Genomic DNA, 72,089 nt, shown 5'->3' on the forward strand with positions numbered 1-72,089 from the left:
ATATATATATGTTTATTAAGAATCTTAGCAATGCTCTCAAAACAGGAGGAAATTATTAACAACATTGAAGGATAATTCAAAAATGAAGACTTTTACTTCTTTGTGGGGACATGAACAGTTTGCAGAATTTTTTCTTCCATATTATTTTTCCACACACCTTAAACTGTTCTAAATCAAGCTAGGAATTACACTGAAAACCCACAAAGAGGTCTCATATTCCAGAAGAAAAAGGTTTAAATAAAATCTTTATCTCATTTATGAGTACAGGTGACCTCAACTAGGCCATAAACCACATTAGAAATTTTATGCTTGTGAACGAAATATTAAGAACTGAAATATGGAAGAAATTTCACTATTTGAATATACGGAAATATTAAAAATTTTATGTTTAAATGAACACTACTTTCTATAGTATGCTATCTTTTCTGATACTACTACTTTATTTTACATTAGCATAAGATGGTTCCAATTTATAGGAGGGACAGAAAGTTTATGCCTTTAGTAGGTGCAAAGAAAATAAATGTAACCAAATATAATTTCAGAGTACACTTCACTTGTGTCAAAAGTTCTTTGCTTATAATGAGACCTGAATCAGATATTTATTAGGTTGCCATGCTTTCAGTGTATGTTCCATGATTTTTAGCAAACAGTTTTATTGGATTAAATATTTTATGAGTAATATATTTGCAATAAAAATGAGTACAATCATTCATGCACTTACGTAATTACTTTCAGTAACCTGAAGTAAATTCTGTAATCATGATTAATTCTGATTAGGCAAAGTTTTGGTATGGTTTGATTATATGGAAAAGTTGAAACAAATAGATTTGATTTTGCAAAACGCAGTCCTCCAAAATGCACAGCTTTGTTTTAAATATTATTATTTTCTGGTCTATTATTCCTTTTATTTTCAGCATAGGAGTTAAATTCTGTCAAAAAAAAAACCAAACCAAAACAAAAAAACCTAACCAAACTGAAAAAAAAGTCAACATAAAAACCCACCCCCTACCCAACATGTCACTATATCTATATCTATTCATCTACAAGTATCATTGAATTATCCAATTTCTTTGTGGTCATCATAACATATCACCTTACTAATTAAATGATGGATTGATCTTTGGTTATTTAACACAAATACTGAAAGCTTATGAACACTGTATTCATACCAGATAACACAAATGTACATGGATATTAAAGGTGATTGGGAATTTCACATGCAATATTCTCCACCTTGGTTAAGAAGTATAAGAAATTAGATTTTTTCTGAAACATTAAAAGTTTTGGATGCTTTTCTTCATAGTGTTTTAGATAAATGCAAATGCTACTGGCAACATGCAGCAGATCTGTTTACAACACAGAAGTAGTAGAAAATGTCATTGTACATGCTAAACTTTTCTAACAGGTCCCTAGATTATTTGTAACAAGTGACTATTTCTCTGTCACTTCTAATAAGCTGAAGGCATTGGATTTATTTTGTCTATTTTCTACTTTCTTGTTTTATCTGTTGTTAAGTCCTTGAATCATATTATTTCACTGTTATAAAAATGAAGTTTCCAAGTTTCATCATTATTTGTAGAAAGAAAATAATGTTGACGACCTTCTTTGCAAAAGCTCTTTGAAATTTCAGTTCTCAAAATAACAGTGGATGTGTTATATTAGTAATATAATATATACTTGTTTATATTGTATTGTTTATAGCAAAATAATCTGGTTTATCTAGAAATCTGTTGGAAACACAATTGCATGAACAATTCCCATTTTATTTCTTCAGAATTAGTAAAATTCTTCTTTTGCAGATGATCAGAAACTATGGTAATTTCCATTCTCTCATCTTGTATGGTGACACTGTTTTCTGGAAAGCATGACAATTTTAATGAAGATTACAAAAGGAAAAAACCCTGCATTTTGTGTTTATTTCAGAGGTTTTCATGGTATAGTATCAAAATATACATAATATAGAACACTTTCTTCAAATACTGCCTTAGACAGTGAAGCTATTTCTTCATTTTTTTTAAACAGACACCTATGCTACAAAACCACATTATCCCTTATATTATGGTCAGAATACGCATATATGTTAGGTTGAACAGTCATATGTGTAACGCCAACAACCTCATTCAACAGCTGTGAGCTTAATACCCCACAAACAATGACTTTAGTAGTGACAATATACTATTAATCAGCACAACATGTCTATATTTCTAGATTTCAGGGAATTTAAATTTAAATTTAGGAAGATGAGAGGTTACTGAATACTTTAACAGCTAAGGCTGATTTCAAAGCATTTTGAAATTCAAAGCAATTTCAAAATTTTGAAATAATTATTGTTTACAGTGAAATCACACACTGTTGCATGTAGCATCAGAGTAATTCTTATCTGTTTAGAAGTTAGATCTTTGTCAAAATGAAAGCCACTGTAGTCAAAAAACGTATCAGTCAGTCACTATATAAATAAAAATCTGTGGAAATATTAATAAAGGAAAAGTTGTCATCAGTTTTCTTCTGTACTATGCCAGTCAACAATTGAGCAACACGCCTGAAATTCTAAGTATTTGTGCTATGAAGATACTAATTATTTTATATTAAGAAACCAGGGGTTTGAAAAAATGGAAAAAAAAAAATCTGTAGATGACTACAGACAATGGTACTCAAATATGCAACAGAAAAAAAAGAAAAAAATCATATGAAGCTATCTTTTACTCTAAATGAGAAGTCATTAGAGTTCTTTTCCATTTCTATTTTTATATGTATGGAATGCTTTTTAATTAGCAGACATTATGAATACAATATATTTAACAGATGTAGTTTCTAGAGAATCAATTTGTCTCATATTAAAAGTAAATTCTACCATCTGAGATAGAAATAGAATTGTTCTGTTCCATACAGCAATTTATCTTGAGAGCAGCTGCACCTCTATAGTCCTTGAAAGAAGAAACATCCTCGATGATGGATGCAACCATTGAACTTCCTTTTCAAATCAACCTGATCCCAGACAGGTTAAAATAGAATGAGGCAGCCACTCCTTTCATAAGTAAGCATGAAAGGTCTCTGTTCTTATTCCAGTCTATGGATATGGCACCAGCAATAATTGTTGCCTTCCAAGCTATCAGTTCAATTCTTAAGCAACAGTAGTCACATAATCAATATTTTGCCTTTTTTTGTTGTCTGTGGTCTCACAGTGATCCAGTCTGATAGAGGAAGGTCACAATTCACAGGAAAAATATTGCTTGGTATTTACATCACAAGAGTGCCTTGAAGCTTACAGTCATTAACCAAGGTCCCATCATACCAGACAAAACAAAACAAAAAAAAACCACATAGGCCTTTCCACAAAGAGCTTGTGAACGAGTGATCATTTGAACAAGTCACATAAAGATGAACAAAGGCCTATCTTGACCGTCACTATTTTCAGCTTTATGACTACTCATTTAAAAGGAAGGCAAACAACAATTTGGAAGATGCCTTTCAGGTCCATGTCAAACAGTGGTGATAAGGAAGGGGATATCATAGTGTCGTATTGCACTTGTTATACCACTACAGCTAAGTATTAATAAGGAAGACATGGGAAGGTACCTCTCCATCCTTCCCAATTCTGCACTGAATGACACCTATGAAGTACTTTCAGATGTTTCACCTGTATTGCCAACCTCAAAATACCAAAAATAATGCACAAGCTCTGATACAAAGAAATCACACTGATATAGTCTTTAATCTGCATTGTTTTTTTTTTTTTTCATCTTTCAGTTTATAATGCATGCCAGATTAATGATGTTCTTATGCTTCTTCAACTCATCTCTTTCTGGCATTTAAAAAAAATTAAGAAGTACACATTTCGTTTAACTATGTTCCTTTCTGCTTTCTCACCTTCCAAAGAAACTCTTTGAAGTAGTCATTTGGTTTGTGGAAGAATACCTTTACAATAAAACATAACACATTTGTCAATCTATAACTTAGTGCACTAATTATACTTAAAATTTGTAAATATTATTACTTATACAAATAATTATCACAAACTTTAATTTTCAAAAATTTTTTTTTCTGCTATGCACAATGACATCAATATCCATGCTTATTCCTATAATCAACCACTGTAATCAGTCACAAAAACTACTGTAATTCAAAGTAGTTCATATGTGTAGACATTAATATTTACCCAAATTACCTGGTTTCAGTTGGGATAGGGTTAAATTTCTTCCTAGTGCTGTGTTTTGGATTTAGTACGAGAAGAATGTTGATAACACACTGATGTTTTCAGTTGTTGCTAAGTGCCCTCCTAGTCCAAGGACAGCTCCCGTGCCTACTGACTGAGCTAGGTACACGAGATGGGAGCGAACATAATCAGGACAGCCAGCCCAGCTGGCTAATGGGGTATTCCATACCATGTGACGTCATGCTCAGTATATGAAGGGTTGGCATGATCCAGGAAGTACCGATTGCTACTTGGTTATCGGTCAGTGCGGGTGGTGAGCAATTGCATTGTGCATCACTAATTTTGTATATTCTATCATTATTTATTATCATTATTTTCCCTTTTCTGTTCTATTAAACTGTCTTTATCTCAACCCATGAGTTTTTCTCACTCTTACCCTTCCGATTCTCTCCCCGTCCCACTGGGGGGGCGGGGGGAGTGAGTGAGCGGCTGCGTGGTATTTGGCTGCCTGCCAGGTTAAACCACGACACCTTTCCACCTCTGCTACCTTTGAGTTTTTTCTCTAACTGAAACCCAGAAACACTTTCTTAGCTCTCTTCATCACCTGACACAGTCTTTTTCCATTGAGTCAGATAACACGGCAAAGAGGAAATCTGAGCAGGCTGCAGAGAGGAATATTTTTGCAGTGGATTCTGAGGTCAGAGCTCTCCTGATGAACTGTGCTTCACAAATTCCAGAAAAGGAGAAATTTCTCACACTTTTACAAATGTGACATGTGTTGGTCCTTAGTATTTTAGGGTATGAAGTCAAGGTGGAAGAGCTGATGTCCCGGTTTCAGCTGGGATAAAGTTAATTTTCTTCCTAGTAATTAGTATAGTGTTGTGTTTTGGATTTAGTATGAGAATAATGTTGATAACACACTGATGTTTTAGTTGTTGCTAAGTAGTGTTTACTCTAGTCAAGGACTTTTCAACTTCCCATGCTCTGCCAGGTGCACAAGAAGCTGGGAGGGGGCACAACCAGAACAGCTGACCCAACTGATCAACCATATTCCACACCATATGACGTCATGCTCAGTATATAAGTTAGGGGGAGTTGGTTGGGGGGCAGTGACTGCTGCTTGGGGACTGGCTGGGCATTGGTCGGTCGGTGGGTGGTGAGCAATTGCATTGTACATCACTTGTTTTGTATATTCTATTATTATTATCGTTATTATTATTTTCCCTTCCTTTTCTGTTCTATTAAACTGTTTTTACCTCAATCCACAAACTTTACTTTTTTTTTCGATTCTCACCCCTATCCCACTGTGGGGGGGCAGAGTGAGAGAGTGGCCTGTGTGGTGTTTGGCTGCCTGCTGGGTTAAACCATAACAGCTAGGCAAGAGGGTAAGAATATCAAGAAGGCTGCAACTGTGCAAGAGCTTCAATGAAGCAAATGTTGAAAGAAGAGTAACATCTACAGATACTGAGTGCTAAAATCCATGGTAGACATTCTGATTCTATTTAATGAACCCAGCTTTGACAAGTGGGTTGTGTAATTCATTGAGTTACTAATTGTTTGGAGTTTTTATTTACTTTTTAAATGTGATGATATATTAATGTATCATTGTAATAGCTTATGTATAAGAACAAATATATTCTCCTTTAAAGAAAAGATATCTAAAACAATGGACTGTTATTCAATAGCTCCAATCTTGGTATCTCCATCTGCTTTACAAAGTTAATCAAATCTGATTTACACCCAGCTGAAATCTTTATTCTTGACAATGTATCTAATGTGCAAATACATATTCTGTACATAAATGCCCCGATTCATATATAGCTGCATTGCATTTTCTATACAATATTTCAAAGAAGAAACCCACAAGACTAACTGGAAGAAAAAGATAATTTTATGTCTATTAAAACATTGAGATCACTCAGTAATTAGAGTGTCTGTGACCTCTTTATTTGCCTGTGTGACAACACTGTCTCTCATGAGTGGCTTTGGAAGCTTTTTAGCTTTTTCCCAGCATTTTTATGCAACACATCAGATGTCCTAACATTACTGGGCTTTTCACTTAAGTAACTAGTCAATACTAATCAAAAGTCATAAGTAGACCTGTACCATAATATTATATTAAATAGATGAGACACTGCATAAAACATTTCTAATATAATCTGATAAAATTGTTTATTAACACACATACGTATATTTGTTTGTTTTTATATTAAAAAGAAAACTTTTTTCTTTTTAAAAAGAAAAGTCCTACACAATGTTTTACCAGCTTTATCTATGGCTGAAGCACATTGCTTTAAATTAAGAGTGTGTACCATGCATTTAAGAACAGAAGTTGCCTCTTGACCTTACTGAGAATGATAATCCTGCATAGATTTAGTACTACATTTTACTAGGGAAAGAATATGATCTAGTCTTATTTGTAAAGTTGCTCTGCTAATGGCTTATGGTTAGTCTAGTGACTTCAGCTGTTTTTCATTAGTTCATTTGCAAAATAAGAGGGCTAACAAGTCTTCTACACAGTTTTCTATGTATTCAGTAAAATAATCTTATCCAAGAAGAAATTAAGAAGATGGAAAAGTGACTTGGTATTGATAAATGAGTATTTGGGAGAATAGATTCCTTATTTAAATACTATTTTAAAATATTTTAATTAAAGGGATTAGAAAAAGGTGAAGAACTGTTACTATTAGCCAATCAGAAACATCTTGAGCACTTCAGCAGAAGCTCACAGAGTGATGGTGAAATAAAATGTCAGATAAAACTGTGACAGTAGCTTCAAAGTATTGTATATAGGTAAAATAATCCTAACCCTATGTATAGAGTGATGGGCTATAAATTACCTTTTCTCCCTTGGGAAAAAAGTTTGTGGAATCATCTCGAACAGTTCTTTGAAAATAGCAGCCTATTGTTCACTACAGTCCAGAAGGTCAACAGGATAATTGTTAGAAAAATAATTAAGAACAAAATAGAAATCTTTATTTTGCCACTGTTTAAATACTTAATACAGTCTTAAATGCTGTGGCAATTCTCTTGTAACTTTTCTCAAGTGGAGTCATCAGGACTAAAATGTAAAGAGAAAGGCATTAGGAAGATTCAGAAATGTAAAAAGGCTCTCATATAAAGACAGACAAAACAGAGAAGGACTGCTTGCTAATTGGAGATATGCTATGATAAATATTAATAATTGTTAATGAATTAAAATCATAAATAATTATAAAATGTAACTTGAGTAAATAAAGAACATGTATTCACAACCTTTCATCTGGTATTTACAAAAACAATGGAAATTCACAAGGTGTATTTAATCTTTTAAATTAAATTTTACCTTTGAATGGGTATTTTTGGTACAGATATGAAAATATTGAATGTGGATGCTATAATATAGATAAACACAGGAGGTACAACATGAGGATCGCTACCTAGCTGGGAGAAGCCAATGCATTCTGCTAGTCAGAGACATGCAAATCTGATGTGACATAGGTAGTTCTCGTTACAAACTTGAGAATAAAGAATGAAATCCAGGCCACCTTACTAACAGCTCTCTGGAAGTTTGATGTGATGCCAACCTCACCATTTGGGAGCTAAAATGTTGATACAGTCTCCAACGTTTCAAAGATCAAAATATCAAGAGGAAGTTGAAGCCACATGAGATGAGAATTTAGATTCTCCCACCAATAGAGTTCCAGGTGCAAAAGCCTACTGAGCTAAAAGCAGTTCAATAGAGTCTTTCCTAACGCCAGATAAAATGGCAGCCTACAATAGATCAGATGATTACAGTCTCAGGACCTCTGGGGTGCAAAAGTAATAAGTGAGAAGGCCTACAAAGCAAACTGTCTCCTTTACATTATGGAGAAATAAACACAGACTTCTTATGCCATAAAAACTGCTGATCAACCTATTCCGTGGTAACAGTAGCAATTTGGAAGCTAGTGTAAATGAAAACTGAAAAGGAAGCTTACAATGGCTACCATGTTAAATAGGCAAACTGTATCAGCCTCCCTGTTGTCATTCACTCAATTCCAACCCAACTGCTGTTCCATTTCTGTCCAAAGGCCACACAAGGAGCCAGGGGAGGTCCCATTGCACTACCATGCACAGGAGGCAAATGAAGCTAAGAGAAATGTTGTCACTATCTTTACCAAATCTTTTAAATCCATGCTTTGGGTTTTGATGCTGAAACATTTTAAATATAAGCTATAATTGTCTTATAGGATCAATGTGTTAAAATCATAAGGAAAAAACAGAGCTTATCTGAATATAAATATATTCAGTTACAGGGCTTCAATGGTAAAATAGCCTGTATAAACTACCATTATTTTATATACATACAATACATTACCAGCTGCTGGAGCAGCACTGCACAGCATAAACAAATTATAAATAGATTTTCGGCTAACATTAACTAAAGCTGTGAAATTTTATACCTTTTAAAAACTAAGAACAGCCAAAAAGTTTGTCTGAAATCTTGACCTACTTTAAATTTAGAATTGTTTGTAAATATTCTTCAGTTTCTAAATATTTTCATCCTTAGAAAAAACTAGATACATTCCTTAACTGTTTGAAGAATATTTTCTGTGTCACTTATATACTGCTTTTAGGTTTTAGACTAAGAAATAAGACTTACATTTTGAATGATCACCAAGAGTAATGTATACCCAGAAATTATACTTATGTATTTTCCTAATATATTTGCATGTTTCTTTTTAAAAGACAGTAATATTTAAAGCGTTTCCTTTAGAGTGAATGTTTGCCCATAGCTGTATAGTGTGTGAGTTTCTTTCTGTATTCAGTGCACTATTATGTGAACTTCTGGCACCTTCTGAAATGGATAAAAAAATAAATGTTAACAAGAAACAAACAGGTTAAATTTATTAAGATATAAGCCAAAACCTATTGTGTTTTGATGTTCCTCTCTAAAATGAGTAATTGAAGACTATTTTCTTCTAGCTCCCACATGACTACAGACATAGAAAACTGGCTGAGAAAACAGTGAATTATTTTGTGCAGTGGTGACTGACTGGTAAGGTGTATGTGAAGAGAGTTGGGCAGGGTCATTACATTTTATCAGCAAGAGTTTTATGAACAATAAAAAGTGATAAAAACTTGAAGATAAGCACTTGTCATTGTCCTTTATATAGTGTCTCAGTGTAACCTTTGCCTAGTGAGGATTCGGAGGTGCTTAGAAGCTTGTAATGTGACCAGTTCTGCAATCTCACACCAGAATTTTCTTAACAGAAAAGTTTCATAGGATTTGTAAGACTGCAAAATGCAAGGTGAGCTTATTCTGTTCAGCAAATGAAGCTGTATAACATTGTCTCTAACTCTTTGTTCAGTTTTAACGTCAATTTCTTCATAAATAATTTTGCAACATACACTACATAGTAATGGAAGTCCTGATCCAGAAACTGACTACATAAAAACTAGACACACCAGCACTCAGCCTGGACCTTGAAGCATGATCAGGTCTCCAAAGCTAGACACACAGGCTTTTATAAATAACAGCAATGCAGATCTGAATCTGATGGGGTCCAGGGGTCCATCAGAAGTTAGCATGTTGAGCAGTTTCCCATGGGTATCCATAGGTAGGAAACAGGAAACATTGAGGGCAGTGGTGACTTCAAAATCCATGTCTCACAGGATTCACACAGTGTTCGGGAATGATGCTCTCATCCACTCAGGATGTAATAGTCTTCCTATTAAAGCATTCATGCAAGAAGTGTGAGAACAAGGTTCAGTATCTTTCTTTTTTTAAGGGCATTCAAATATATATGTTCCTAGAGATTACTTTGCATATCTAGATGATGACTACCATAAGATTGGGAAATTTGCTTTTCTTCCTTATGAAAGTGAGGCCTTACGGAGTGAGCAAAGCAGCTCCAAGTTCTGGTTCTTGCTCCCAAACCTGTTATATGAATTTGATGCCTGATGCCTGATTACCAACAGTCCCTTGAGCAAGGACTTCTGTTTCATTTGCAAATCTGGCTTTTAAATTGAAAATGCTTGATGGGATAATAGATAAGACATTTAATATTATCGTAATACTTCTTTTTTCTTTTTTTTTTTTTTTTTATTCTAAATATACCATTGTTTTCTATCTGACTTTTTTTGCCGAAAAATGAACCTGAAGATATTGACTACAGATCTAATCAACAGAGAATTTTTTCACATTTTGTAAGGGTGGGTGTCCTGGTTTCAGCTGGGATAGAGTTAAATTTCTTCCTAGTCCTGTGTTTGGATTTAGTATGAGAAGAATGTTGATAACACACTGATGTTTTTAGTTGTTGCTAAGTAGCCTACTAGCCCAGGACTTTTCAGCTTCCATGCTCTGGAAGAGGCTGGGATGGAACATAGCTGGGACAGCTGGCCCAGCTGGCCAATGGGGTATTCCATACCATGTGACATTATGCTCAGTATATGAATGGTAGGCACGTTCCAGGAAGTAGTGATCGCTACTTGATTATCCGTCAGCGGGTGGTGACCAATTGCACTTGTGCATCACTCACTTTGTATATTCTATTATTATTATTATTATTTCTTTTTCTGTTCTATTAAACTGTCTTTATCTCAATCCATGAATTTTACTTCGCCCTCGCCCATTCTGCCCCCTATCCCACTGCAGGGGGAGGGAGGGGAGCGAGCAAGCAGCTGTGTGATGTTTGGCTGCCTGCTGGGTTAAACCACAACAGTGGGGAATACCTATTTCCAGGTAAGTAATTTAAAACAATGAAAAGAGAGAGCACAAGTGGACAATGAGTTTACAAGATGGTACTTCAAATAATGTGTTTGTTCCTCTTCTTTTAAAAATACATTGAAATATATCAGCCCATGTCCTAGAGCACAGAAAAGCAGCTGTAGTGTTTTGAAGTCAAGTTCTGAAATTGTTGTCTACAAATTATTCCCATGAAAAGGAAAGACTACTGGTCAAAGCACAGTCTTATTCAAATACTCACATACTTATCATGAAACAGTCCAGCACCAAGGCAGCTATAGATGCTTAATAATTAGTGAGATTTCTGAAGCTAAGTCTGAAAGCAATGAAAGATGCTAATATAAACAGATATACTGAATAAAAGCTTGCTCACTGTTAATTAGATCCCAGATATACAAGGGGCTATACTCAGAAAGATTTATCAGCAAGGTAAAAACTCCAAGACTGTTTATTTCCGACTTCTCTGATAATGTGCAAACAGTATTTCCTCTTTTTAAATGCTTTATATGCAAAATAAACAGCTGAAATCTATATTGTGTAATAAAGGGAACCCTATACTGTAATATGAATCTTGTATTAAAAACCAGAAGCACAGTGATATTCAACTGAAAGCTAACTAGTTCCTTGGGAAATACGTAATATGATACTCAGGAATTAGAACACAGACAGAAAAGTAACATCCAGAAGACCATATGCAGGAAAAAATCTGACCAACATTTCAGACATTCCTGTGGAAGGTTTGCATACTGAAAGCTAACCTGAAAGGTCTTGGCATACCTTCAAAACAGCTAAGCTCTAGTCAAGCAGATTCTCCAAAGTATGTAGTCAGAGAAATTAAAGTATACACGCCACCTTTTGCTGAACATCTTTAAAAACAACTTGGGGCTTCTTAATCTTGAAAGGCATTCAGAAGACAATTACACAGTAAGAATTTGGAAATCTTATAAATTTTCCTTTCTAAATGCTTACACATACTTTCATTGGAAAATAAGGACTTCCCTTTAAAATTAATGTTAGAATTTTTTCCACTCAAATTAAAAAAAAACCAAACAAACAAAAAAAAGAAAAAAAAAAAACAAAAAACTTTGACTTTTTGTTTTGGTTTGATGGGAAAAAAAAGGCCACTTCTAGAAATAAAAGATCATTTTAGTCTAACATTCCAGACAATGAGAAATTACTGAGTTCCCATTCAGAGATGATACGCTAGTTCGCTTCAGGCAGTAGTAACAAAATGATCTCTACCTATCTTTTGTTTAACAGATTGATGCAAAGTGTTAAGGTACTGTGAAATGGAAAGAACTAGATAAAGTAGAAGAAGTTCAAAGGTGTTCTTACAAGCTGATTATCATTAAATAAAGATAATATTTATATCACAACTGTTCCAGTTTTCATTCAAAATTTTCTATTGAATGATATTAAATATGGCTTTATTATACTGTGTCCTATACTGCTTAGAACTTCCCTACTTCATCAGTTGATCAGATTTGATTTGAAAAAGGTTCCAAATAAAGGGAAAATTCCCTTTTCTGATTACTGTTTCTGTTACCATTAGCCCTTAAATGCAGCTCAAACAAAAGATACTGAAGTAGGGACAAAAGTAGGGACAAAGGTAAAGTGTTCAGTAGACCTTTAAGTGTATTTATGTTTCTAAGAAATACCTACTATGTCCCTCAAAATAATTTGGCTGCTAAACTTTTACGGAATTCAACATATTTTTTCCAGATTCAGGTTTTGGTATAAACATTTCAGCTATGGTGGGTTCACCACCTTGCTATGGACACCCAGTACATCAGCCTATTTAACTATCACATTCAGTCTTTCTCAATACAGGAATAAAGACATTTCCTTACATGGACAAGGAGACTTTCATACATTTCCATTGCCCTAGTTAAATTACCATGTTATCTTCCTTCTCCTTTCAGCATGTAATTTTCAAAGCAAAAATACATTCAGGTTGTAAGACGTGTAATGTCAATGACCATGGAATGTTGGTATGTAGTTATTTTAGTTCAAAACTATTACTAAATATTTCAGCTATGTATCTAATATGGACAACAACTACATTATGAAGAGAAAGTGAAAACAAAAATTAAACTCATTCAAATGTGCTAGTTCAAAACTATCGTCGAACAGCACAGTGATTTATCACATAAATGCATAAATGTGTATACATACAGAAAGGATTGTATATGTTCCTTGTGCTCTCTCTGTTAGTTTTTTAAAGTTCCATCCTATATATTTCACTACAATGAAAACATACTGGATTTTAATTTTAGTTATGATCAATACCTTATGACTTCTTGTCATAATTTAAGCGTTTAACACACTTACCTATGCTATAAATTTTTTGGGCTATATATCCCTACATTTACATGCATGTGTAAAACTCTAAATAGTTACCTGACTCACTTATAACCTATTCATTAATCTCCATTGATACTATATTTTTGGACTTTCTACTGTTCTTGCTACAAATGACATTAAGAAAAAAAAAATCTTAAAATTTTTTCACATTTCTTATGTTTTCTGTTCTTTAGCGGTATTGCTTCAGTAAACATCACATAGGGTTAGACTATCCAAACCACCAAAAAAACTTTGAAGTCTGCAGGGCTGTGAAAGTTTTACATGTTCCTATGAACTCAATGGGTCATGAAAAATTTGGTGTCCTGCCTTCTTGACAAAGATTAACAGGAACAGAAGATGGCTTGGCATGAATCCATTTTGCGACAAAAATTACCATGAGAATACAAAATAGCACAATATTAATCCATTCTCATGAAAATGATGGTAATGAAAATGAGAAATGGCATCAGCTAAATCCATTTTCATTACGCTATTATGATAGCAATCCTGTAGCTCTCAGATAGGGTGCTGAGTGAAGAGATCTATACTTTAGCCACATTTTTAATGTCTTTGATGAGCATCTCTTTACCCTTATACTCCTTTTCATTCTATACTTTGAATTCTTGTTTTAAAAAGCTTTTAGATCAGCTCCAGGTATTTAAACTTGACACCATATTTGTTAATGGTCCTTAAAAATGGTCCATAGAAAGCAAAGCCATGGAGCTCTGAAGAAACTGGCATTGCATGTCCTGATTAGTGAAAATGCAGAAACCCCCATGTTTATAATAAAGTTATGTAAAAATGCAGAAACAGAGTATAAAACTGTAAGTGCTCAGATCAAACTCATTTTCCTTTTTAAAAAAGTCTTTAAAAATATTCTACTGAAATTAAATGTATTTTTTGGATTCCAAGTACTTTAAGATACTCAAGTTGTCGACGTTTTTAGTAATGCTAGAATTTCTATCACATTTAAAAGAATTGTGATATAAGTTTAAAGATAACTTTCTCACTGTCAAATTTCCAATTTTATTTACATGGAATTATTTTTGTATTTTTTCTGAATAATCATAGAAATATTTTCTCATTACTGTAGTATTTAACTTTGGTTGGTATGGATTAGGAAGGAACAAGTCAATACATGACTGCTAAAAATAAACTTATTGTTAAATATTTTTGTGTTAACACAGAACAATTTAAAATATATACGGCTTAATATCCAGAAAGATCACTCAAAAGAAATCTCCAAAGAATCACATCCTTATTTTAACTATACTACCTATTAACTCTATTTTTTTCACTGCTTCAGTTCCTACAGTGAGATTGCTTTGGCTGTATGAATAGTTTTAGTCAAACTTAATGGTTTTAGAATATAATTACAATAATCATGTAATTATGATTTGTAAAAGAACAATTCTAGTAAAAGGTAATTATCTATTTGTATGTATGCCCTGCTCTTGAATATACTTAAACCTAACATATTTTAGTTCTACACTTCCATGCTTACATTTTTACAAAGCTTGAACAACTCCCTGTGCTTCGATTTCCAAAACACCACACAACCTGATGCCCCGAGAATAGGATTAACCATACTCCTTAAATACAGCTCAATGTTTCAGCATGAAAAACTGAGTAGCCTAACAGATGCACAGCTAATTTGAGTATTCCAGCAGTAAATTCCACATTCCTATCTTTGTTTTTTTGCATGGGCTTATTTTGTGTCCATGATCTCTAAGAATTCCCCTTCTGTCTACCATCCTAATGGCAGGACAATCCCTGTAAATGATAAATCCAGGATTTTCAAATGCTTTCTCTTACATTTTTTAAATAGAGGGGACAAAGTGCCTGACTATTAAATTACCACAGCAAATAAAAGTCTTGTTTGTGATTATGGCTAAATCACAATAAATGCCATCCAAACACAGGGTAGAGACCTATGATACTCTCTTTTTGCAGTTCCCACTATAACATCAAGAAATTTGGTGACCAAAAGCTCTTGATAAAGTGATAACAAGAACTTCCTGCCATGCTAGCATATCACAAACCTTCCTGAGACCAGGAGATGCAAAGATGAGGCAGCTCTGTTGCAATCTGGACATCTACAGCAGTTACCCAGCAACTGCCTTCTGTATGGCCTGTTCACTGCAAACTGACCAACATAAAAATCAACTTAAAAAGCAGGACAGTACAGGTCAGCCAAAGATCCATGTGGAAGGTTTTCCATCATGCATTAAACTCATAAAACCACATACAACACCGTAAAGCTTTAGAATAATATTTATTCCACTAAAAAGATATTTACTTGGGCAGTTGTAGTCTGGATCCATAAGCTTCTTCTAACGTCTGTTCCCCTTTACTGTATAAAAAATACAGTATGCAAGTTATTTTCTTAAAAGGTAACAACAGTATAATTTGTTGCATTATATATCCATGTCTTTTTATATGTCTAAATTTATTTTTCTTTTCTTTATGATAGTTTCTGTAAGTTATAGATCAATGTATCACTCAGATTTTTTTTTAGTCTGAGTGTGTTTACCTTCTCCTGCAGTTGGAAGCAGTGGTACATTTGCATCAAAACAATATATGGAAAAACAGGAGAAACACATAACTCAACCTGATTTCACACAATTTATTGGCTATAAAATTCTTCAGAGTTCTCATGACAAAGAATTTAATGAGAATAAAACCTAGTTCATGTTCTACTAATTTCTGAAATATATAATAAGGGTAAAAAATCTTAGAAAGATTAACATAGTGCAACTTTGAATTAATCTTACAGTCTTGCCTTGTCCCATATGCCTTATCCTAAAACACTAAATCTGCCTTTGGTCCTGGAATCCTCATAACATTCAGAACTGACCTGTTATCTTCAAATAGTCACCGTTACTCTTCTTTTCTCCCCACTACAGTTTTGAAGTTTTAAACTAAAAGGAAGCAGGTAAAGTATATTGATTCAGAATGGTACTAAGCAACACTTCTGCTCAGTGCTTTATATCATCTGAACAACTATCTATTTTTTAAAAGAAAGTTGCTCCATCTTCACTTGAAAAGTAGTTTACACATTCAATTGCAGTGACTCTATCAGGCAAGACTAAAATTCTACATAGATTATATAAAGCCCATTTCAAACTTTTATTAAAAAAGACCCTTGAAATATTAACTAAGATGGCTTTTGTCTCTCTTTTCTTACCCATGGAGCTTTTGTGCCATGTCTAGCTATCTATCTGCTTAATGATGTCAGGATGCTGCCTCATAGGAGCTAGCTGATACAGTTCTCGTAATGAACAAAATGATCTCTCCAGGCAGTGACATCAGACACTGTCTTCAAGGTGATCCAGGCTCTTATGAAGAGTTAGTGTTATAAAATTACATATATAGTTTCTTGAAAGTCATATTTAGGACAGTTTTTGAAGAGAGCTGTGCCAGTGTAGACAGCAGGGAATCACAGCACTCAAATCTCAGCATAGTTAAAATAGAACTACTTGAACCAAGCAAAAGCTGAGTGGTCTGGACCATCTGAAAATTGGTCCTGAACACCCAGGTTCTCTGACTGAACTTCTTTGTGTAGGTTCAATGATTTTTCTAAGGACAGATGCTATATTAAGTTGTAGTGTCCTTCAGAATGTTGCTGTGTCAACTACTTGACAAAGTACCATTCTTCTATATTCACTGTGCATTTTAACACTCAACTGGTAGCCAGGAGACATCATGGTTCCTTGCTAAAGAATTCACCAGAAAACATACAGGCTTACAAGTGCTGTGATGATATGATTGGAAGAGAAAATTAAAAATAGCTAAATAACTAAATGTAAGGCATTTAGCAATAGATGGACTCAGTTCTGATAGTTCCAAAACCAAAAAGAGCAAATCATATATAAATATAAGATTCAAAAAACCCTAGAAACTGGATTAACCTTAATTTGGGAGCACAAACTCTCTTAATCCTAAATAGGGAAATAATATTCTGTATAGAATATGAAAAGCAAGGTACTATGTTTCACTGAAATGGAATTACAAAGTACACTAATTATTTCTCACAGCAATGTTTTTCCTTAGCAGATATTACAAAATAATTTCTATATCAGACATTACTTTTGACCATTTGGGGAATTAATCTGTACATGTGTGCATGTCATTAATGCTCTCTGATGTAATGAGTTCTCTGTATTTTTTTCCTGTACTCTGGTCATTCATGTTTTCTTAGATCACCTTTTTTTCCATTAGGAAGAGAGGAACTGCTAGTTTTGTATCTGACTCTGAATCAGACTGAATAAGCTTTGCCTCAATGGAACAATGAAGCAGGTACAAAGGCAAAGCCACTGGTCTGCAGGAAAGAGAAAGGAGTGCTGTGTGTTTACATTAAACACCTGTAAAAAGGCACATGTCAAAAATACAAGAACAGAAGAAAAAGGACTTGCTGCTTTTTGAGCAAAAACAATGCTTTTCACTGTCACTCTTGCTCAAAGTGATGAAATTGGTCACGGTTGTAAAAAAAAGAGATTGCTCAAACGGAAGCCAAAGAGTTAGGTTTCTGTTTATCTGGAATTCTGAAACAGTGTAAGCACTTCTGGATGCCAAGGAAACTGAGGTGATAGTGATCTGCAAATACATTTGACCATTTTGGTAGATCTGTAAGTTTCTTGAATTGTCTATGAGTTCATAGATATATATAAAAATATTTCAGAAAGTCCCCTACAAAAATCTGTCTACATAATACTGTTGCTATATACCTTTCCTGAAAGGTTAAAGCAATATTCCACAGTAACAAAAAGAATGGCAATGCATGCGTCTTTGCTACAGCACAATTTGGGTAATTCTTTTAACTTGGGGATATCGTAAATTATTCTTTCAGAGTCTGTCTGCCACAGGCAAAAACAATGCTTTGTGTCTGTGTAACAACTACTGAAAAGAGTGTTCATAAAAATGGCAGGCAAATGATATCCTGTTTCACTGGCAATAAAATCTCAGAGACTTCTAGTTGCTCTTTGCCCTGGTTTTTGTTACTGAATCTCACAATTGCTTTACCTTTAACTGCAGTAGTGTTAGAAACAAAACAGACCTTCTGATGATGAAAAGCAACATTGTTTTGTAGCTTCTAGTACAATACAGTGTCTAAAGTAGTCTCTGTATAAGAATATGTTTTGTACAAGTATACAAAATGATTGCCATCCTGCTGATGAGCCAGGTATAAGCAGTTTACACCTTGAGCTCAAGTACTACCATTCTTAGAGGGCCAGAAGTGCACATATCCTCTTTGAATCAAATCTCATAAAAAGATGTACACAACAACAAAAAGCAGATTTCATAAATCTCCTTGATGAAATCTGAAAGGAGACATAAAATGAAGACTACACCAAGTGGCATGATGTGGGGGTAGCACTAACACCTCTAATTCACTGTGTTGAATTTGCACCTAATACAGGAATGGATTGTCATTGGCATATTTTTTCAACTTTCGAGTCAGCGTGAGGTGTTCCCAGTAATGTACCATATAAATATGCCATTAAAACATAGTGTAAAAAGGACTTTCCATACAAAAGAAAAGCCAATAAAAGACAAGTATGCAATCCAGTGTCCTGCCTTGATTACAGGACTTGTTTTGTCTTTGTTTCTAATAAGATACATTTTCTGTGCAATCCTCGTATTGCACTGTGTCTGACTTCATGTGTGAGGCATTTTAGTATGGTATGATTGTTTTGTTACTTCAGGCAGCCCTCCAGCTGTGGGCCAGCACTTGGTCAAACTGATTTGTTCTTGGCAGGAAGCTAAGAACACATAACACTTTCAATTGTACATTATGACTTTGGGGGGCTGTGGTGGGAAATAGCCAAAAGTGTTACCTCAACTCTTTCAAAGTGTAAGTTTGGTCTGCTAATCAGTCACAACCTCTGCTCTTAGAAAGAAGTGCATTAATGGCAGTTTTCAGAAAATGCTGGTAAGTTTACAGTGGTTTTGTAGTCTCTTATACTGCATAACTACTCCGGTCAATTACATACTGACTCTCATTCTTATGACAATGATCGTAATGAGAAAAGGAAATTGTACAACATGAATCTTTTCTTGTGATAAAAATTATTGCAAGGATTTGACAGGGTAAAAAATTAAACCCACCCTCTTAATAATCTTGAAATTGTCATCTGCTCTCCCCTTCAAATGCCATCAGGGAGATGACTGCTTGGACATTATCAATCACAAAATAGAAAGCAGATCTGTGCTTCTTTCAACACAGTGAATCACCATGCAGAGATTTTATTGTAAGTGATAAAGGCTGGTACTTATGCAAATTAATAAACAGGCAAGAAATCAAGTCTTTTAATCTCGCTAAACAAGAAGGGGAGTAGGGATGAAAAGCAGAGCTTGGCCAAATTAGCATGTTTGGCAAAATTCCTCTTTTTGTATGTTGAGATGAAAATGATTTGTGTAACAGAATCAAAAGGATAGATGCTCAGTTCATCTTGCCAGTCTCATTTTTTAAAAAGCTTTGCTTTTTCCAACGTGTTGCTTTTTTTCGCACTCTTCTCTCACTTGTTATTAAGGCTGCTATCTGTACTACATTATAAAGTAAGCCTGAAGATTGTTTTTGTTTGTTTTAATTAGATGTTTTGGCAATTAGGGTAATAGACAACAATATTTCCTCAAAATCAAAACAAAAAAAGAAAGAATATATTAAATTATTCCAGTGACTAACATTATGTGAATAATGTACCATAGTCTTTTGTTAACCTGGAAGATAAAATTTCTGCAATTTAGAGAAATTAATTGGCATATCAAGCATCCTTTATGTTGTAGTCATGGGCTTTTAGGCTGTGTAATATTCACCAATGAACTACTATTAACTAGTTTAGTCATATTGCTGACTATTTAGGATGCATTAACAGCAATGGGCTAAAATTACAAAACTTGCTGGCAGTGGTTCACAACTGAGTTAGCCTGACATTAGCTCAAAATAAAGAAATTGAAATGCAGAACTGAAGAAGAACATGACAAAATACACCATTTTTATATGATCATTCAAGTATTGGTTCAAAAATTGAACCTGAAAATCCTTTTTTTCTTGTTTAGAAAAATGTATATCCCACAGGACTAAGGAAAGCTAGGCTAATTCTCCATTACGTCATAACCTTTGCGTAAGCAGCATGTAGGTTCTTCATCTTTACATGTAGCTAACGTTTTTTAAATACAGTTCATAATACTTCAGCTAAGATAGTCTGGAAATCAATATATTCAAGACTGTGAGATGTTGTTATGTTAGACCTGTGGTTATAGAAGGGGTGATAACATTTAAGAGCAAAAGAAGAAATAGAGTTGTATTGCATTTTGTTTACTTTAAGACTCTTCAGCACAAATGAAACACGATAAGGGCCTCAGTGTTTCAGGGTCCAATTCCAGAAGCATCAGTTGTCTCTTAGGATAAAAAGTAATATTATCATCTATTTTAAAAACAAGAGAACAATTCAAGACTGTGACGAGGTCATAACGTCCTCATACTTTTCCCCTTTATGTTATAAATCACCATTTAATTTTCGCTACATAGATCTAACATCTACAGATGCAAAATCTGACAATAAATGAAAATAAATTATTTCCTAGATGACAAGTGGGGAAAATATGGACATATTGTAACAGAAAGCAATTCATCCATGTAGTTGTACAATGATAAGGACATACACTTTTTAATGATGTGATGTCCTGAAGGTATCTTTCTTACATGTACATGAGTATAACTAACTACTGTTCTTTCAGCAATGCATCATTTATCTGTAAAAGAACTAACATATACTGTAAAGCAGCAGGGACAGAAAAGAAATTCTGATCAATAACATTACATATGAGCTACTGTATGATTTGGAAAATGTCACGAAACTGTCCAATTAGGTTTTTACCTAAAGTGAACATAGGGTAGCACTGCTCACCACAGAAAAAAGAGTTAATGAGAAGAACAGTGTCCCCATGAAAATCTGCCTTTGCACTGAGTTTAACCCCCCCTCCCACGCACAACAAAGAATAAACTGAGATTAGTCTAGTAAATATAGAAGGCATTATAGAAGGTAAAGCTGATGTCCTCATGCGATGGCAAGGGACATTGCTTTTAGAATAAATATTTTTCTAGGAAACTGTGCCCTCAAAATTTGCAAAGATGTGCAGGCACCTGACTTTTACAGGTTTCATAACCTTTCCCAAGGATGTTGTATTGCGTAGAACACAACTGAACAGCGAAGGATGAGATGTCAAAAGAAGGAATTTACAAAGGTGTGGTAATACATCTACTCTTCCTAGTTTTCATTTCTCTCTTTTTTTACGGTTTTCCCAAATCTTTATCCCTATGGACAAAGCTGCAACAAATACAGGGTGAGAGTGATGTACTAAATAAGGGACTTCTGCTGCTTGTAGCTGTTACTTAGTCACAAATTCATGGCAATGGGGTGAACAGACTCAAGAAGAGGGGAAGCAGGGGAACAACTAATAGGCTCCAGAATGTCTCCCTGCAGCTCTGTAAATGGAATTTCACAAAAAAAGGAACATAGATTAAACAGGAGAACACACTATTTGGTAAAAAGACTGCTCAGCACTTGATTTTGATTTTCAAAACACTTTATTTCAAACACACAGTAGTGCGTAAAGAAATGGGAGTGTACAGGGCTAAATCTATAGCTGAAGGAGGAGCTGTGCTACATAGTGTTTACATTTGGATCAGGAATGCATTTTTTAAGTGAATATCCTGATTGTCCCCACTTAGAGGGCTTCAGATCACATCACATAGCACATGAATAGGATTCCTTTCAAATGAAATTAAATCAGAACATGCACTCCTGATGTGTAACTAATAGATCCAACTGCTAACAGGCATTCAAGTCCCCAGGTAGAAACCAGAGTTAATCCAAAATAAAGATCCTGAAATGCATAATGTGGATACAAAGCCTTCCACACGAATGGTTTTGCTGTCAAGTTCCACTCCAATTGGGCCATGCTACTTGCTGTGTTGAACTGAAACTTGTTGGCCCATGCTACCAGAGACACAAAAGGGCAGAATGTCTGGGATTTTGCATGCCATGCCCAGTATTATTCCAAATTTCCTTTGAACAATTACTGTGTTGTAATCTGAGAAATAAATATTCACTGTAACCACATAAGTTTCCCATTTAAGAGCTATGAGGAAGACCAGACAGAATCTGTGTATCTATGTTCAGAAATTGGCTTCAGACAAGCTTTATCAGTGGCACTTCTCCCATGAATCCTTCTTCTTTTTGTGCCTGAGCAGTGCTTTAAAGTATGAACCAGATTTTGCTATTTTAACTTCAAATTGTTCTCAGTTTACACTGAAGATTACCTTACTTGGGGGACCTATAGTGGGCTATAATAATACACTCATATTAAAAAAAGACTCCAAATACACAAAAATTCAGAAGATATTAAAAATTACATTGATTCTTTCCTTTCCCACCCACAGAAATAATTCTTGTTCTATGTGTGAAAGTTTTTTTTCAGGGAAACAGATATTCTTATCTGATCTCCTATATACTCTCTGCCCTTACATTTCACTGTGTACTTAGATTTGACAAAGTCATGCTTTGTAGAAAAAAGTCCAGTCTTGTGGTGGATATCAGGTAGTGGAAACTCCATTGATTCCATTTCTTTTTTTCCAGTTTCCATCTTCTAGCTTTATTTTCTGTCTACCAGTTTCTATGTCATGCTTACATTATTTAAAAAACATTTCACTAATATGAAACGTCCTTGTTAAGATACTTTAAGGCAACATTTTAGTCTTTCATTTGAAAAGTTACATTCTTGAATTCTATCACAAGCAGTTATGTTCAACAATCCCTCAAAGATTTTTGCAATTCTCATCAGCTCCCGTTCCAATTTTCAGGATAAATGCTATTACATCACTGGTCTCACCAGAAGCATATGTATGAGCATAATCATCCCTTCAATCTTTATTTTATTCTTAATTATGGAGTTGATCTGCTTTTATTTAAATTCTACATTGGAAAGGATTTTTTTTGAGTAAATATATTTGCTTTAGAAACTTTGTCTTTTGAAATTTCCCAATTTTTATATGACATTTATGTGATGATCACATCTATTTATTTTGACATATTGTAAAACAATCAAAAGCACTTTCAAAGTCAAGACTATAAGAAAAAATTATCAAAATGAAATATATAATATTTTGATAATACTAACATTGATGTCATGTTAACATTTTTCTTCAATATTATATGATAATATAGACATATAAGCATCAACATTGATTTCATTGAGAATCTGCAAAAATAAAATTACTTAAAGACTTAAGCATTTCATAAACATTGTATTAATGAATATTTAAAATTCCCTGGTAACATATATAGTTAAATAGGACTGGAGGCGCATTACACTTTTGGTTCAATAGCTTAACATAAGAGTGGAAGGAGTGAAGAAATCAGTTTGGATAGATTAAAAGAAAATAAATCATTGACCATTTATTTGGTTTTCTTCATTGATATGAAAGGAAACAAAACTTTTTTTTCTCCCTAAGACAAACCCTAAATTGTGCCCGTCTGTCCTGGTTTCGGCTGGGATAGGGTTAAATTTCTTCCTAGTGCTGTGTTTTGGATTTAGTATGAGGAGAATGTTGATAACACACTGATGTTTTCAGTTGTTGCTAAGTGCCCTCCTAGTCCAAGGACAGCTCCCGTGCCTACTAACTGAGCTAGGTACACAAGATGGGAAGGAACATAATCAGGACAGCCAGCCCAGCTGGCTAATGGGGTATTCCATACCATGTGACGTCATGCTCAGTATATGAAGGGTAGGCGTGATCCAGGAAGTACCGATCGCTACTTGGTTATCGGTCAGCGCGGGTGGTGAGCAATTGCATTGTGCATCACTCATTTTGTATATTTTATCATTATCATTATTATTTTCCTTTTTTTTCCCTGTTCTATTAAACTGTCTTTATCTCAACCCACGAGTTTTTTCTCACTCTTACCCTTCCGATTCTCTCCCCATCCCGCTGGGGGTGGGGGGAGTGAGTGAGCGGCTGCGTGGTATTTGGCTGCCTGCCAGGTTAAACCGCGACAGTCCTTTTTTGGCGCCCAACGTGGGGCTCGAAGGGTTGAGATAACGACACATCTGACCCGAACGGGTTAAAACAAATTTGTTATAAGCATTCATTATATCAATTTAGTACTCGATGTTCACAATGTTGATTTATTTGCTCTCAGAGTTTTTGGATCTGTTCTTGCAGTTGTGGTATATAGCACCTTACTGGCTGTCTATACTGCTGATTATCAGTTTTTATGTGGGGTAAGTCATCTCTGGGAAATGGATTAAGGTCGTTGCTTTGCTATACTGTGTGACCTGGCTTTATGTTATGATAAAATTATTGGTCACGAGCCTGTACTCAGCACTGCCATCATTCCTGTTCTTCAGGAGCTATCTTTTGGAAACTATTAATAATTACACTTTTTACGTCTTCACCTCAGAGGATGAATTTAGGGGGGAGACAGGATGGGACACTTTCTCCCACTTGTTCACCTTCCCCTCCATATCTTCAGAAACTCCTTTTTCTTCTATCCTCTTCATGAAGACGTCTACAATATTCCCTGAGAATTTTGAATATCCTTGGGATGTTCAAACGAGCATGTTCATATTGCTATGTCTTCTGAATGTGGTTCAGGCCTTGTTTAGAGTTAAACAACTATTCAGGAATACTGTCCAGAGATCAACCCCAGCAACAGATACAGTGACTACTCAAACCCCCACGACAGGCACTGTAGCTCCTTCAACCCGCACGGCAACCACTGTGGCTACTCAAACCCCTGCGACAGGCACCGTGGCTACTTCAACCCCCACAACAACCACTATGGCTACTCAGACCCCGGCAACAGTCACTACAAATACTCCAACCCCCGCGACAGGCACTGCAGCTACCCAAACCCTCGCGACGGGTACTACAGCTGAACCAGAGGACCAACCGTCGCTGGTATCCGTCGCCCCTGTACAGAAGAAGAAATCTTTGAAGCGGAAGTCAGGTCGTGTAGAAAAGGATGATGGAAAACCAGGGCCATCACGAGGAGGGGAGGAGGAAGAGGAAGAACTCATAAACGAGACGGAAACCACCCGATCCTTATCCCTGAATGAGTTGCGAGATATGCGGAAAGATTTCGGCCATCGTCCAGGCGAGCATATTGTTACCTGGCTGCTCCGATGCTGGGATAATGGGGCCAGTAGCCTGGAATTAGAGGGGAAGGAGGCCAAACAACTGGGATCCCTTGCTAGGGAAGCAGGTATTGACAAAGCAATTGGAAAAGGGACACAGGTCCTCAGCCTCTGGAGGCGACTGCTGTCAGGCGTAAAGGAAAGGTATCCCTTCAAGGAAGATGTTATATATCGCCTAGGCAAATGGACCACTATGGAGAGAGGTATCCAGTACCTGAGAGAACTAGGCGTGCTGGAGGTGGTTTATAGTGAGCTGGATGACCCCCTAACACCCAAAGATCCAGATGACGTCCAGTGCACCCGACCCATGTGGCGGAAGTTGGTACGGAGCGCACCAGCATCGTATGCCAGTTCGTTGGCAGTACTGTGCTGGAAAGAGGAAGAAGCACCAACGGTGGATGAGGTGGTTAGCAGACTTCGGGATTTTGAAGAAACTATCTCCTCCTCCCTTGTCTCGGCTGTAGAGAAACTATCCCGAGAGGTCCAGCAACTCAAAGAGGATATGTCTTATTCTCCACCTGTACGGACCAGTATCTCAGCCATTAGGAGTCAGCGTTTTTCTCCTCAAGAGAGAGGATATAGAAAGTACACACCACGGGGCACCCTGTGGTTTTACCTGCGTGACCACGGAGAGGACATGAGGCAGTGGGATGGAAAACCTACCTTCATCCTAGAGGCACGTGTACGTGAGTTGCAAGGAAAAACAATCACACAAGGGAGTTCTCCCAGGAAAAATGCTGCTCCAGTTGTCAGGAAAAACCTGTCTCACGACGGTCCAGTTTCCAGTGAACAGTTCCCCAGACAGAGTAGAAGGGCTGATCTTACTTTGGATTGTAATTGCAATGAAGAAATTCTTGACTCACGTTTGAAAGAAGTGAGAGATGGATACTATGACCAGAACTAGAGGGGCCCTGCCTCCGGCCAGGTGGAGGAAAGGGACAACCGGGTTTACTGGACTGTGTGGATTTGATGGTCTGGCACATCAGACCCACAGGAATATAAGGCTCTAGTAGTCACTGGTGCACAGTGTACCCTGATGCCATCAAACTATAAAGGGGCAGAACCCCATTTGTATTTCTGGAGTGACAGGGGGATCCCAAGAGTTAACTGTAATGGAGGCCGAAGTGAGCCTGACCGGGAATGAGTGGCAGAAGCACCCCATTGTGACTGGTCCAGAGGCTCCGTGCATTCTTGGCATAGACTACCGCAGGAGAGGGTATTTCAAGGACCCAAAAGGGTACCGGTGGGCTTTTAGTACAGCTGTCCTGGAGACAGAGGAAACTAAATGGCTGTCCACCTTGCCTGATCTCTCAGAGGACCCTTCTGTTGTGGGGTTGCTGAGGGTTGAAGAACAACAGGTACCAATCGCTACCACAACAGTGCACCGGCGGCAATACCGCACCAACCGAGACTCTCTGATCCCCATCCATGAGCTGATTCCTCGACTGGAGAGCCAAGGAGTGATCAGCAAGACTCGCTCACCCTTTAACAGTCCCATATGGCCAGTGTGAAAGTCTAATGGAGAGTGGAGACTAACAGTAGACTACCGTGGCCTGAACGAAGTCACGCCGCCACTGAGTGCTGCCGTGCCGGACATGCTAGAACTTCAATACGAACTGGAGTCAAAGGCAGTCAAGTGGTACGCCACAATTGACATTGCTAATGCCTTCTTCTCCATCCCTTTGGCGGCAGAGTGCAGGCCACAGTTTGCTTTCACTTGGAGGGGCGTCCAGTACACCTGGAACCGACTGCCCCAGGGGTGGAAACACAGCCCTACCATTTGCCATGGACTGATCCACACCGCACTGGAACAGGGTGAGGCTCCAGAACACCTGCAATACATTGATGACATCATCGTATGGGGCAACACAGCAGAAGAAGTTTTTGAGAAAGGGAAGAAAATAATTCAAATCCTTCTGAAATCTGGTTTTGCCATAAAACAAAGTAAGGTCAAGGGACCTGCACAGGAGATCCAGTTTTTAGGAATAAAATGGCAAGATGGACGTCGTCAGATCCCAATGGATGTGATCAACAAAATAACAGCCATGGCCCCACCAACTAGCAAAAGGGAAACGCAAGCTTTCTTAGGCGTTGTGGGTTTTTGGAGAATGCGTATTCCAAATTACAGCCTGATTGTAAGCCCTCTCTATCAAGTGACCAGGAAGAAGAACGACTTCAAATGGGGCCCTGAGCAACAACAAGCCTTTGAACAAATTAAACAGGAGATAGTTCAGGCAGTAGCCCTTGGGCCAGTCCGGGCAGGACAAGATGTAAAGAATGTGCTCTACACCGCAGCCGGGGAGAATGGTCCTACCTGGAGCCTCTGGCAGAAGGCACCAGGGGAGACTCGAGGTCGACCCCTGGGGTTCTGGAGTCGGGGATACAGAGGATCCGAGGCCCGCTACACTCCAACTGAGAAGGAGATATTGGCAGCATATGAAGGGGTTCAAGCTGCTTCGGAAGTGGTTGGTACTGAAGCCCAGCTCCTCCTGGCACCCCGGCTGCCGGTGCTGGGCTGGATGTTCAAAGGGAGGGTCCCCTCCACACATCATGCAAGCGATGCTACGTGGAGTAAGTGGGTCGCACTGATCACACAACGGGCCCGAATAGGAAACCCCAGTCGCCCAGGAATCTTGGAGGTGATCACGAACTGGCCAGAAGGCAAAGATTTTGACATATCTCCAGAGGAGGAGGTGATACGTGCTGAAGAAGCCCCACTGTATAATAAACTACCAGAAAACGAGAAGCAATATGCCCTGTTCACTGATGGGTCCTGTCGCCTTGTGGGAAAACATCGGAGATGGAAAGCTGCTGTATGGAGTCCTATACGCCAAGTTGCAGAAACTGCTGAAGGAGAAGGTGAATCGAGCCAGTTTGCAGAGGTGAAAGCCATCCAGCTGGCCTTGGACATTGCTGAACGAGAAAAATGGCCTGTACTTTATCTCTATACTGACTCATGGATGGTGGCAAATGCCCTGTGGGGGTGGTTGCAGCAGTGGAAGCAGAACAACTGGCAGCGCAGAGGTAAACCCATCTGGGCTGCCGCGTTGTGGCAAGATATTGCTGCCCGGGTAGAGAACCTGACTGTAAAAGTACGTCACGTAGATGCTCACGTACCCAAGAGTCGGGCCACTGAGGAACATCAAAATAACGAGCAGGTGGACCAGGCTGCAAAGATTGAAGTGGCTCAGGTGGATTTGGACTGGCAACATAAGGGTGAACTATTTATAGCTCGGTGGGCTCATGACGCGTCAGGCCATCAAGGAAGAGATGCAACATATAGATGGACTCGTGATCGAGGGGTGGACTTGACCATGGACGCTATTGCACAGGTTATCCACGAATGTGAAACGTGCACTGCAATCAAACAAGCCAAGCGAGTAAAGCCTCTTTGGTATGGGGGACGATGGTTGAAATATAAATATGGGGAGGCCTGGCAGATTGATTATATCACACTCCCACAAACCCGACACGGTAAGCGCTATGTGCTCACCATGGTGGAAGCAACCACTGGATGGCTGGAAACATATCCTGTGCCCCATGCCACTGCCCGGAACACCATCCTGGGCCTTGAAAAGCAAGTCCTGTGGCGACATGGCACCCCAGAAAGAATTGAGTCAGACAACGGGACTCACTTCCGAAACGCCCTCATAGACACCTGGGCCAAAGAGCATGGCATTGAGTGGATCTATCACATCCCCTACCATGCACCAGCCTCCGGGAAAATCGAACGATACAATGGACTGCTAAAAACTACGCTGAGAGCAATGGGTGGTGGGACATTCAAACATTGGGACACACATTTAGCAAAGGCCACCTGGTTAGTCAATACCAGGGGATCTGCCAATCGAGTTGGCCCTGCGCAATCAAGACTCTTACGTACTGTAGATGGAGATAAAGTCCCTGTCGTGCACATGAGAAATATGCTGGGGAAGACAGTCTGGGTTACTCCTGCCTCTGGCAAGGGAAAACCCATCCGTGGGATTGCTTTTGCTCAAGGACCTGGGTACACTTGGTGGGTGATGCGAAAGGATGGGGAGGTCCGGTGTGTACCTCAAGGGGATTTGATTTTGGGTGAAAATAGCCAGTGAACTGAATTTTGATGTCAACTGTTACATGATAATGTATGTCATTATTTCTATGATATAGCAGTGGTATAGCAGTGAAAATCACCCAGATTAGTGAAGAATGAACTAACTCCGATGAAACCGAGCGAAGTGCAACGATGATAGAACTGGACGAGCGCAGCAGTACCGAAATGAGAACTGGCTTCAGGATGCAACGGCCCAACACCGCACACCATCTCTTCGGCCCTGAAAGACTGTTATGACAGATGGAGCCCAAAGTCATGGACTAAATGAACTCAGTGGACATTTTAGAGGGATAGTCCATAGACCGAGGGAATGATATCTGTGCGTGCATATATATATATGTGTGTATATATAAAGAAAGATAGTGGTGGTTAATTGAAATGTATTAAAAAAGATGTGAGACCTAAGCACGACGTAAATGGTATGGAATAAGGGGTGGATACTGTCCTGGTTTCGGCTGGGATAGGGTTAAATTTCTTCCTAGTGCTGTGTTTTGGATTTAGTATGAGGAGAATGTTGATAACACACTGATGTTTTCAGTTGTTGCTAAGTGCCCTCCTAGTCCAAGGACAGCTCCCGTGCCTACTGACTGAGCTAGGTACACAAGATGGGAAGGAACATAATCAGGACAGCCAGCCCAGCTGGCTAATGGGGTATTCCATACCATGTGACGTCATGCTCAGTATATGAAGGGTAGGCGTGATCCAGGAAGTACCGATCGCTACTTGGTTATCGGTCAGCGCGGGTGGTGAGCAATTGCATTGTGCATCACTCATTTTGTATATTTTATCATTATCATTATTATTTTCCTTTTTTTTCCCTGTTCTATTAAACTGTCTTTATCTCAACCCACGAGTTTTTTCTCACTCTTACCCTTCCGATTCTCTCCCCGTCCCACTGGGGGTGGGGGGAGTGAGTGAGCGGCTGCGTGGTATTTGGCTGCCTGCCAGGTTAAACCACGACACCGTCTTAAGACTGAATATATAATTTCTACTTCAACTGTTGCAAGGTAGATGCTGTTTCACGAAGATAGCATTTAGGAAGAAAAATAACCTTTTAACTTAAGTAGTATTTTCTAAATGTTCTACACCCTTGTAAAGTTCTTTAAATACCAGGATTTGAGTTTTTCTCAGTATCTCATTGAAGCTAACCCAAATTGTATAAAATATGTAACAATTCAGTGGGTAAGCAGAGAAAAGTATAACTATATAAATTACAGGTTAAGGCCCTCCCCAAGAAAATACAGGAAGTAGCTTAAACCCTGTAAGAAGCGGGAGACTCCCATGGAAATCCATGTTAATCTTTTGACTATAGAAGCAATTTCAAAATTGCTACCTATCCTGGAAGAACCTAAAATCTTTCCTTTTGTCACATTAAAATCTTCCAGGCACCTTATATTCCTTCTTCCTATGAAGGATGAGCCACTTAACTCTCATTTCCCACCTAATTTATTTCCTTTTTTTATAGAACAGTGCTTTGTGCACCCACCCAAGAAGGGAAAGACTTGTGTGTAACTCATTCCTTTCCCTAGGAAATTTTAATGCATATACCCCATCAATGACCTATGTATATGTTGTTAGCCACTCAAGAAGCATCCACTCTGTGAAGCAAACGAAGCATCTAATGAAAAAAAGAGGCCATAGAGTGCCTACCTTCCAACCACTTACTTATGTGAGCAGCTTTACCTAACCGCTGCTTTTACGCTGCATAGCATATTTACCCTATTTAAGCTTTGCAGTATTGATGCATAGAACAATGACAGCTACTATCTTTCAAAGGAAGATTTCCAAAAGATCACACTGTCTGGGATTCATACAAAATTAGAAAAGCTGGTAAAAGTTTGGGGGATCAGAAGGGACCTACAGACACAGCAGCAGCCTGACAATGTAAAGTATGCCGAAATATTTTAAAGCCTTCATCAGTAAATGCTGTTTATAGAAAAAAATGAATCTTTGTCTCTTATTATTATGATTTATAATTGCTGCAATAATTGGACTGATCCAGAAAGTCAATGTTCAAGATATATGTATAGCTAATAACAGCTTCTTCATCATGTACCTTGGAAATCTTTATTAACCTTAAATATCTTTCACACTTTAGTATGCAATTTACGTTAAATACATTTTAGGATGAAGGTGACTTTTACTACAACTCTTATCCAAGGCATGCTTAGCACTATACACATGGTCATCAGCACTTTGAGTGACAGATTATGATCTAATCTGGCATTCCATTTGCACAGGCAGTTTTTCAGTAGATTTGACATTGATCATCTGTCCATTTGATTTGTTAACTTTATAAAAAGTTGTTTTTTTACAAAATGATGAAAGGCTTGCAACTTAGTATAGAAAACGCTGTTATTTTATATTTTACTTCATCATAAGCATCTTTTAGAGAGAAATGGTTTTGATTAGTGAAATCAATGACATTATTTTTCTTTCTCTATCAACTCTCCAAAGCTAAATGAGCCTCAGGAATTTGGGGCTCAAATGTGACTAATTTGACTGGCACAAAAGAATGGATGTTAGACTGATAGAATGGGGAGATACTAACAAAATATATCAGTATGGACATGAAATCATCATGTTGCTGCATCTATCAGTCAGTTCCTGTCAGCATGTCCACTCTATAATAAATCTTATTTTCTTATAAATCTTCTTCTCTCTATCTACCCAACGTTTATGAAAAAAAATAATAATGAGAAAACACAAATTAAGACAATATATGACACCAGCAAGAAAATCAATTCTCCCAAATGGTTTTGGGAACACAAATTTTCTAGATTTATGTTTGCCAAATATAATATTATTTAATTTTTTACATTCATTACATAGCATTTTCACAGTGGTGGGGTCTTTTAAAAAAAAAAGTAAATATTAAAGCCTACATATTTTTTCCCTATTCATGTAAAAGCTCACCGTTACAATTTGGGAATCTGTATAAAGAATGAGAACTGCAGGACGACATGGATGAACCTGTGTGCAAATGCCCAAATATTTTCTGCAACATAAGTGCACACAAGAAATAAAAAATTGATCCCAAATATGGTAAATATGTTCATAATTTGTTAAAATTTGCTCACAGGTTTTTTTTTAGCTGGATTACTTATCTATAATCTAAAGAAAAAAATTACTAAATAGTTAACATTACTATGAATACCAATGAGACAGGGAAAATTAAGATGCCGATAAACTCCCTTTCTTGGTTCTTCAGACCAAGCAGTTTAGTAATGATTAAAAGAATAAATTCTGCCTCCATTTAGCCTTAAATACTCAACTCTGTTCCCATGAGCAAAATTGTTTCTCCAGAAACACTTTTTTGAACAAGAGTGATTGCTTTGTGTTTACAGTAAAATGATCCAAGGTCTGGCTAGGCACTTATACAGCTCTAGTAATTATATTATCAAAATATTATCAAAACATTGATTACTTTATTAAAACATCACTGGTACAGTAGAAAACTACCAACTCCATTTTGAAGAAAGAAAAATTTATTTAAAAAACAAGGGTTGATAAAGTAAGTTGCTGAAAATCAGTAAAAGTATGGCCTGAGTTCTACAGATGGTTCTGCTTAGACTGGTGGGTTGAGAGTGCTGCCCTGCACTGTGAGGACATTCAGGGATCTTTACTAGATTGAGGCACTTTGCACTGTGTGCCATTTCTAATGACCTATGTGTGGTCAAGATGTGTAGGGTTTTTGGTACTCTCCCATTATTATCTTCATGTCATTGCAAAAGAGAGATCTGTGCCAAAGATCTGACAAATGTGGAATTTTTCCATTCCCTGTTCATCCTCATATCAGTTCAATTCTGCTGCTAGCATAATAGTGAGTAGTCAAGGTACTGTGTAGTCAAAGTACTGTACTGATTTCCTACTTCCTTTCTTTTTGGGAAATGTACTAACTAGATATCTCAAATGCACAAACTCCTCTGGTGGGTTTATTTAACTCCTCTTCACAGATGTGTAAAAACCAAGTGACATTTTTGTTGTGCAATGTTATGAACCTAAAACACAACCATGTATAAAGAAGGTGTATGTGTCTTCCTATGTTTAAAACATTTCAGAAATGTAATGTTAAAACGATATTCTATCTTTATAACATATTTCAGTAAATATTTATATGCCTTTCACATGATTATCTTCTTTTTCTAATATCACACCATTCTTTAGCAAAGGCCAGCTACCACTGATGTTACTTAGAAAAGGCCCTTGGACAATGACTATCATTGTCCTGATTACTTCAGAAAAGAGGTTTAACCCTTAATTAGATGAACATTGTATTTTAATGAAATTGTGTCCCGGTTTCAGCTGGTTTAGAGTTAAATTTCTTCCTAGTGCTGTGTTTTGGATTTAGTATGAGAAGAATGTTAACACACTGATGTTTTCAGTTGTTGCTAAGTGCCCTCCTAGTCCAAGGACAGCTCCCGTGCCTACTGACTGAGCTAGGTACACGAGATGGGAGCGAACATAATCAGGACAGCCAGCCCAGCTGGCTAATGAGGTATTCCATACCATGTGACGTCATGCTCAGTATATGAAGGGTAGGCGTGATCCAGGAAGTACCGATCGCTACTTGGTTATCGGTCAGTGCGGGTGGTGAGCAATTGCATTGTGCATCACTCATTTTGTATATTCTATCATTATTTATTATTATTTTCCCTTTTCTGTTCTATTAAACTGTCTTTATCTCAACCCATGAGTTTTTCTCACTCTTACCCTTCCAATTCTCTCCCCGTCCCACTGGGGGGGTGGGGACAATGAGTGAGCGGCTGCGTGGTATTTGGCTGCCTGTCAGATTAAGCCACGACAAATTGCTTAAAGACTTCTTACTAATCACCAGAATTATTTAGCAAATTACTTAAAAATGAAACATGAAATTATAGTTATAATTTAAATAACTTCTACAGTTATATAAAGATTAGCAAAACACATAATGGTATGGTTTTTGTACAAAACAAATATATCTAGAAGTCATCACTGGTGATGCCTCACAAAAAGGCAAAAATACTGATTCTGTGAAAGTTTTTGATACATGCTACAATATCTCTTCCTCTTAGTGATGTCCTGTCTCATTAAAAAATAACAAAACTTATTCTTATAGATGTATAAACATAAATGCTTATTATATCAAAGTGTTACCTTTTTTCTGCCAATCTTCAGAATTATAAAGGCACAATCTCTTGGTTTAATTTAAGTAATAAAGCCACAGTCACAACTGCTTTATTCAACTTATATCATAACTTTCATAATTAACGTAGCCAAGTTTTGTACACCAAGAAATGATAGTAATTCAGGCTTATTTATGAAAGTGTTTTTAAAAATGTATCAACAACATTTTGTATAAATATTGCTTCTAAAAATTGAATACTGTATTTCCTTAAAAACATCATGCATGTTATCAATCAAAACAATAAAATAAGATCATAAAAATATAATGAGAAAGAATGGATAATTACCAAAATGAAACTCAAAACTCCACTGATCTAGGAGCTCTCCACGCTAGATGGGTGAGCTTTCTACTGGCTTTAGGGAAATTTGGCTGTCTTAGAAATGAAAAAAGCTAATGTTTTTAATGAATAGAGAAAAGCTTTTATTTAGAATATGTTAGTAAGTACAAACTTTCTGTCTCTAAGTCACATTCAGAAGCATTTTGCAGTTTTTCTGTATGAAAATCATATGTGCATTCTGGTCACAGTTTTTGATTATCATATATTTTGAGTCAAATACGGTTGTCTGTTCTGTGAACAATAACTCTTAAACCAGGTACTCTCTACATAACTTGCATATTGCTTGCTATTTTCAGCCTGGAGAGGGATAACACTGTGAAAACAGTAACATCAAAACTAACTTTAAACACCTTGGGAATATGTTCATCCTATCAAATTTATAATCAAATGAAAGTAAAGCTTTTCAAGATTTACTATCTTAAATAAGCACTACAAGCCCTGTAACCTCCTATGTTTTACAAAGTAAACTCATAAGCGCGTGTGTAGGCCTACATATAGCCCAGACTTTATCTTTCTAAGCTGGTGATGAGTACAGCAGGCCACCATCTGGTGTGCATGTACATCAACAACTAAAATACAGCCCTATAATTTAATAATCACAAACTTTAACTGCTACTTACCACTTCTTTCCAGATACAGAAGGTCTCAGATTAAATCTGTCAAAAAAATGTAGAAAAACAGTGTAAGATTAACTGTTTTTATTCCGGATTTCAGATGCAGACAGAGAAGCAGGGAGAGCTCTTCTGTTGCTACGGAAACCTGACGCTGAGGATTTAATGACAGCATCAGATGGTATTGTACTGGAGATTGTCTGCTTGAGGGACTAGACAGTAATCCTGCTGATAAGAAATAAGAATGAATTCCAAATGTTTTCAATTTGCTTTACCAGAAGAATCCTTTCATTGCCTCAAATGTATTAATTTGATAATACATACAAAGAATTTATATCAATGTTAGAAAAATATATACCAGTGAAACATAATCTGTCTGGAAGCTCTCTAGGCAGGTAACTAATCTTCCGAAAACCTTTACTCACTATGTAAAGTTTATGAAATTAAACCTGCATTTCAAGTTTTTAGTCTAAAGAAGATATATTTTGCTTCCTCACAAAATTTGTCTTTAAACTCACAACTTATAAAAATGAAGACTTTCTAAGTTCTTATGTTTAAGTTCATTATTGTTAGAAAGGGACCCAAAGAGAAAAAATTTCCAAAAAATTCCAGATTCATAGAGGCCTGGAACTATTCAAATTCAGGGATTTATTTCATGCTCAGTCATTCATTTAGATTTGTAAATATTTTTATTTTGTGATACAAAGTTTAAAATACTATTATAGTTAAAAAATAGTGTTTCTGAACACAGCCTGCATGAACTGCAGAGTATCACCTGTCAGAATGTAGGTTGATACATGTCTTTGGCAGTTCAAAATTTTCTTTAGTAAAGTGTTTTTCTGCTTCACAAATCATTCTGAGTTTAATTTCCCTCTGCTCATTAGTTGATCATTATCAGATGAATAAATATCAGACCAATATTTTCTGAAAACAAAAAACGTGACTCAAATATCAAATATGTCTCAGTTTTTGTTACTACATCTGAACTCTAGGATATTATTTAATTGGGAAGTTTATATAAATACACAGAAATCATATTTTATATTTGATTGAGGGTCTTTCATTCCAAGGTATTTTACAGACATATTATATGTCCCAACCCACTACATAACTCTGGGAAGCCTATTGACTGTATTCACAAAAGCAACTTCTTTCCTTCAAGAATAAGGCCACTGCAAACAGAGCAGAAAGGTCTGTCATTTCAAAGGTCTAAACCAAACATCACACAAGAGCAATCGCTCTATCTGCCTTTGAAGGTTAAAGATTGATTCAGTCCTACTGGGATTTAAGTCTGTATCTCCAGGATACTTAGGTGTTTTAAACCTGAGGATAACACCATCAATAGACCTCACCATTAGCATCAAAGGGAATTTCTGATTATGTCAATGGTAGGTCCAAGCAATACTTCTACCTACTGTCCTTAAAAAAAAAAAAAAGGCAAAAAAAAAAAAAAAAAGCAAGCACTAGGAGAAGCTTGCTTAGGGAAATCTCATTAATTTCCCTATAGTATTTGCTCTTTGGGTCTTAAATAATACTGGAAAAAATATTTATTGTTGATCCATGGTCAAATTAAAACTTCATTAAAAAATAGTTCAGGTTGAACCAATGTTTTTTCCCTGTTGATTTTTGAATAAGAGTTAGGAGGTTCAAGATAAAAGTAGGGTTGTCTTCAACAACATCAGCAACAACAAAATAATATTAAGATTAATTTAGAGTCAATATAGGTAATCCTGGGTTAAACACCCTGATCCTTTTTGAATTAAACAGGTAATCCTGGGTTAAATACCCTGATCCTTTTTGAAATAAACATTTCAAAACTATCTTCAGAAAAATTTAGATTTACTTTCAAATGAATGTTTTGAATGGAAAATAACTTCTTTTTGAATAGTCAAAATAAAATGTGTTAACATTTCTCAAATGAACTATGTTTTAACTTTTTGAAAAATTCCCCCATATTTTAGCCCAAGCTGCTCACCAATTTCAATCTGAATTTTTTGTTCTAGACAATTTCTCCCCAATTCCCCTTTGGGCAAATGTAATACTTGCCAGAACCAATAAAAACCCCACAGAGTATATGTTGTGCAATAGCTTTGAAAACCTCCTAGAAGGAACATTTCCAGAATGTACCACTAGAGAATATAATATGAAAAAGAATATACAGTATTTGAACAGAAAGTACCGGATGTACATTCACTTTTCTCATCTTAGAGTTAGAAAGAAGAGCCTTGAAAAGGCTCCAACAGTGGCTTTTAGGAAAACATAAGGGAAAATTATTCTGAAGTTTTTTTGATTTAGGGAAAATTATTAATGAGGCTGCCCAGCAAAACAAATGAAAAAAAATTTGAACATGACAGCAATTAAGACTATGGTAAAATCTAAATAAAATCATTTTAAAATCATTTCATCATAACTATAAACCTATTTTTTGAAACCTCTTTCAGTTCATTATGTGCAGAACAAAAATCACACAAAGGCTGAAAATATTTTAGATGAATTTGTGCTTTGAACCATTGTGACTTATGGTATTTTTTTTTCTTCTGATTTTCAGAGTGCATCTGTTATAAGAAGTGTTAAGAATGACTTTATAATCTCTGAAAAGACAGGAGAGGTCACTCCTGCGAAGCAACTGGGCATGCTTAGACAGAGAAAGCCCCAGGGCTACAGGATTTTGCAAAAAGACCATGAAGTAAAAGAATCACGGTGAGAGGGTGGAGGTCTGAATTTTATGCTGAGACTGACAAACTTCTGAGAAGACTGAGAAACATGCCTCATAGGCCACAAATGGGCCAAAGGAAGATCACACAGATGTTATTATAACTCAAAAAGTCACTGAGCAGTTGAAACCAAGCTTAGGGGAGAGGAACTCCCAGTGGTGATATGCATAGGAAGGGGCAGAGCTGCTTATAAATCCTTCCCATTTCTATTCTCTTTGTGCTATTTACTCTGAGTTTATTTCTTATTCAAAATATTCACTATATTTTGAATATTGTCTTGCTCTTTTTAGCTGAAAAACAATTTTTTTTTTTTCTGTTCTTTGTTATGGAACTCCTAAAGGAAAAAGAAACACATCCATGCTGTGAGTGAAACAAAGACTTTTTCAGTCTTGAACAGTTCCAGAAGGCAGGAAAAAATGAGGAGATAAAAAATTACATTACAACAGATTAGACGTAAGATCTAATGACAATAATATGTGTTTTCTTCAGATGAATGTGAAATAGTTTCATTTTGATAAAATTCTTTCTTTTAAAAGACTAAGTGTTAGAGCAGCCAGCAAATCACTAAGCTGCATGATCACTGGAGCTGGAGCAGGGCAATAAGCCAGACCTATTGTTCTGACCATGCAAGTTGAGCCTGCTTCTGCCATCAGGATTATCAAGGTGGGAACGAAATAAGGTGATTTGCCTGGCTGGCCAGCTTGATCCAGACAGGTGGATCAAGCATCCTGGTATCACCATACTGGTGACCTTTCCAGGCCTGATGGCATTGGCAACTACTCAGTTCTTCCTAAGAATGTGTAGGATGAAGTTCATCAGGCAAGGGAGATGACATGTATATTTGAAACATGTTGACTATATGCTTTTTCAATCCTCTTTTTTCTAAAATTTAGTTTAGCAGACAGTTAAAAACAGTCTGCAAAGCCTGAAGGAACCTGAAGTGACTGTTAGATGAAATTAAGATCATTGAATTCAGAAGATTTACCAGCAATGAATGCCATAATGCTTTTCTGAATCTAGGCCACTCTTACTTCCACTCTAAAGATGCTGTGCTATACATAACTGCAGTGGGACAGTGAGAAACACAATATTATAAAATATGTGGGAAAGTGTATGAGGATAAGCCACACTAAAAAATTTTGGTTCTTATTGTGGCTGGATATTGTGGCTGGATGGATGGATATCATGGCTGGAATATAAATTGTCCTGCTTTGAAAAAGCTACTGTTGTTTATTTTAGATGAAACATCATTGTGAGACAGATAATAATCTCAGGCTATTGCTGAATTCATATCGAAAAGAATGGAACTGGCTTCATTAAAATAAGCAACCACTTATGCTGTATGACAGAATTATTCTCTCTTAAAAACATTATATAATACTATATGAAAATATACTACCCAAATACAAAAGGAAGGAAAATATATGTGAAATATCAAAATCATATCTTGGAAAACCAGGGTTGTAGCAAATTATCCTTACAGGTAGCTCAATTTACCAAGACAGTTAGCATTCCAAGCTGCCCGGGGATCCCTCCAACAGTGTCCTCTTAGGAAATTGTCTCACTGTTAATTCTCAAGTGTATCATCTCCTGAATACTATCATTCAAAAATTTCTGGTCAACACAATCATTTTCTCATTTAGGTTTTATAAGAAATTCACAGCTACTACAGCACAGTTATACCAGCTACAGATTAATGTAAAGTATGAAATTAATGGAGGTATAATCAAACTCCCAGGATAAGCAAGATAATTCAGATAATTCAGATACTTCAAGCTTTGGCTATGCAGCAGCAGATGAACAGTAGTTAGTGAATAAGACAAAAGTTCTGCTCTAGAAATTTAACTTGATTTTGGTTTATGTGTTCCAGTTCCATGAGCACAGACAAATGCATAAAGTGAAGTATAGCAGGCAGTTATAATTAATAGTTTTCTAGTACTGAAACTGACAGCCAGTGCTATCTCTAGTGTTCATGTCATTTATTCTGTTATAGACACTATGGACACTAACATAGATACTAAAATATACGTGTGTATGTGTATACATACTACTTATATTAGGTCTGAAAATTGAGAAATGTATGCCTATTTATAGATAGAATTACAAATAAACCTTTACCAATCTACAGGCATAACTCCTATGTCTAGTGCATGGAGATATTAAGGGAACATCAAATTCTTTTTGTTGAGTTTTGTATCTTGTGGGTAAAGAGGGGAGATATGTAAGATCTACATATTCTCACATGCATACCCTTTTTCTGAAGGTCTGTTAGTTTACCTCCACATTGTTACAAAAGTGGTATATAGATGTATTTGGTGTTTCTCAACTTTCAGCCATGTATACTCCTACCTTTGGATATCTCTTGCATTGGACCCTGGTTTAAGTATGATGTGTAAAGTTGCCTTTTCTTTCCCATACACGTGTGTGCAAACCGTCTATCTTTGAGTCACTCTAGTGCCAATGAGTCGTACTGGTTGTTTATATATCAAAGGAAACTACTGTTCTCACAAGGATCAGTGAGTAATATATTTCAGGTCTACCACTGACGACCACACAGAACTCTAAGTAATAGAAAACTATCGTTCCAATTTCCTATTGGTATGCCACGTATTTCAACAAGACAGAAACACCCAGTCCAACATTGTTTACAAACCGTTGGTTAATATACTATAATCATCGCCCGACCTGGATAATCCACACTTGTGAATAAATTAGCCTGTAGTAGCTAATTTGCTAATTCAAATAAAAAAGGTCATCCTTTTGGTTCTGGGCTCAGTTTTAATAGCACATCAATGTGGAGAGGCATATCGATGTGGATATCATATGAAGAAAAACTCAAAAATTCTCCCTGCCTGTCAATATTGCAGTCCATGTCGTCAGTACTGTGGTTTGCAACAGATTAATTCCTTCTCCTATACTCCCCTCTCCCTTTAAATTTCCTTATTTCTCAAAAAAACCCACACCTGGACTACATAGGAAATGACCTGTAAGTAATTCTATTCTCACTTTAACTGTGTGCATAATTTATTTCTGTTTCATTGTGAGAGCTGGTCTTTTTTTGTGCAAGGACCATATATTTTCTCACTCCACTGTTAAATGCATACATTTGAAGTTACATAAAAATGTTAAATAATGAACAATAGAAAGTAATTCAGAACTCTCTCTTACCAGAAGTTAAATCTGGCAAGATTTCAAGGAAACATTATTGGAGACAAAGTGGGAACAGCCATCAATGAACTATCTATAGATTTATGTTTGGTAGTAGCTTGGAGCAGATAGCTCTTTATCTATATAGATATTACTTTACCTCATCTCTGCCCTTCAGTATATATACGTATCTATGAAGCCTAATAAATAAAATAAGCACTTCAAGGCACCTTGGTTCATGTTGTCATATTCCATATAGTCATACCTATAACTCAAACATTGTACAATATACATACATCATAGCGATATAGCATTATATATGTATGGCCTGGTGATTAGCTTATTTGTACTCTATTTGCTATGAATCTGAAGAACTAATGACTAGATATGAGTTTAGTCATTTTACAGTAAATAGAGTTGTAACTTTTTACATAAAGCTGTGCTGGATTTGGCTGGGATAGAGTTATTTTTTTTCCATAGTAGCTAGTATAGGACTATGTTTTGGATTTGCGCTGAAAGCAGTGTTGATAATACAGGGATGTTTTCATTACTGCTGAGCAGTGCTTACACAGAGTCAAGGCCTTTTCTGCTTCTCACAACACCCCACCAGCGAGTAGACTGGGGGTGCACAAGAAGTTGGGAGGGTATACAGCTGGGACAGCTGACCCCAACTGACCAAAGGGATATCCCATACCATATGACGTCATGCTCAGCATATAAAGCTGGGGGAGGAAGAATAAGGAAGGGGGTGTTGTTTTGAGTTATGGAGTTATGGCATTTGTCTTCCCAAGTCACCGTTACACGTGATGGAGCCCTGCTTTCCTGGAGATGGCTGAACACCTGCCTGCTGATGGGAAGAGTGAATGAATTTCTTGTTTTGCTTTGCTTGCATGCGCGGCTTTTGCTTTACCTATTAAACTGTCTTTATCTCAATCCATGAGTTTTTTCACTTCTACTTTTCTGATTCTCTCCCCCATCCCACTGTGAGGGAATGAGTGAGTGGCTGTGTGGTGCTTAGTTGCCAGCTGGGGTTAAACCACAACAAAAGCCTCGAAAAAAGGATGAAAAGCATTTTGTCACTGGACAGCCTGTTTCACCACCGTACTACAGTTTGTTTTGGTTTTTTACAAAATCACATATTTCAATCATTTAAATTATACCTGTATTTTCCATTTCTTGACTTATTTTTCTCATAGCCTTCATCTAAGTATCTCAACTCCAACAGTTATTGTTTGAAGGAAACTACCTAAATACATGTCTTAACCATATCACACTATCACATTATCACACAGTTAAAGCTGATGTGCAGATCAGTGGCAAACATTAGTTTATGCAGAAGCAGGTCCAGATTTTGTGATCTATATTCCCAGAAAGTCCTGCAGGAACCTGATCAGTTCCCACAACTGCACCCTGGCCCTGAATCCATGGGCGATGTCAAGGCAGAATGATGTATAAAACAAGATATGAGAGCAGATTGCAATTCTGTCTAAAGCAGGGAGCAGGAGTATGGGAAAGGGAGGAGTACACTGTGACAGGGATGTGGAAGGAAATGGGGAATGTATTACTGGGTTCCAGATATAGAGTGGAAAACTAATGGAAGCATAAGGCTTTTTGATTGCAATCTGAGTTTGTAAGACCAGGGTAAGCATAGGCATGAATGAAAAGAGGATTATTCTTATCCAGACATGCAGCATGGCACAGAGCTGAGTTTATTGTTGCTATTGCTTACACCTCTACTTGGCTACACCAGCAAAAGCTGGAGAAAATGAGTCTGAAATCTCATCACAAAAATGGTGAGGTTTATAGATTTTCACTAAAGCAAGTGTTCTGTCTACATTTACCTCCCTACATCATAGTCATATTTACCTTTTCCAGTATACAGTCTGGATTCTGGTTTTATAGAGTGAGATATTTTAAAAATATAGATGTGGCCATGTCATGTCTGGATGTGTGACCTCAGGAACAGCGAACAGGATCTGCCATTGCTCAGTTTACTAATATAGAAGAAACCTTTTGTGTCACTTACTCATAGCAAAGGAGATGATCTCCCTGAAGCCATCTTGTGGCTTTCTGAGAAGTGGAGTATTATAGTTATTAATTAACAATTTTTTTCAGATTGTTATAAAAATATGAATGTAGTTTTAAAATTGATTTTTTGGAGTAAAATATGTGAACCATCGTCCACAACATGTATAAATCATTTGGGCTTCTTTATACTGAATAATAAATAGGTAAGTCTGATATTAAAGTATGAAAAATGCTATGTCAAGGTATTAAGAGAGATACTAATGTGACTTTCCAAAAGTCCTTGTATGACGTTGGAAAAATAAATAAACACCATTTGTATGCCTGTAGTGATTTTAGGTTGCCAGATTTTTTTTTTCAGTTTCAGATGCTTTTTTGCAAATAGGTTCTTATATTAAATGGTGGCACAGCTTTATATTTTTTGTTTGGTGTGCTTCAATATTAAAAAAAAATCTCTTTTTATCATAGAATCATAGAATTGTTTAGGTTGGAAAAGACCTTTAAGATCATTGAGTCCAACCATTAACCTAGCACTGCCATGTCTACCACTAAACCATGTCCGTAAGCACCACATCTACACATCTTTGAAACACCGCCAGGGATGGTGACTCAATCACTGCCCTGGGCAGCCTGTTCTAATACTTGACAACCCTTTCGGTGAAGACATTGTCATGGTTTAACCTGGCAGGCAGCCAAATACCACGCAGCTGCTCGCTCACTTCCCTCCCCCCCACCCGTGCAGTGGGACGGGGAGAGAATCGGAAGGGTAAGGGTGAGAAAAACTCATGGGTTGAGATAAAGACAGTTTAATAGAACAGAAAAGGGAAAATAATAATAATAATGATAGAATATACAAAATGAGTGATGCACAATGCAATTGCTCACCACCTGTGCTGATCGATATCCAAGTAGCGATCGCTACTTCCTGGAACATGCCTAGCATTCATATACTGAGCATGACGTTACATGGTATGGAATACCCCGTTGGCCAGCTGGGCCAGCTGTCCCAGCTATGTTCACTCCCATCTTGTGCACCTGGTAGAACATGGGAGCTGTCCTTGACTAGGAGGGCACTTAGATGAAAACATCCGTGTGTTATCAACACTCTCCTCATACTAAATCCAAAACACAGGACTAGGAAGAAATTTAACCCTATCCCAGCCAAAACCAGGATAGTATGAAATAATGACGTGATCATTACCATTTGTTCTGTTGCTTAGTGATCATTTCACTGCTTTATATTATAGTGTGACACCAACAGGAAAAATGTTGTTCCCTTTTGTACTTTCCCATCATAGCTTAGAGTGTGCTGTACCTACACTGTTTATCTGTAAAGGACAGAGGTTGGGTTCAAATATTTACTTTAACAAGATGTTTGAGAGGCTTGAGAATGGTATCCTGAAATCTCCTTTAATTCAGGAGAATGTTCTCCTAATGTAGCAATTTTATGCATAGGAACTGCTCCTCTTTCTTTTGAGAGAGAACAAGTGTTTATCTGTTCTAAGTGATGGATAAACACAGCTTGTTCTTATGATTTCTCTGTACTCTTAGCAGAGACAACAGGTTGGAAGTCTTCTCTGGACTTGGGTAGTCTTATCCAGATGTGGTTTTGCATCTTATCCAATGCCAGTGGGCAAGTGGTCTGCAACAGAATTAATGTAGGTTTCAGGCTGTTCAGCTGAAATTGACTGAACTTACAGTTTACATTCCCGAGTCACCATCTTTCATCTAAGCTCAGCTTCACTTGGGATGAATTCAGGTGGTTATCCCTTCAGCCACAGTCATTTCAAAACAGTAAAAAACACTAGAAGAGCAAATATTATTTTCTAAGTGGCTTCTTTACTGTTTTTCTCTTTCTCTAGTTCTACAATATAAAATACAGCCATATAATGTAACTTCCTCTGGTTAGAGTTATATTTTGTGTGTTAAGGTTTTCATATAAAGAAAAAAACTTTTTCTTATATTTTTTTCTTTTTTTTGCTAGTTAATTTATGATGTTACAGCTAGATAGTTTTTGACTTTACATAGAATAAAAGAAAAAATGTAAATGCTGTATTTGCTGGATGAAAGATAGATGTAAAATAAAATACATTGCGAAATGTGACTGTTACCATTGTTCAAGTACTGTATTAGCAATACAATTTCAAGCAATATATGCTTGAATAACAACTTGAAAATGTGAGGGTAACAACATAAGAGAACACTTTATATAGCACTTAAAAAGAGTGACCCTGATATCTAAGAGATTATTCTCTCTTTTCAAATCAAACCTCTGGATCCTATTCCAGCTGTGAGGGGACTTGAATGACTGCCATTAATGATTCAAATGATTCAACCTTGAACAGTTCCCCATTGTTTTGGAAGGACAGGCACATCTCTACCTCATTTTCTCTTTTTAATTTTTATCACTTGGAACCATTACTCTGGCCACTGGTCTCGGGCTAAATGCCAAGAATGGTGAAATATAATAAAATGTCAGAAAATTCAGGCATATTTAAAGCTTGAAAACCAAAAGATACAGTTCATGCACTGATTCAAATTGTTACAGTTTTTAATTTAGCTTTTAACCCAGAGGAGAGAGTATTTCACCTTAAAGATATTTACTTTATAAAGAGATATTAGGTCACTATAGACCACAATATCAGACTCTAGGGCATTTTTTATAAAGTTATCTTCAAATCTGCTAGTAGAACACTAAAAAATAAAGTAATAAAGAACTTTTATATGTGCTTTCTCATGTAACCAGCTGTATGAAATATATTATTTTAAAATTTTCCTGACATATTACTTCTGTCTATACTTTAATTTCTGCTATAAAAAAGCACTTGTAAGAACCATGGTCTATAATTTTGAAAGTTCAGATTCATAAGATATTCTCTCATGTTACAGTTTTAATTCTGCTCTGATTAGTTTTATTATTTTTAAGTGCAGTAGGCACGATATAAGGTTTATATCTCTTTTAACTCAATTTCAATCCCTCTTCCAATACTTCATAATTCTTCTGCTTTCATATCAGATCCTGGAAATGAAGAGTCTCTTTATATGTCCACATTGGTCCCATTAATATTAATAGTAAATACAACTATGCAACAAGCAGAGAATATGAGCTGAATCTTTTATTTCTCTCTCCAGAATATATTTCTGTAAATTCAGAGCATACAAATGTCCAGCTGATGACCCATTCATCTGAAATTTAAGTGAACTCATGTTACAGCATGGATTTGAGACACCCATATAACTAAGTGGCAGGAGACTAAAATTATTTTCCAAGGTCTCTGCTAGCTAGTGGAAGCTACTTCCTTTCTCTTCTTCTGCCTGCTTGTAATCACATATGAATATACAGCTCCTGAAAAAGGGTGATTTCAGTTGGATTTAGAAATTCTAGCAGAAAAAAAACCTGAATTATTATATTTATTGTGGTTATTAATATTTGGTAGTGAATATATATATAAAACTAAAGAAGACTTGGAAAGTATACATAGTTTTAGTGACAGATGAAACAAAAATGGCTATGACAGAAACATCTAAATATGCAAGCTTGGTCATGCCATGATTCTTGTGCACATTTTCTGGAGGCAATTTCTCATCCTCATATCTGGTTTTGATCACTGTGAAGGGACTGAATATAGATGCCTAGTTTGTTACGATTGCTATATCTCTCAATTTTTTTAGAAGCATCAGCTGAGTAGGTACTATTTGATGGCAGCAAATGCCCTTCACATTTTCCCTGCGGGTATATCTGGAATAATAAGTAACAACTCACTGGCATCTTCCACAGGGATATTCCTCTATAAATACCTTAAGACCTCAAAACCTCAGGAAGTCCTTCCATGCATTTTACCACAGAGACAATTTTGGCTTGGAAAACAAACTGGACCTTTTGAAAATGTTCCCTCAGATTTTTTTTTTTTTTTTTTTTTTAATGAAAATCTGAGCTTTTGATTAAATAGTTCATAAAAGAAGAAAGAATTTTCATTTCAGGAACAACAGAAATGAAAACCAAGAACAAAATATTTTTGTCTGCAAACCCTAAATATCTCCGTTTGATAGTATTCCTGTCATACCTCAGGAGAATTCTAAATTCAGTGCCTCAGATTGTCATTCTCCTCCATGGGTGAGGTTCTCCAGCCTGGCTATTATCCTATTACTAACTAGATTTAAGAGAGGGAAGTTTCATTTTTCAGAAAAAAAGTTGCTTTGTTTTAGTAGAGAAATTTATTGCAGCTTTCCTCCACAGTTTGTAATTCCTTACCACTATGAAAAACCTGTTTGAACCCTATTTGTGTATGCATTTTGTTGATGGAAGTGTTTTGAGAGCTGCTATTTAACATGATCTGATTCATTGCCCATGTAAGTCAAAGGAAATCACCCTTTTATGGATCTAAGAAAGGTGCAATATGTTCAGCTGAAAAAAGTGTGTTAAGTGTGAATTTATCATTAGCTGTCCTCCTCTTTTTTTTTCTCTTATTTCAAGAAGCATTATTATCTGAAAGGAAACAATCTGCAAACTGCTTGGACGTTCAATAATCTACTCCTTTAATATGTCCAGTAAAAACATAGATCAAGATGGAGCTAGTAAACTGTGTATTTGCTTATCAAGAAGGATGGCTTCTCCATCCCTCATTCCCTTTTAAGATATAGGTATTTAGTCTAGTGTGAGACGAAATATCCCCAACCCATATAGCTAACAATTTAGGGCTTGTTATTCTTATACAACCTCCCAGAACACAGCTCATATTTGATCTTCTTGCACTTTTGCTGTTAGTGAAATGAATTCATTAAAACAGTCTTTGAAGGCATCAGTCAAAGTAAAAACATCCTAAGCCAGCAGTCCTTTCTGAGCTCCATGTACATGCCTGCCTTTGTCTTAAAGGATACAATCATAGTAAGCACAAGGAGGTTTTAGCACAAGCACATGGAGTTTTGTACACAAGCTCTTACCCTTCATCTCATGACCTGGGCATGTCTCTCTCAGTTTGATAACCCCTTCCACTTTCAGGCAGGGAAAGGAGGTTTGTTGAAATTAGTCAGCTTGCAAATGACCTGAAAAAAATGCAAAAGCAAAAAGTTATTTCTAATAATAAAAAGGCAAACATACTCCACAGGAATGTCACCTGCCACAATCAAGTGTTTAAAATCACTTTAATCTTCAATAGATTTACTTTTCCAGGCATATTTTAAAAACACAACCCCGCAATGCAGAATGTATAACAGATGTGATTAATACATGCCTTCGATATGCTGCAGACATTTGTTCACACACCCAGAGTCTGTTATCAGTCAATGCAACTCCATGTTCTCACGTTTTGTGGCTTGTTTATTTGGCCTGTTCTTCATCTGTCCCTTTGTATTAATACATATGTATATCTCTAACCAGAAAAAGTACAATGCCATTGGTTATACATCCTCTTTTAGAGAAGATTTCTCTCACTTGATAATTACTAATTTTATTGCTCAGTCTCCATGCAAATATAAATGCTTATCCAATTAGTCTTTCTGCTTCTAGCAATACTTCCATAGTTAGTCATGATCACCAGAGCAAGCCCTTTACTTTAATATTCCAAGTCAAGATGAGAAGCCACCCACAGGCTATTTTGCCTCATTTTATGCATTCCAGCATAGTTAGGAAGTGGAAGAAAAGAAAGAGACAGAGATTGGAGCTATCATTTACTGTCCAAAGTATAGATAGGACTGAATGTTTATTTATAGGACTGAATGTTTATTTACTGAAATTAGATGTCTTTAAGTGGAGAAAAGAAAAGATTATAAAAATAGGATATGTATGTATCACAGGAAGACTCCTATGGGTTTAAAAAGAGACTGTATCCATCTTGTTGACCAGAAACTACTATGGTCCTACATTACCGGAAAATTCAGTTAATGTGACCATAATTTTACAGTGCTTTATAATTTGACTTCCCCTCTCCTTCCTTGTTTCTTTGCCACTGTCACTCTCACTTTGACTATGGTATCTTTAGAAAGATAGTGGGTTTTTTGGGGCGGAGGGTTGGGAGGATGAGTGTTCTTTATGTAATGTATTGAAAACCCCAAGGAACATTGCTTTATTTGCTTTGGTGTATAAAAAACACAGAGGATAAAACTGTGGTCCAGTCACTGGGTTCCTTACAGTGTTGTGAATCAGAAAGCCAAAATTAGGCAAATGAGAGCTTCTTTGGAGATGGTTAAAACATGATGTGAACTTCATCAACTAATATAGAAATACTGAAGTCTGGACTATTTTATAACTGCCTGTAATTCATTTTACTACATTAATTGAGACGGAGATAAATTTGTACCTTGTTTTTCCAACAAGCAGTAACTGGGTACTCTGTAGTTTCTCATAGGCTGCCTCTGAACGCAATTCTGCCTGTGCAGATGGCCTGCACAGGGATGACACATCACTTAAGTCTCAATTAGCTCCTCACTGCAGAATTTAAATGGGATTATGTGATACATAAAATCTTGCTGGCACTGTCTGAAAAGAGTTGATTTACAACCTCTGAAATTAAAGGCTAACATCTAATGAACCAACGATTTAAGTACTCTATCGTCTTTTTTTTCAAAAATTTAATGATACTGGAATACAGCCTTGTCTTTGAAATTTTTATTGAAAAATATTTTGGCACATTCAGGAACTCTAGTTCTCAAAGTCTGGCAAATGACCAGAAGTATCACACCCTCACTGATATGTTTCTCGTCTCTGTTTTCTGAGAAGCATGCATTTGTTCTGCAGTTGTAGGCTGCAACACATTAGCTTCCTTTCTTTTTTGTCTGCTACAATATTTTTAACTCAAACAGCAAAACTGAAGCCATCAGGTTTTGCTCAACCCAGATTAAAGATCAATAATGATAGCTGAAATGTTTATTTCATGTTCTAGTAAGGACATACATCTGCAGCCATCAAGGCAGCTGATAGTCTTATGGTCCTTTTAGATCGATTGCAGTACTTAGACATATAGTGGTTGTAACAAAAGGCAAAGACTGATTTGCAGAAAAGGTTTTTTGCATGTTACATTTATAACATGGCAAGAGAGTTCTACAAAGGCACCTATGAAAAAAGAGCATTTTATTTCTATTCATTGGAAGCTGAACAATTCATTGATTTTTAAATTACCCTCCATTCTTACAAGATGCTTTACAGCTGTATTTTATTGACTGTCTTTTTCCTCATATAAATAACTTACCCTTCTATTGAAGTCTACTGAAACAGTGAGGTTTACCCTTAAGCTCAAAAGAGCAAAATTTGTTAGCATGCTTTTGTGTGGTAGAATTGTATTCTGGAGGAATTAAACTACTATTACAATATATATAACTTTCTTTAAATCTATCTGACAAAACCTCTATCTTTGCTTCCTTTAAGCCACTAATGTTCTGCTAGTTTTCTTGCTGGTTCATTTTTTGGTGCAAAAATCTCTAGGGGTAACATGTTTTGAAGAAAGATTCTAAAAGTATTAAGAGTTTGTAAAATGTTGTGTGCTAGGGTAATCCCTAATGCAAGTTATCCACAGTTGGTAAAAATCTTGGAAGCAGAAGGTTCATTAGACTCTAAACACTAGACCAGTTTTAATTCTTAGTTTATTGGAAATTCTTCCTCTTGGTATGTGAAGAGTGTCACAAAACATTAGTAAAAAAGATTATCAAGTTTACCTTTTGCAGCTGCTTTTCATTTCAATATAACCAAATCGGCCAGTGAAAAGACATAATTCTGAAAAAGGATTTAGAGGATCATCATGAAAGGCCAACTACATAAAATGTGATGCATCAACAATAAAGGGCTACAGCCATCCATAGAAGGGTGAACAGAAGACTGTTAAGCAGGAACAAAAAGGTGACATTACCTGTGTACTCAGCATTAATAAGATCCCTGTTGGAATATCACAGTCAGTTTTTCACTAAAACTTGCTTGAGTTTGGGAATGATTTGCAAAAATGGTACAAGAGCTGAAACACAGTTTCACAAAAGTTTGGATTTAGCCCATGCATATTGGGCTGCTTTGGATACAGACATGTACATTGAAGTATCTGTAGTATAGATATCTACAAGTGGTCTAAATGATTAAGTTTCCTTTATATTCAGTAAGTCTTTTAGGCTTGATTGAATTACATATGCCTAGGTGTCTGGTGCATTTGAGATGCTTGTCCTCTAGGTATCACTCTAGGTGGTCATGTCTCTCCTGCATGTCCTGTGTCACATTTATGAGTCCAGCATGTATATCTCAGATGCTCTAGGGTGTCTAAAATGGCACGAAATTGTTTTAATTGTGCAACTGAACTGAGACTTTAACCAATATAATTGATAGCATCCAGAGAAACATTTATCTCATTCTAAAGCAGACACATCTGTCTGAAGACTTTGCTAGGAGCCTTTGATTATGTTGATTAGATCTCCATGGACTGTAATGAAAGCTTAGACATCTACCAAGCTTACATGTAGATACCTATGTTACAGATAGCTTAAGTAAATGTCTGAGTCTAAAGTTGGATTTCACCTACAGTCTGCTTGGACATTTAGGAGAGAAGATGAAAGAATCATAACCTATCTAAAATTATGTAAAGAGGAGAATGCCTCTGAGAGAGGGCTTTTCAGTGTAGAATATATGAGCAAGATGTAAGGTATACAATATGAATCTAGAAAAAAATTAAACTTGAAATCAGATATATTTTAAGAGCAAAAACAATAAAGCACAACAAAAACAATAAAACAGTCAAGGCTTTATGGTCCAGTCAGGTACTGGAAAGAACCTGAATCAAGATTCACTTGATATTTTTTTGCAGGTCTCAATGTTTTAGTAAGAAATATGTAACAGACTACTAGCAAAAATAGAGAATAATGAATTAATTGCTTGTTACCTAAAGGCCACCATTAAGAAAAATGGCAGAGTGGATTATCATGACAGTTTTTTTGTCCATAAAGTCTATTGCTACGTTTATATTAATTAATAAACAGGGCCATGAGATTGAGCTCTTGCCCTTGTCTGTCCATTGCTTTTGTTAACACAGCCCCTGACGTGACTTTGCCTCAGGCCAAATAACACTCTCCCAGGCAATGCTGAGACACAGCTGAGGAAATAACATATGTGAAACCTCTGTTTCAAAGGCACGTTTGCATGTAATAAACATAGGAAGTCTAAATTCCTTTTTTCCCCTGCGGTAGTTAAATAACAATAGGGCTGTTATTTTGCAGTATTTCACTTTCTGTAACTTCCTTCCTAATTTATATTTTCTACATAACTATTGAACTTCTTCCCTCCAAAACACAAGCTATCTTCCAGCACAACCTGGAGTGCATCTTGTAGCTGAGATGTGGCAGAAGAATTAATAGTGTGCTATTGTTAGCAAGTCAGGATCAAACACAGCTCTGAACTAATAGGCATTACAAAACAAGTATTGTTGACCCATAAACTGAGATTATGATAGATGTAAGAAGGCTAAGCTTAAGCAATGAAATTGAATTAATGTCCTATTTTCTAATATTGCCAGGTTCTATATGAAAAATATAAAAAGTGGTATATTTCTATTAATTTTAATATAATATATTTTGAGCCTAACAGCATATTTTATCTGAGTATTGTCCACTTGGTGGATCTTCTATATTATAAAGAGATGTATTTTAGTGTGCATTTTAAACTATATGTGTTGCAGTTTCTCTGTAAAATCTAAGTATTTCATGCTTTAACAAATGGGTTTCATTACACAGTGTGTATAACTTCCTTATGTGTATCTGCTTCATAATGTGATTTATGATCTTAATGGCATCTATTTTCATACTCTTCCTTTCATAAAAATTAAATCAAGTACTATCTGTTTATCTGTATCTGTTTTTTATCATAAGCAATAATAATTGGAAGATGTCACGCAGATCTGGTAAAGCTCAGCCTGTGTTGCTCTCACGCATTGCTGTATTTGGATCTCAGCATTTTATATCTCTGTATTCCTATGTTTCCCGAGGTTTGAATGGACAGGAGCACTGCTCTTTCCTGTCACCTTTCTGCCTGTTAGCCCTTCTCAGAAATGAGACCATGAACGCTCTCTGCTCTTGCCCCTCATACTAACCTGACCTGTGTGAAGGCCATGAGTTCTTGGCGTGGCAGTCATTGGAAACACCCCATTGTGTCCCAAAACTGCAGCTGGGGAGGGGAACACACAGCACTACTCCTCAGACATAATTAAGAACGGGTGGAAGCTGCAAGGAGCAGCAGATGTGGACTCACCTCAGGAAATATGTAGGAACACATGAAAGGAGACACAAAAGGAAAGAAGTGAGGAGACACAAGAAAGAGATATGTGAGAGGAGACACGGACAGACATACAAAACAGGACACAGAGAACTATGAAGAGGTGCAGTTTTGGAGAAAATGGATGAGGAAGCAAAAGAGACATATAGAAGAGGACACTGTTGGGGACACAGCTGGAGACACACTCTTGGAAGAAGAAGCTCCATGCCATGAGGACAAATGCTTCTGAGACAACTGCAGTCATGGGTGACCTACGCTGCAACAGGGACACCCCTGACAGACTGCAGCCATGGACAACCCATGCCAGAGCAGGGACATTCTAGAGGGGACTGCAGCCCATAAAGGAACCCACGCCAGTGCAGAGGAGCAGTAGAAAGCAAGGAGCAGTGGAGGAAAATAAGTAAGGAGGACTGAGCAGCAGAAGGCTACCACTAGGTACAGACCTCAACCTCCTGTGCTGCCCATCACCTCACCAAAGGGATTGGGAGGGGCTGAGCATAATACACTCTGACAGGAGATTTTTATCAACTTGGGAGAACCATTTAAAAAAACATAGTAAGCAAACATGTTAGGTAGTCAGAGAAAAATGCCACTTTTTGGCATTCAGAATTGAGGGGGGGGAAGGAAAAAAAAGCCAGCTTTTTTCTGCAAAAGGACTTCACTTGAAATGAAGAACTACTAAAGCTCAAGAACTTTGCCTGCATTAATTACTACATTATAGAGTGGTAGAATTTCAATTTGAGGTGCAAGTGGAAAAGACAGAACTAGAAGTGGAATTTGTAGTTAGTCTCTGACACAATTAATGAATCCTCAGTATTACACATAATTCGTAAACTGTACATAGACAGGTTCCCAGCAAGAACTTTAATAACTCTTTAAAATAGAACAATTCAATGTGATAACAATTTATGAATTTTTCTTAGAAAGAAAAATACAAGTCAGAGACTGAAACTTTCTCTTCATTTTCATAAACCTATAGTAAACAGTGCCTGCAGCATTTGTTCTACTTATTCTCTATTTTTTAATCACTGCACCATCTTTCTCCCCATGTACCTCATCACTGTGAATGTAATAAGAATTTTTCCAGCTGATTTGATAACAACTACTTACGTTTCATTCTTTAGAACAAGGAAAAAAAAAAAGTAATCTTCTGACTTCTTTTGCAAGCAACAGTGAAGAGTCTTTTTCAATAGTATAGTCCTTTATTGAATACAGATTAAAAGTTCCTGTGCCTAACTACAGGTTTTTAACTTAAAAAATGTTTTAATCAGGAAGCTACGGATAGTCTTAAAACTCTTTTATATTTAGAACTATTAGTTGTAATAGTTTGAGAACTATTGTGAAATCACATTATAAGTTATCTGGTCAAAGTTATTAACATATAAAATACAATGCTTGCCAGAGAAGAACAACAATTGTGTAAAATTGATTCTAATGCTATGAAATAAAAGATGAAGGAAAATAATAACATCAAATTGCAACAAAGACTTGTGATTTCTGTCTCTTATCTTCTCCATCAGTCACCAAAGGAGGAAAAGAGCCTCGGGTTACACAGCTATACATAATCTTTAAAAAACAGCCTCCTAACAGCTAAAGAGCTAGAGCTATTCTTCTTGTTCATCCTATAGCAAAGACCACAAGGTAAACTTTTCAAAATTATGAGAATGAATTAGGAGTACAGTTGCCATTTTCAGAAGTGAGGTTATGCCATATTTTAAGTGTATTTTAAAGGCGTTTAACCGTACAGTTTAGAATATAAAATTGAAAGCATATTTCTTAGAAGTATAAATATCATTACCATTCGATGAGATTTAAGGTAGATTTTCAAGGGCACTTTTTAATTTCCAGGGATGCTTATTTGTTGCAATGTGGAGATCATGACATGCAAATTTTTGGAACATTTCATCTCTCCTAAAGTAGCTGTCTGTTTTTTTCCTTAGTCACTAGAAAAGAAAGGGCAGTTCCTCCTATTTATCCTTGATGCAAAATAAGGAATGGGTTTTCTTTACTTTGCAAATAGTGGGAGTTGGAACAACAGAATTAGATTAGATGCCTTGAAATAGCTAAGATAGAGGCAATGATGAGCTAGGTAAGAATCACTTAAAATAAAGTCTATATGCCAGGTTTTTCTTTCCCATTCTGGCTTGCATATGTTTATAATTGCATAGGCTGTAAAGTAGAGAAAAAGTAAATTTTTAAAAACCTTTTTTTAAGAACATTGAAGGATTTGTATGAAAAATCTAATAAGAATTGATTTTCAAAGTCATTATGGTCTGTCAAAGTCTGTGTTTGTTTTAACAGTAACAGTAGGGTTAGAATATGTTGTGACATTCACACACCTTGTGAAATCAATGAATCATCCTTTCAAATCCCAGAAGAAACTTCTCATGTACGCATATACACATGTAAATCTTACAGCCACACCTGGTAAAACATACCTGTGTATTGGCATACAAGCTTTTGTACTGTCAGTTCCTCTGTTCAGTGGAAGCTGACGTTTTATAAAATAAATTATATTCCATGATATAACACTATTAACATGCAATCAATTTTCAACACTTAATTTCTCCAAAATAATTTATATTAATATATTAGTTTTCTGACTATATAAACCCCTACAGTCTGGACCTAAGTACTTGTGAGTTCTCGCATAGATAGTGGATAGGTTCTCACTGCAGATTAATATATTTTTTGTATGTTGCTTACTAGCTCTTCTTTCCAGTATATAACGTGATTCTTCCCTAATAAGATTTTAGGATTGTATCTTAAGTAGAGAGATCCTATTTACAGAGCTATCACTTCAGCTCAGAATAATGCGGGAACTGTGACTGTATTAGAAATACAGTCCTGAATGGCTTGCTTGCTTCCTGGTCTCCCTGATGATTTTACATCATATGTTAATAGTGCTTCTTTGAGTCATAACCTTTAATAGCCTATACTTTCAATATAATGTATGCCTAATACCAAGAAAAAAACCTTACAGCCTTTAGTGGATCACAAAGCTTTCTGAAGGCCTGACATTTCTTTTTTCCTGCTAGTATAGGTCATTGGTAACTACATGGAACAGTAAGTGCTATGCTACCCTCAGACTGGAGTGAGAGCAGACTCAAACACAAAGACCTTTCAAAGATTCTCATCACCTACTTCGTATCAGACATCAAATCATGTTCCAGCCTCTACCATTCGAAGCCATTATATAGCTAGCGGGATTTTCCGTAACAGTAGGAGCATTAACCCCAGTGTCCTGGACAAATTCCAACACAAGTAATTACACTGTGCCAGTAAATCCCCCTGCATTTTATTTGGACACTGAATTTCTTTTTCTTCTAGTAAAACATTATGTGAGGTTTGCTGTGCGTTGTTAAACAGGTGCTGATTTTTACCTAAAGTGACTGCCTTTCAAGGACGTGTGAAGTGATCTCTATAAGATGCAGTAGGGGCTTCATATATCAATTTGGAATGTATGCTGGTACCCTCTGGATAATAAGATTTACATGATGTAACTTTTTATGATTTTATTATTATATTCAGGCAGCAGAGTGCTAAAGAAACACAAGAATTTTAAGCAACTGTAAGTAGAATGCACTAAACTGTTCTTCAGAAGTTGTTTCACTAATTTTAAATAGTATTGGGCTGACTATTTTCTTCCTCTGCATAAGTTCTCAGGATCTCAACAATATCCCTATTTCATAGTGTGATAAAGATACTGCTTTCATAATTTTACTTATAGAAAATAAGAGTACTTACATCCTAGAGCAGCTAGTAGCCTACAGAGAAGCTCACTCCTTTCTTATCCCAGAGGCTGGCATTCAGCTTCCTGCTTAGTTTGAAGTAGAGTAAGGACTTAATCTCTTCTCTCACTGCATCTCTTAAGAAAAGCTGCTCAGTTATTTGAGTTCTGGGTATTAGTTACCCAATTCTGAGTTGAAATTTCCCCCCAAAAAAAGCCTTGAGGGGGAAAAAGGCCAAGGTCTACATATTCTAGTTTTTCGTAATTTTTTTCTGTAACCAGCTTTATTCTCAATAGTGGAATTATTTACCTGTGCTAAATATTGTGGGGTGCTTTATAACTGCAGTGTTACAAAACAAATTTGAACTTGTTCCAAGCTTGTGTATATGCAACAAATGAACCGCTCAAAAAGAAAATTGGTCTGTATATATTTGTGACTAATTAGTTATAGTTTGCACAGTGCTTTGAATATATAAAATACTTTGTAAATGCTAGGCATTATTACATAAGACACAGTCTACTGAGATATAAGAAGTGCTTTACTGTGTGACCTGTTGTCACATCTTCTGTAGCAGCTTTATAGTACTGTGCAAGAACATGAAAGTTTGCATGATTTACAAAATTACTTCCTGAATGTATTTCACCATATCAAAAGTCTTCAAATCATGGCATTTCATTCACTTAGAAAAGATTAAGTCTAGACTACCAATTGTATAGAAATTCAGCTATAAATTTTACTATCGAAGAGCACTTTGATGGAAATCTTTTGAAGTAAGGTGTAGATACTTTCAGAAGTTTCTAGCAGATCTTTTTTTGTTTGCTTGTTTTCAGACAGAAGTGACAATAAGTTAGAATTTCAGAAATCTATAAAAAATACCAACTTCAGTGAAATTTTGACAAAAAGAAAGCAATTCTAGTTTGTAAGCTGCATGCTTAGCTAAGAAACCAGCTCCATTCTTGGAGCTAAGAAACCAGCTCCATTCCTGTCTTTCGCTTTGGCAGCTCTGAGACTCTTGCCTTCTTGGATGGTTTAAAGTCCCAAAACTTGGACCTCAATTTCCAGATTTGTGACTCTGGCTGTTTATTTGAACTGAGACTCAGAGATTCCTGCTTGCTGGATGCCTAGACAGGATACTGATGGGACCTAATGCCAGCTACATGATAAATTCCAGGACCACTTAAGTTAAACTAAGATAAATTCTTATGTAGTTTGAACCTGGTGTGGGGGGAGGGGAGCGGGCAGGGGAGGGGAGGTCTTAGCAGTGGAGTAGTTCTGGGAGCATTTTGATGTCTTCTAAATGAGACAGTATTTTGCATTTTTTGATGTAAAATAGGTACTGACATACTTCAAACCTTACTCGCCCCACGTTTGAATTAGTTTTGTGAGTTCATTTCGGAGTATCTCACAGAGCTGTAGTATTAAGTTTAAAGTAACCTCTAAGTTAATTTGAATTTTATTTTAATTAGCACTAATCTTTAACCATGAGTCATTAGGAAACGTATTTTCACAGAAATGTTTCGTGGTTTTAAATAGTTGTTAACTGGTGCACAGCTTCTCTTTTGCCCTTTTTGTACTCTGAAGCCTGTGTAAGGGATGCGTATGCTGCTTTCATTTAAAAGTGTAAATTAATAATTGTTCCTGATCACACTTGTTTAATACTCCTGGAGGCATTCTCTCTGCATCATCATCCTGCAGGCAGAATTCTTACAGCAAATATCACATGGTTAGTGCCTTGTTTAATCTGCTTCATACAATAGTGCAGTTTACTCCACTCCTTTCACCATATGCTCAAGAAATGTGATGTTGGAAAATGGATTCTCTGTGTGTTTGACTCCTGAGGCACATTTCTACAAGCCCATCTGAATTCTGAGCCCTGTGCTATTAAGCATTTTAGTATAACTACTACTACAAAGAATACTGTTATTACTGTTATTATTACAGCTGCTATTATTACCAAACAGAGCTGATGTAGTAAAATGCAAAGCGTGATTAAATAATTTAGTATCACAGTATAGAACATTCCTATAAAATGATAAATAATTCCAGGTACTTTTCATTTCTTATTTATATTAATTCTGCAGTCTCTTACTTCACCTACACTGTGCAAGAAGACCACATCAGACGACAAGACCATCTGTGTACATACAAGCAATTAAACTTCAAAATATGAACATACAGGATTGTTTGTGATCAGCTGCAGAGGTTAACTAGAACTCACATTTGTCAAAATTCAATAATTTTCTTATATGGATGTGAGTTTTAACGCTGTAGAGCTTACCGTAAAAACAATATAAAAAGAAAGACTTAATTTATGAACTGTGAAAAGGAAGTCATAATGTATAATGAACAAATAATTTGAGGAATTATTAATCAATCAAGGAAAAATATGCCAAGCATAAACATGGGTGCAGCTTTTTTATTTCTTACATACAACATAAACCAAATGTTCCCCATAATTAAATCTATTATTTGATATAATCTGTTTTTTTAAAAGGATATTCCACCATCAAGGTGGAATTAAAGATTTTCCAAAAAGTGAAATGCAGTAGACGGGTATGTGCGGGTTTTGGCTGGGATGGAGTTAATTTTTTTTTATAGTAGCTAGTATGGGACTATGTTTTGGATTTGTGCTGAAAACAATGTTGATAATACAGGGATGTTTTCATTATTGCTGAGCAGTGCTTACACAGAGTCAAGGCCTTTTCTGCTTCTCACAACACCCCACCAGCGAGTAGACTGGGGGTACACAAGAAGTTGGGAGGGGACACAGCTGGGACAGCTGACCCCAACTGACCAAAGGGATATTCCATACCATATGACATCATGCTCAGCATATAAAGTTGGGGGAGGAAGAATAAGGAAGTGGGGGATGTTCAGAGTGATGGCGTTTTGTCTTCCCAAGTAACGCGTGACGGAGCCCTGCTTTCCTGGAGATGGCTGAACATCTGCTTGCCGATGGGAAGTAGTGAATGAATTCCTTGTTTTGCTTTGCTTGTGTGCGTGGCTTTTGCTTTACCTATTAAACTGTCTTTGTTCTTAGCCCACAAGTTTTTTCACTTTTACTCTTCTGATTCTCTCTCCCCCATCCCACTGCGGGGGAGTGAGTGAGTGGCTGTGTGGTGCTTAGTTGCCAGCTACAGTTAAACCAAAACAGGGTCCATTCAGCTTCTGACTATCTTTTTCAAAGTTAAGCAAAAAAGTTTCCTACCATTTTGTTGCCGAGTATAATTATGCTGCCTAATTTTTTTCACATAGAGGAACTCCTTGTATAAACTATACATAAACTATATAGTTTACTTAGAAGGTTTTGTACATGTAGCTTAGACCACAGAAACAAAAATGGGACAGGAGTGTCTCCAGTGTGGATCTGGATCCAAAAGAAAGTTTATGAGGATAGAGAAGGGTAGCTCACGAATTTCAATAAGCTTATGCCAAGTTACATCAGCTGCAATTCTGAAAACCTAGGAATTTTCACAGTGAAGTTTGAAAGAGTTCCAAGTAAGCAAAATTAGCAGAGTAGAATATAAATAGTTATTTAAACATAAATATAGCATTAATTAGCACCGCTTTGAAAGAACAAAGTACTCAAATTTATCTGAAGTGCTTTGTGTACATTTTATACTGTGTTTATTACTGTTGATGTGCTCAAAGTGACTCTATATTTTGAATGTCTTATACTTTAATCCTAATATCTGTTTTTATTGCATATTCAAATGATATAATTTTCTTAAGTTATTTTTTTCTTTTTCTTCCTTCCTTCCTTTTTTTTTTTTTTTTTTTTTAAATCCTGGCTGTTTTAAAATGTGCTCTATGTACCTGATAAAATGTAAGCTTGAAAATATGAGTAGACAAATTTCTCTTGATGAGAAGTAAACTTTGTCGCAATTTAAAACTCTTTAAAAATAATTACTGGTGTGTTTATTTTAGCAGTGGGAAACATTTATCATTTACAGTACTTTCTTTTCATCTGTACTTCACATAAATGAATCAGAATTAAATTTCATGTAGTTCAAACATTTAGGAAAATGACTTGGTTTAGCTTGTGAATAAGGTCATTAATATTTTAATACTCACATTTTCTGAATTATTTGTCTAATTCATTTAAATTTTATCTTTCCAGTCTGTTATTCACACCATGGATGGCAATATCAGAAGAGATGCATTCTAGGATGACTCTTAAAATAGAATGGTATATATAAATAACTTGCTCAGTATACCTTAAAGTGAATTATGAATATTACATTTATGGCATGCTGTTGAACTATGCACCAGAAACTAAAAATCAATTAATATATTTCCAAGCAAAACAACCTGGAAACCCTTGGGCATGGTGAGAATGTTACCAATTGCAAGGTTAAATATTGGACTGGCTTTTCAAATTGTTGAGCTCTGATCAGTCTCTTTACAAAAAGAAAATTATAGAGTAACAGAAAGACAGGAAGCTCCTCCAGGGGACTGCTTTATCAGAGGCACCAATACAGTAATGAATCATTATGACAGCATTGTAAAACAATAACAGGCTGAAACTTTGAGTGATTCACTGAAGCATTTGTGACGAATTTGAAAATTTCATAACCATAAGATGCAGACATAAAAAAATCTATGCATAGACTGCTGTACAGAGAAAAATACTTCTACTGGCAAAGCTGTTGAATTTTTTTGTCACCATGCATGTGGCAAACCTGAGGGCAAAAATCTTTCTGTGGAAACTAAAATGTCAGTGTTTTCTCATAGTGACCCTAGGTCATTCTCCTAACATTATCTGAAGCAAAAGGAATTTTATGAGCCTACACTAAATAGCCTTTGTGGTGACCACAGTATTAGACTGAGGTAAATAGAGCAATCACAAAAGTCAGATTTTAATTTTGAGACACGCCCCCTTCTCCTCTCTGCTCTTTCAGTGAGCTTCCATGTACTTTTCATATGGGGAGCTGCCCTGCCCTTCACCCATTTCCTTGCAGAAGCATTTGATGTTGGATTCTTCCACCATGTTAGCCAACCTGTCTGCTGGGGTGGGGTGACTGCTGTCATGGGCTAAGAAGCAAAATACCAAAGTCGGCTAGCTGACTGGCTGCTCCAGCAGCCTGCAGGAGAGGATAGACCTGATGCGTGGCTATTCTGAGGAGCGCAGATGGGGTTTGAAATCCTGAGAAACATGTTAGGGAATGCCAATTTCCACATAGGAGAAGTAGGGATGGTGCCCACTACTGGAACCAACAACTATTCAATGAACTATCCAATAATCATCCCCCTTTCTGAGGAAAAGAGGCAAACTATACTCCCAATGCTAGAGTGTGGATTTTGCTTGTGCCTGTGGGATAGTAAAAGAGGGGTCTGTAATCAAAGTGTATCTCAGAGGAATGTATAATACCGTAAAAAGGAGGAATAAAATATGATCATTGCCTGTTAATATCTTAAAAAAAAACCCAAACAACTCACCTTTCTCATGAATTGCCCTACTGCTGCCAAGAATGCTACATGTTTGTATGCCATTATTTATAGAAAGCCCATTCAAATAACTTTGTAATACTACAGTCCACATCAGTTAAGGTATGACCAAATCAATGTGAGTAGTACACAGGTAACAGGTATGTAGATTTAGATGTGGAATTAGATGTATATTTAGAAACCAGCCCTTTCAACAACTTGCTCTCTTTATTTTAAAAATATGCAGAACTTCTAAATGTGGAGGATCTTCACTGCCCAATGAGGAAAGAGAAGGGTACAAAGATTCTTCTGAACTGTTGGTTTTGTTACAAAGATACTGTAGCCTCTTGAGTATAGTATTTTCCGATGGGAAGTTATCCCATATGGCGTGAATTATAAGAAAACTATAAGGACATGCCTATTCAAAGAAATACGTTTTTCTGAGAAATAGTGAATCCCAGAAATATTGTAGACAACATTTTTAAAAGTATCCAATGATTTTAGTTTTTGCCATTTTGAATATCCAATGATATGTCCAATTTTCCCTTGAGACTGAGCACTTTTAGATTTTTTACTAAAACAACTCAAAATATATGTAGACTGAAAAATATTCCATTGGAAGTGATAATCCTTTACAAACTCAAATTTCATTATTAAAAAAATGTGAAAGCATACTTGTCAATCTGGAGTTAAACATATGTTGTTCCATTGAATGTCTGAGACAAGAAATAAATATTTTTTGAATAGTTAAATAATTATGCTCAGTTAAACAATCTACAACATTTAGCAGCATCCTTGAGTTATTTGGTGTACATTTGGATGACTATAACCAAAAGTTTTGATTGTTAAGGTTATTATTTATAATCATCTATGAAAAATTACGTCTGGAAATATTGTTAGCAATGCTAATAGTTTTTCTCTGGTGTAGGCCACTAAAATATCAATAAAGTCCTACAATGGGCTTTATTTTGTTATATGGGCTAGCTGTTTGTGGCACCCTTGCTTCTGAAATGCCCTTTTCAGTTAATTTTAGAATATTTTGAAACCACATTTACTGCTTCAAATTGGAATCCCCTGATGAAATCAGGAATGTGGTAGAATATGAAGATTTATGGTAGTACAACTCACTAAAGAGAGACTTATGTACACATAATTTTTGTGAAAATAGCTGCAATTCCAGCTTAAGTAATGATGAACTCGCAAACTGTCCAGGATTCATAGCATTTAGGCTGCAATATTGGAAACTTTGTCTGATTAACCAATGTATCTGCTTGGGTTGAAAAAATAAACAACCTAAACCTGCTTTGCTTCTCAGGGAGACAGGATAATGCAATGGTTGCCACAATTAACAAAAGACAGGAAAAAACAAGCTAGAACTTTATGATTATTATTTTTTGCTAAAACTCCCTCAAATTACAACAAACAGCTAAAAGGCTTTTCTTTGCTCTGGTTGTCATTATTGACACCATCTCATCCTCGCAGCCACATGGCTCTGTCACACAGTAGTGTAGTAACAGGATAATGAGGAGGATAAGACTCTTCAGAAATCCATGCCAACGTGTACTAAACTAAAGACTAGACACTGTAATTGATACTGCTAAGTGTCCTACTGTACATCGATCCCTTCTAATTGCTTTCCAGTATTGTCTTAGAAAAGTGGATATGATTACCTCAGTATTTGCAGTGTTACAAAACACAGAAAATAGACCTGGAAAGGAACTTGAGATATCATATAATTAAATATTCTGCCCTAGGACAGAATCAGCTGTAGCCAAGGTATTCCTAACAAATTTACTTTACCTATATTTTAAAAAATATTAATGATATGGATTCTAAAATCTCTCTGGACAATGTATTGCAAAGCTTACTTACACTTACCAATAGATAAATCCTTACCTTTTTTTACATCTAACTTAAATATTCCTCCTTGCAAATTAAGCCCATTACTTTTGGGCCAATGGAATACAGAACAATTAATTGTCTTCTCCTTTCCGATTGCTTTTTTTTTTACGGTGTCGTGGTTTAACCTGACAGGCAGCCAATACCACACAGCCGTTCACTCACTGCTCTGCAGTGGGATGGGGAGAGAATCGGAAGGGTAAAAGTGAGAAAAACTCATGGGTTGAGATAAAGACAGTTTAATAGAACAGAAAAGGGAAAAAAAAAAATAAGAGTAAGGATAGAATATACAAAATGAGTGATGCACAATGCAATTGCTCACCACCCGCACTGACCGATAACCAAGTAGCGATCACGCCTACCATTCATATACTGAGCATGACGTCACATGGTATGGAATACCCCATTAGCCAGCTGGGCTGGCTGTCCTGATTATGTTCCCTCCCATCTTGTGTACCTAGCTCAGTCAGTAGGCATGGGAGCTGTCCTTGGACTAGGAGGGCACTTAGCAACAACTGAAAACATCAGTGTGTTATCAACATTCTCCTGGTACTAAATCCAAAACACAGCACTAGGAAGAAATTTAACCCTATCCCAGCCGAAACCAGGACAGTATCCACCCCTTATTCCATACCATTTACGGTGTGCTTAGGTCTCACATCTTTTTTAATACATTTCAATTAACCACCACTATCTTTCTTTATATATACACACATATATATATATGCACGCACAGATATCATTCCCTCGGTCTATGGACTATCCCTCTAAAATGTCCATTGAGTTCATTTAGTCCATGACTTTGGGCTCCATCTGTTATAACAGTCTTTCAGGGCCGAAGAGATGGTGTGCGGTGTTGGGCCGTTGCATCCTGAAGCCAGTTCTCATTTCGGTACTGCTGCGCTCGTCCAGTTCTATCATCGTTGCACTTTGCTTGGTTTCATCGGAGTTAGTTCATTCTTCATTAGTCTGGGTGATTTCCACTGCTATATCATTGATAGTAACCATAGAAATAATGATATACAATATCATATAATAATTGACATCATAAAATTCAGTTCATTGGCTATTTTCACCCAAAATCAAATCCCCTTGAGGTACACACCGGAATTCCCCATCCTTTCGCATCACCCACCAAGTGCATCCAGGTCCTTGAGCAAAAGCAATCCCATGGATGGGTTTTTCCTTGCCAGAAGCAGGAGTAACCCAGACTGTCTTCCCCAGCATATTCCTTATGTGCACGACAGGGACTTTATCTCCATCTACAGTACGTAAGAGTCTTGATTGCGCAGGGCCAACTCGATTGGCAGATCCCCTGGTATTGTCTAACCAGGTGGCCTTTGATAAATGTGTGTCCCAATGCTTGAATGTCCTACCACCCATTGCTCTCAGCGTAGTATTTAGCAGTCCATTTTATCGTTCGATTTTGCTGGAGGCTGATGCATGGTAGGGGATGTGATATACCCACTCAATGCCATGCTCTTTGGCCAAGGTGTCTATGAGGGTGTTTCGGAAATGAGTCCCATTGTCTGACTCAATTCTTTCTGGGGTGCCATGTCGTCATAGGACTTGCTTTTCAACGCCCAGGATGGTGTTCCTGGCGGTGGTATGGGGCACAGGATGTGTTTCCAGCCATCTGGTGGCTGCTTCCACCATGGTGAGCACATAGCACTTGCCATGGCGGGTTTGTGGGAGTGTGATATAATCAATCTGCCAGGCCTCTCCATATTTATATTTCAACCACCATCCTCCATACCAAAGAGGCTTTACTTGCTTCGCCTGTTTGATTGCAGCGCATGTTTCACATTCATGGATAACCTGTGCAATAGCGTCCATGGTCAAGTCCACCCCTCGATCCCGAGCCCATCTATATGTTGCATCTCTTCCTTGATGGCCTGAGGTGTCATGGGCCCACCGAGCTATAAATAATTCACCCTTATGTTGCCAGTCCAGATCTACCTGAGCCACTTAAATCTTAGCAGCCTGGTCCACCTGCTGGTTGTTTTGATGTTCCTCAGTGGTCAGACTCTTGGGCATGTGAGCATCTATGTGACGTACTTTTACAGTCAGATTCTCTACCCGGGCAGCAATATCTTGCCACAATGCGGCAACCCAGATGGGTTTACCTCTGCGCTGCCAGTTGTTCTGCTTCCACTGCTGCAACCACCCCCACAGGGCATTTGCCACCATCCATGAGTCAGTATAGAGATAAAGTACAGGCCATTTTTCTCATTCAGCAATGTCCAAGGCCAGCTGGATGGCTTTCACCTCTGCAAACTGGCTCGATTCACCTTCTCCTTCAGCAGTCTCTGCGACCTGGCATGCAGGACTCCATACATCAGCTTTCCACCTCCGATGTTTTCCCACAAGGCGACAGGACCCATCAGTGAACAGGGCATATTGCTTCTCGTTTTCTGGTACTTTGTTATACAGTGGGACCTCTTCATCACGCATCACATCCTCCTCTGGGGATATTCCAAAATCTTCGCCTTCTGGCTAGTTCGTGATCACTTCCAATATTCTTGGGCGACTGGGGTTTCCTATTCGGGCCCGTTGTGTGATCAGTGCGACCCACTTACTCCACGTAGCATCGGTTGCATGATGTGTAGAGGGGACCCTCCCTTTGAACATCCAGCCCAGCACCGGCAGCCGGGGTGCCAGGAGGAGCTGGGCTTCAGTACCAACCACTTCCGAAGCAGCTCGAATCCCTTCATATGCTGCCAATATCTCCTTCTCAGTTGGAGTGTAGCGGGCCTCGGATCCTCTGTATCCCCGACTCCAGAACCCTAAGGGTCGACCTCGAGTCTCCCCTGGTGCTTTCTGCCAGAGGCTCCAGGTAGAGCCATTCTCCCCGGCTGCGGTGTAGAGCACATTCTTCACATTTTGTCCTGCCCGGACTGGCCCAAGGGCTACTGCCTGAACTATCTCCCGTTTAATTTGTTCAAAGGCTTGTCGTTGCTCAGGGTCCCATTTGAAGTCGTTCTTCTTCTGAGTCACTTGATAGAGGGGGCTTACGATCTGACTGTAATCTGGAATATGCATTCTCCAAAAGGCCACAACACCTAAAAAAGCTTGTGTTTCCTTTTTGCTAGTTGGTGGGGACATGGCTGTTATTTTATTGATCACATCCATTGGGATCTGATGACGTCCATCTTGTCATTTTATTCCTAAAAACTGGATCTCCTGTGCAGGTCCCTTGACCTTACTTTGTTTTATGGCAAAACTAGCCTCCAGAAGGATTTAAATTATTTTCTTTCCTTTCTCAACAACTTCTTCTGCTGTGTTGCCCCATACAATGATGTCATCAATGTATTGCAGGTGTTCCGGAGCCTCACTCTGTTCCAGTGAGGTGTGGATCAGTCCATGGCAAATGGTAGGGCTGTCTTTCCACCCCTGGGGCAGTCGATTCCAGGTGTGCTGGACACCCCTCCAAGTGAAAGCAAACTGTGGCTTGCACTCTGCTGCCAAAGGGATGGAGAAGAACGCATTAGCAACGTCAATTGTGGCGTACCACTTGGCTGCCTTTGACTCCAGTTCGTATTGAAGTTCTAGCATGTCCGGCACGGCAGCACTCAGTGGCGGCGTGACTTTGTTCAGGCCACATAGTCTACTGTTAGTCTCCACTCTCCATTAGACTTTCGCACTGGCCATATGGGACTGTTGAAGGGTGAGCGAGTCTTGCTGATCACTCCTTGGCACTCCAGTCAACGAATCAGCTCATGGATGGGGACGAGGGAATCTCAGTTGGTGCGGTATTGCCGCCGGTGCACTGTTGTGATAGCGATTGATACCTGTTGTTCTTCAACCCTCAGCAACCCCACAACAGAAGGGTCCTCTGAGAGATCAGGCAAGGTGGACAGCCATTTAGTTTCCTCTGTCTCCAGGACAGCTGTACTAAAAGCCCACCGGTACCCTTTTGGGTCCTTGAAATACCCTCTCCTGGGGTAGTCTATGCAAGAATGCACAGAGCCTCTGGACCAGTCACAATGGGGTGCTTCTGCCACTCATTCCCGGTCAGGCTCACTTCGGCCTCCATTACAGTTAACTCTTGGGATCCCCCTGTCACTCCAGAAATACAAATGGGGTTCTGCCCCTTTATAGTTTGATGGCATCAGGGTACACTGTGCACCAGTGACTACTAGAGCCTTATATTCCTGTGGGTCTGATGTGTCAGACCATCAAATCCACACAGTCCAGTAAACCCGGTTGTCCCTTTCCTCCACCTGGCCGGAGGCAGGGCCCCTCTAGTTCTGGTCATAGTCTCCGCTTCTCACTTCTTGCAAACACGAGTCCAGAATTCCTTCGTTACAATCCAAAGTAAGATCAGCCCTTCTACTCTGTCTGGGGAACTGTTCACTGGAAACTGGACTGTCGTGAGACAGGTTTTTCCTGAAAACTGGAGCAGCATTTTTCCTGGGAGAACCCATTGTGTGATTGTTTTTCTTTGCAACTCACATACACGTGCCTCTAGGGTCAAGGTAGGTTTTCCATCCCACTGCCTCATGTCCTCTCCATGGTCATGCACGTAAAACCACAGGGTGCCCCGTGGTGTGTACTTTCTATATCCTCTCTCTTGAGCAGAGGAACGCTGACTTCTAATGGCTGAGATACTGGTCCGTACAGGTGGGGAATAGGACCTATCATCTTTCAGTTGCTGGACCTTCCGGGGACAGTTTCTCCACAGCCGAGACAAGGGAGAAGGAGACAGTTTCTTCATATTCCCGGAGTCTGCTAACCACAACATCCACCGTTGGTGCTTCTTCCTCTGCCTAGGACAGTACTGCCAACGAAATGGCATGCGACACTGGTGCGCTCTGTACCAACTTCTGCCACATGGGTCGCATGCACCGGATGTCATCTGGATCTTTGGACGTTTGGTCGTTGTCCAGGTCACTATAAACTACCTCCAGCACACCTAGTTCTCTCAGGTACTGGATACCTCTCTCCATAGTGGTCCACTTGCCTGGGTGATATATAACATCTTCCTTGAAGGGATACCTTTCCTTCATGCCTGACAGCAGTTACCTCCAGAGGCTGAGGGCTTGTGCCCCTTTTCCAATCACTTTGTCAATGGCCCCTTCCCTAGCAAGGGATGCCAGCTGTTTGGCTTCTTTCCCCTCTAATTCCAGGCTACTGGCCCCATTATCCCAGCATCGGAGCAGCCAGGTAACAATATGCTCGCCTGGACGACGGCTGAAATCTCTCCGCGTATCTCGCAACTCACCCAGGGATAGGGATCGGGTGGTTTCCATCTCGTTTATGAGTTCTTCCTCTTCCTCCTCCCCTCCTCGTGATGGCCCTGCTTTTCCATCATCCCTTTCTAAACAACTTGACTTCCGCTTACAATATTTCTTCTTCTGTACAGGGGCGACAGATACCAGCAAGGGTTGGTCCTCTGGTTCAGCCGCAGTGCCCGTCGCAGGGGTTAGAGTAGCCGCAGTGCTCGTCGCAGGGGTTGGAGTAGCCACAGTGCTCGTCACAGGGGTTGGAGTAGCTGCAGTGCCTGTCATTTTGTCATCAGATCCGGAGACCTTCTCTCCCCCTTGAGGGTTCTGAATAGTGTTGAACAGGGCTTGGTAGGCATGGGCCAGGCCCCAGTAGATTGCAGTGATTTGTGTTTCTCTGGAATTGCCACGATGACATCATGCTTTCTGCAAATATTTTACTAGTTTTTCAGGATTCTGCACTTGTTCAGGGGTGAAATTCCAAAACACTGGAGGTGACCACTGTCCTAGGCACTTGCCCATACTATCCCACACACCCTGCCACTCATAACTATCCAGCCTCAGGGCAGATCTCTGGGTGGTATTCTTAAATAGTTTTTTAACCTTAAACAAGGCCTGAAACACATTCAGGAGACACAGCAATAGAAACATGCTGGTTTGAACATCCCAAGGATATTCAAAATCCTCAAGAGTTGTTGTAATCAGCCTGGAGAAGGGGAAGGTAAAAGAAGCTGTCTCCCCAATAAATTGGCTCTCTGAGGAGAAGGTGTAAAAAGTGTAATTATTAATAGTTTCCAAAAGATAGCTTCCAAAAAACAGGAATGATGGCAGTGCTGAGTACAGTCTCCTGAGCAATAATTTTATCATAACATAAACCAGTGTCACACAGTATAGCAAAGCGATGACCTTAATCCATTTCCCAGAGATGACAAACCCCACATAAATACCGACAAACAGCAGTATATACAGCCAGTAAGGTGCTACATACCAAAACTCCAAGAACAGATCCAACAACTCTGAGAGCAAATACATTGTGACCAGCGACTACTAAACTGATATAATGAATGCTTGTAACAAATTTGTTTTAACCCGTTCGGGTCAGATGTGTCGTCATCTCAACCCTTCGAGCCCCACGTTGGGCGCCAAAAAGGACTGTCGTGGTTTAACCTGACAGGCAGCCAATACCACGCAGCCGCTCACTCACTCCTCCCACCCCCCCAGTGGGACGGGGAGAGAATTGGAAGGGTAAGAGTGAGAAAAACTCGTGGGTTGAGATAAAGACAGTTTAATAAAACAGAAAAGGGAGAATAATGATAATAAATTGCTGAGCAAGTGGTGAAGATATTTTGGAGTGAGAAGTAAATTTTCTGTATTCACTATGCTTGACTGAATAGTTTCTTGTTGTAAAGGGTTAGGAGATCAAAAATCATATATATATATATATATATATGTCAAGGCAGATTGAGTTATATTTTACTAAAATACTCTATATATTATAGGGAGTCTATCCTCTCTGTAGAAATCTTCTGTCAGATGAAGTTGATTTGGGATGATGAAAGGGTACATTGGGTTATTTTATTACAGTTGAATTATTAGTAGTATTTCTTATAAGGGAGTCTAAGTTTATGAATGCTAATGTAGTGAGACAGGTAGAAAGGAAGGTATTTGTTCTAATTCTCAGCTGAGAATAAATAATGAAGTCTTAAAACACATATAGAAATACGTTTGAATTTTCCAGTACAATGAAATGAAAATACTCTAGAATAATTAACTGAATAAAAGTTGTGAAAAGGAATAGGATTCCACTTAGTTTGTCTGAAGCCAGCAATATGCAAGATTTGATACACTAAAATATACGATCATCAACATTCTGTTTCTAAAATCAATTTACCTGAATAAAAATAATTCTCGGTTTTTAAGGAACATCTTTAAATGTTTAAAATATTTTAAAAAATAACAATTAAAAAAAGAAAAGCTTTAGTTGTTAACTGGTTTTTCAGAAAACAATTGTTCCCAAATGTTGTTTTACCTCAGCTTTGAAATCATGTGTATACGCAATATATTGTTTACTTC

The sequence above is a fragment of the Calonectris borealis genome, chromosome 3 (assembly GCF_964195595.1).
Source record: "Calonectris borealis chromosome 3, bCalBor7.hap1.2, whole genome shotgun sequence".
Taxonomy (NCBI): Eukaryota; Metazoa; Chordata; class Aves; order Procellariiformes; family Procellariidae; genus Calonectris; species Calonectris borealis.